At 43.4% G+C, this 72089-nt stretch overlaps 2 protein-coding genes across 7 annotated transcripts; both read left to right on the forward strand.

Annotated features, from left to right (window-relative positions):
- The first annotated feature begins 246 nt into the window (after window positions 1–246).
- kmt2a (lysine (K)-specific methyltransferase 2A) lies at window positions 247–45230 on the forward strand. 6 transcript variants are annotated; one of them, XM_049576043.1, is made up of 34 exons: window positions 247–550; window positions 12058–12130; window positions 12274–15638; window positions 16269–16446; window positions 19126–19354; window positions 19466–20163; window positions 20272–20345; window positions 20483–20719; window positions 20833–20979; window positions 23111–23206; window positions 23533–23653; window positions 23871–23984; window positions 24798–24982; window positions 25243–25419; window positions 25814–25924; window positions 26851–26924; window positions 28924–29138; window positions 29216–29310; window positions 29395–29532; window positions 29624–29782; window positions 29878–29989; window positions 30077–30155; window positions 30316–30476; window positions 31363–31509; window positions 31635–34296; window positions 34397–37009; window positions 37484–37555; window positions 37638–37864; window positions 38948–39022; window positions 39123–39297; window positions 39607–39714; window positions 39933–40013; window positions 40204–40333; window positions 40428–45230. In XM_049576043.1, exons 1-34 carry the CDS (start codon window positions 305–307, stop codon window positions 40701–40703), a joined length of 13650 nt encoding a protein of 4549 aa, XP_049432000.1. In that variant the 5' UTR covers window positions 247–304; the 3' UTR covers window positions 40704–45230. The 6 variants fall into 6 exon arrangements, with proteins under 6 accessions (XP_049432000.1, XP_049432003.1, XP_049431998.1 ...); XM_049576046.1 differs by having other exon boundaries at window positions 12277–15638; XM_049576041.1 differs by having other exon boundaries at window positions 248–550; window positions 23108–23206.
- Window positions 45231–51368: 6138 nt separating this feature from the next.
- Window positions 51369–59602, forward strand: c1qtnf5 (C1q and TNF related 5). Its single transcript, XM_049576067.1, has 3 exons — window positions 51369–51521; window positions 58243–58487; window positions 58576–59602. Exons 2-3 carry the CDS (start codon window positions 58256–58258, stop codon window positions 59094–59096), a joined length of 753 nt encoding a protein of 250 aa, XP_049432024.1. The 5' UTR covers window positions 51369–51521; window positions 58243–58255; the 3' UTR covers window positions 59097–59602.
- The last annotated feature ends 12487 nt before the right edge of the window (window positions 59603–72089 follow it).

The raw sequence follows: 72089 nt of genomic DNA on the forward strand, positions 1-72089 counted from the left end.
TTAGGAAACAGCACTGCAAGCTCACAATCAGGTCCTTCCTTGTGATTCAAGTGTGATTCAAGTGCGAGGCTCCTTTCCCGGGCAAAGCCCCTGAACCTGATTTGGATTCAGCCATGCAGAGTCTGAATAGGGCCGCTGAGAAAATGCATTGTCGGGGTTTCTCCAGTTCCGCCCCGCAACCTGCATAACGACGTGTCGGCCAGTGAGAGCGGAGCGCTGTGGTGGAGGTTGTTTATGTGGAGTGCTGGGTTAGGGTTCCGCCCACTGAGGTATCTGATCGCAGGGCAGGCAGGCAGAGTGTAAAATGGCGCACAGCTGTCGGTGGCGGTTCCCCGCTCGGCCCGGAGGGAGCTGCAACTCCGGTACCGGGAGGAGAGCGGGCCGAACTAGGGTTACTGCCTCTCTGCGGAGTGTCTCGGGAGCCCACCCTAACGCAGCCGGGCTCGGACCCGGGTTTGATGCTGCACTACAGGTCTCTTCGGTTATCGGGAGCAACCTGCAGAAATTTCGGGATGTTTTGGGGGAATCGAGTGACTCGAGCAGCGGGGAGGTAAGTCCGATCATGACCAGGGAGCCTCGGTTAGACAGCTGCAGGGCGCTGTGCACTTAGAAAGCCTTTCCCTACATTTCACATGAAGAGCTAGCGGTTACTCTCTGCCCAAACCATGACCATCTTTTCCTCCCAACGTTAAGTGGCTGTGAGCAAACTTGTCATTTCCAGGATGCTCAGTTAACTTTGAGTTGGCTGTGTGGCCTTAAACTCCACAGTAACGTGCTGTAACGTTAACTTTAGTCACAGACAGCACCAAATGGTCACCAGATTTATGGTCTCACTGGTGCTACTGGGAAGAAAGTTTTCTCCATCTCAGTGAGTGTGTGAGCACAGGCTACATCCACACAGTTTGGATGAACTGGTGCTAACGTTAGTCTGCTAGCCCGACCAAAACACTGTGGAGAAACCCTGCTGTTAGCTTGTTAATTACAGCACACACCACTGTTAACACACGGCACATAAACGGCTATATTTGGTGACCAACGTTCACTGTGTAACTCAGCCGTTACAACTGATTTACTAGTTAGCTACTTGACATTAGCTTGACGTGAAGCCTTTAAGGCTGGACATGTTGTCTTCATATTCATGTACATTAACACAGTAAAAGTATCCCCCGCTATTAGCATTACTGTTAATGTGTCCATTAAATATGATTTGAACATTTGTGTTTATCATAACGCCGTTCTCCTTGGCGTGTAATCGCACGGGACCTTCAAGCTAGCGTGCAATGTTTGGAAACAAGACATGTCAACTTGAAGGAGGCGAGAGTACACAATTGTGGTTTGCAACAAGCTAACGTTAACTTAGCGTCTGTCTGCAACGTATCCGGGAAACCGCTGTTCATCATTTACTTTACTTATTCCCAGATTCATATTAGATACATTTGCTAGCTCTGAAGCTCAGTATTTACAACATGAGCTCAAGGGCTTGCTGTTGGCTGTAAGGTGTCAACCTTCCAGCGAGGCTTGGCTAACATAGCTGATTGGTTAGCTCGCAGGTTAGCATCCTGTCGTAAGCGATGTTAAAGTTGCAGGTTTGCTCGGGAGCTTGCTGTGTTTACCTCCGGCCAGCATATTGCTACGTAGCGGGTTAAAGCATCGTAGCTAGAGTTGGCTGAGCTCACCCACAAAACTATATCATCACCACTGCTGTTCGGTGATTAAGCTAGGACAGCTACCATGCTACGCACTACGCCACGCTAGCCGTCGGGGCTATTGCTGATGCATAGGAAAATGGGAGGTGGACATGTTTTCCCCTTCTCTAACACAGCCAGTACGTAGCTAGTACCAAAATAATATCGCTTTTCTGGTGCTTGGAGATGCCGTCTGACACACAGCCACACACTTAAAATCACTCCCGTCAGTGTTAAAGTGCTAAAGAGAGTACAGTGGCAGGGTTTGCGGTCTGATTTCGCTTCGTTTTTATCATAGAAATGAGGCTTGCTAGTGACAGTGCGCATGCAGGGCTGGCTACAATAACAACGAGCCCCTTCTTGACGGACCGTGTGATGTGGGGGTGTGTTCGCCTTAGCGAACTACCATCTTCCTTCTTCATGATGAGCAGCATGCGTTCATTGCAGTGGGAGTACACTGTGTGGGGATGTTTACCACCAACTCCAGTGCTCCACAGACTGCTTATTTGGTTGAAGCACAGCGCTATTTGCATGTTTACTAGTTAGGCATTTAGATATGTGTTTTTTTCTGTGCTCGACACTATGCTTGGATTTTTACATGCATGTTGAATCATGATGTGGAGATTAGCAGTCACTTTAGAGAATGCTGGGAAATATTTCCTGATGTATTTTTAACATCATAGTTTCATTATATTTTGGAGAAACGTACATTTTATTTGAAATATCATGTTTGTGAGCAAAGTTATTAGGAGTCCCTTGACCCCTTACTTTAAAATAAACAGACAGTAATAGCAGTATAACAGTGTTTTGGATGTGTGTAAACAGACTGGACCATTCAATCTCTATGGAACTTAACTATGTGGAAGATGTGGATACAGCATGCTGATTTAATTGGTTTGGAAGTAGATTTGTACTTCAAATCAATGCTTTATGATTATGAAGAAATGAAATATCACTTTGGTGTTGAAATGGCTTTTTAAGATCTTAAAGCCAATCCCACCCCCTTACTTTGAGTGAATGACAGTGGGTGAGATTATAACAGTTTTTGGGATGTGTGTATTGACAGACATGAAATCCCAGTGCAACTTCAATCATATGATGTGCTCAGACACAGCAAAGTGATTTTTCTTTATTTTTACACACATCTGTGCTTTGCATCCCAGCTTTGTGATATTTCAGAGAAATTAAACGTCATGTGAAACATTGTCGATATAGGCAAATGGCTTTTTAAGTACAGTAATTAGGAGTCCGGCCTTCCCTTAGTTAATTGAATAAGAGTTTAGCAGAATTTTGGATGTGTGGAGACAGACTGGACCATTAAATCCCCATGGAACCTGAAGCCTACAGACGTTGCGTTCACAGCATGGTGATTTCATTGAGAGACAGTGTAGTGCCTGTCTGGCCAGACCAGGGCAGTATTGTTCAGGCTCACTGCAGCCCGCTGAGCTCACAGGGCGACCCTGAACAGAGCGCCAGCCGGACACTTGGCCACCCCTCCTTCCTCCATCTAGGCAGAAAGACCCAAATCCACTTCAGACAAACACAACCCCGTCTGAGAGGCAGAGCAACTTTTCTTCTGACAGCTGCCACTTTGGAATGGATTACTAAGCCTATTGGGGTGGCTCAAAGGGGTGCTTGTCGGCTGTTGCTGTCCAAATGAAGGCATTTGTTAGCTTTTGTGTGTGTGTAGGGAATTCATTTTCTTGATCCAGCCAAATTGCCGTTGCTTATTTTGGATGCTGAGTGCAGTCCATGTAGAATTTTTTTTTTTTTTTTTTTTTTTTGTAAATGAGCAACCTTATCACCTCCACAACATCCACCCAACCCTTCTTTCCACCTAATCAGACTTTGCATCCTTTTCCCTTTCTGTTCCTGGCCCATTATATCTTGCCTTCTGCTGCATCCATTCCAGTCACATATTATTACCAATGTTTAATCACTCATACAAAAGTGCAGCTGAATAGATGTATCAACCCAAATGTCTCTTTGCCTCACTGGTTTGAGAGAAATAGTGTGTTTGAGCGGAAGGGGCTTCAGTCCAGCAGGTGTTTGGCCTATTTAAATGGAAGTGCCCCCCCCCTCCCCACACCCCCGCCGCTTACCCATCCCCGAGACAGCATGTGGATTGGACCAGGAAGCTTTGTGTCTGCTTTTATTCTAGCTCTCACAAAGTGCGGGCGGCTGAAAGAGCACAGGCAGGGATATCAAAGAGTGCGGGGCGACCCTCCTCCCAACGGGACAAAGCTGGGAGGAGAATTAGTCACAGACCCTCCCATCCATGGCTTTATTCTGCAACAGCAGAATGCTTTAGGAGTTGCCTGACTGGGAGAAAGGCGGCAATTGTGTCGTTTTTCTTATGCTTTGTGTATGTGTGTGTGTATGGTGGCAGGGGTAGGGGTGTCCCTCAGACTTTATGTCCCTTATTGCACTCACGAGTAGGCGTGGCGTCTTTGTCTTTATTTTGATTAGAACTTCAATTCAAGCTGCTTGGGTGGGTAGAAGGGGGGCGTGTGTCTATGGGTGCCCGCCAGCCTGTGTGTGTGTGTGTGTGTGTGTGTGTGTGTGTGTGTGTGTGAGAGAGAGTGAGAAAGAGAGAGACCATGCACACGTGCCAATCAGTCTGTTTGTCTTTGTCCGTTGACCGTCCTGGTCTCCTTATGTGCAAGGTGTAGGAAGAGGAGTCATCTTGCCCTGGACATTGTTTGTTTTGGTCTCTGTGCCGTCGAGCAAATGTGAAACAGTTGCACCTAGTGTTGGGACACTTGAAAAAACAAATGTCCACCTTTTGCTTGGGCTGACAGGGGTCACAAAGCAGTGCCACTGGGTAATTCACGCTGGTGGAGGAAACAAAGATGTTCTGATCAGTGACTTAGACTGGATCCTTGACTTGAATGCCCTTTAGAATTACTCATACTTGCTGCATTGTAAACTTAGTAGTATCTGTCAGACTGATTCTTGGAATTCCTCTGTGGCCTCTTAAAGAGATGTGTCATCAGAGGGGCATATAGGAGGATGAGCTCATTACCAATTTACATTCCAGGAAGGGATGAGGCATCATGTCTGTACAGTAAATCCAAGAGGAAAGCTTCCTGGAATGTGTCAAGAAAATGTTGTTTCAGACTAGTAAGGAGGAAAGACTTCTAAAGATGTGTTCTCTTAACATCAAACTGACTGAAGGGGTCCTAACCTGAGAACTTAACACATCTATTTGGCATCCCTCTCAGTCTGAGTCACATTCCTGTCCTCCTTTTTAGGGCTGCACTGACTAGTTTGAATCTTCACGGCTTCATTCATAATGTTGTTATTCAAATTCTAAATCAGCACTGGAATGCTGTGCAGCTTTTTTGTTTGCATGTCTGTAAATTTTTGTATAAACCTGTTACTTCTGCATGGTTGCAGATAAAGGTTAGGCTACACTAATATTATTAACAATATATTTGCAGAATTAGATTTCAGTGGTGGCTGCAGTGGATTGTTTTAAACTCAATAATTCCAGAGTGTTATAAAGTCCAAAAGTCAACATTTTTGAAAAAAGATAGATCAATCAAGTAATCATTTATCATTTAAAAATGTGCAACATGTTCCTATCTAAAGAAATATTTCACCAAAGTCCTTCTTTGTTCAAGTTTTCCCTTTCAAACACAACATTTTCACTGCGGTTAAAAAACAGTTTGCACCCCTGTTCGCTGCACACAAAGGGAGGTATGCACCTGTATTAACGAGGTGGTCTAGCAGCAGTCAAACAGCACCATAAATTACATTTATTCATTAAAGAAAGTTTAATCTGATGAATTACTCTGTTAAAAATCAAGGACAAGGAGGATTTTAAAAATTTAGGGCTGAATCAATTCAGAAGACTCATTTAACTTGATTACTGAAAATCATCAATGTAAGTTTTTTGCGTCAAAGCTTAGTTTAATTTATGTACATTTATACAGCGTATTGTGTTTCCCATAGATTATTATTACTGTGGCACAACATGCCTAGCTGTGAACAGGTGACATGCAGGTCCCCAGGGATGCCACTCATTCTTGCCTTCAATTTTTCCCAGTGGCCACTTGCAGTATTGCAGCAAAAAAGTCCCCTGCATCCCCAAAAGCATTTTCCTCATAGACCACCATAATGAAAGAGACATCTGTAAAACTTTTTACAGAACATCTTGAACTGCAAACAAGATCAATTGTGACTATGTATATTATGAATGTTTGATCCATGGAGGCTTCATATTTGTAAAACTTTCCTTGAAAACTTTGTCAACATCAGTTTTACCACATAAGATAAGTTTTTTTCAGTCTCTTCATTTGACTTTAAACATATTTACTGCAGCAAAATGTGATGCAAAGCACACAGACTGACCAACATCGTCATAATACCTGTTAGAAATGCTGCATACACCTGACAAACTGAACTGTTGGCAGATTTATCGCCCTCTGCGAGGCCAGATTAAGCGTGTTAGCCAAACACTTCACATGCAGGTATCCTGCTAACTGAATGACAACACCCATGTTAGAAGCGTCTGTTAAAACCACAATCCCCCATTCTTGTGCTGCATTTTGCAGGAGGTCGGCAATGTTTGCTCTGGTGTTACTTTCATGTTCTGCTGTAGTTTGGAGAACGTGAGATGGCCCGTCGCCAGTTCTTCGTGAAATAATGTGCCATTATAGTTGCATATGAATCCACTGACCTTGAAGTCCAGGTGTCACAAGTTAATGCCACCCTTCCTGCTGTATTAAGATTCCTCAACTTTACGCTTCACCTCTCTGTACAGCCTGGGTATGGCTGTGTTGGTGACAAAACGTTGGATGGAGTCACGTACAGACAAAGTGTTTTTAGCATGTAACAAAAGTCTTTGTTTTCAAAAAGCTGTATGGACACATATCTTTAGACATGAAGTAGGTGATGGACTGTGTTACGTTCTTTACTCACTCAGAGTTGGATGGTAGTATTGTCAAGCTAAGTGCGTCCAGCGTTGGTTGATTTTTCGGTGGAGCGGGTTTAGCGCTAGCTCAGCTGTTGGTGGCTAACGCTATCTCTTGATGGTAGAGTGTGGGGTGAGCCCTCACGTTCGTAGTATTCTTATATGACACTGCTTGAAAATGGCATGTTATATCCAAGTCCTTCTTTCTGTCCATATTAAAAAGAATCCATATTAAGTCCAGATGTTTGATTTGAATGCCAACAACACGTTTCTGATCATTTTTCTCTGGTGTGTTTATCTTTGTTTTGATGAACTTCCTGCCAAACGCTGCTGACTGAGACCTCTGCTGCTCACAAGGGGAAAAAAAAAATCAGCACCATCTAGTGGACCGAAAAAGCAATTGATTTTATTATTCTAGTACCAAAAGTTGTATTAAAATGTGTATTTGTAAAAATGAATACTCTATATAATAAAAGATCGATACTTAGCATCCGTGTATCGATACAATATCGCCACGCAAAATATTACAATGCTATGCTGTATCGATTTTTTCCCCCCAACCGTATTTCCTATCCATCTCAAAACATTTGACACAGTACTTGTCACAAAAAAGTATAGATTGCATATAAAGTATAGATTACGTTTGTCTCTGTTGCCTTTAGATCACTGCAAATTTCATCTATGAAACTGTTCCTCTACATTCTCCCAGCATGAAAATGAGGAGTATGAACTATGGCGACACCCAGATAAACAGTAGTCAAATCAGTATCCGTAAAGTGAATGGTTGGTTTAGTGGTATGAGTCGATATAGCTCACGGTGTTATAACACGTCAATGTGATACCACTTGCACTGTGCAGTTTGTGGTATGTTATTGCAACTTACTTTCAACACCTCTGAGAAGTAATACCTTTGAGATGCTGCTGAGTTATTATGAAAGTTTGTGTACAACATTACAAGTAGATCAGTATCATAAGTAATAAACCAGCAACTGTAACTGTGTTTGCTGATGGTGATTGCACATGTTGGGGCAAGTCTTTTCAATAAAGTCTTGATGGCTGCGGTTGTTTGGCTGGCTGCAAAGTATGGTAACTGATTTACTGGCGCCGTCAAACTGCTACCTGAAAGAACCATACAGTGTTTAATCAATGTACCTCTTTAAAGTGTTTCTAATGTCATTTTTAAAATTTGTTTTTAAACGCCTTTAATGCGAAGCCACCTCAGGGAGTGTAATGCCAGGGAGATTAGCTAATGTTACCAAAATGCATGAAGTTAAAACGATAACTGATGTTTAATAGACATTTTGACACATTTTTGTGTTGAGTTGTCAGAAAGCCAGTTTGAAACATTGAAGTGATGAAATGGATTTTATTATCTGGTTTTCACAGTTGAAAACTTGGACTGATTTTTAAAAACATAATACAATGGATTAGTACCTGATTACCTGCAACATAATCACAATTAAAGCATGGTTAAGTTTGGAGAAAGTTTGTTAATTTTTTTTTTTTTTTTTTACAAATGTTAGCAGCATTAGCTTCTACTGTGAGAGCAGAGGTGAACCCAGGTCCTGCCTTTGTGTCTACTTCCCAACCCGCATATCCTCACTTTTTGCTGTGCAGTGAACAGCATGTTGCCTTTTTAATGTTGCCAGTGTGAATATAAATAGCTATTGCAAATTAGCTGCATATGAATAATTTGTGGGGGACATGGTCAGCTGATCACGATAAGAGCTTCTCTTTTTTTGGTTGGTGAATTTGTGTTTTTATCTGCTTCCGTTATTTTGTCTGTTTTTTTCTCCTCCCATTTCACCAAGTCCACCCAGGCGAGAGCTATGTGCACAAACTCTCACTAATGAGGACAAACATAGGTGGTTTAAATGAATCTTAGTCAAGCTTTGTCTTGGATTCCATAATTGAGCAATTCAAAGTGTAAATGCGCCTCAGACAAGCCACTTCTTAAGTAAGGAGTATCTTTTCTAGGTTAAAGCCTGGTTTATACCCTGTCTGGGAAACTGGTCCCTAATGTGCAGCCCACTGTCTATAACCTGTTAGATTTCTCCTAAGTGTTGTCTCAAAAGGCAGTAAAAGGTCTGTTTGCTTTCTCAGAGTGCAAAAGCACTGTCAGAATGATACAGAGATGTATACCCCAAACCAAATTCACATCCGTTTCATAACTTTCAGGGACAGTCCCTCGCATCTCCTGACTTAGATCAGTTTCCCTTTCTCTGTCTTTTAGTAACTTGTGTGAAGTAATTTATGCATTGATCAGTTACATGAGATGTGACATACCAGCAGGAAGTAAAGCTGCTCAAAGTTGTTATAGTGAGACTGGCAGCAAAAGCAGGCAAAGATGAACAACATGAACAGTGGTGTTCAAAAGCCTTCCTGCACACTCCTCAGCTGATGAAATAGAAATGAGAAAAGAGAAACTCGGTTCTTTCCAGCAACCTTTTTACCCCCTGCATGGTGCGAGGCAAAGCAGAACATGAACCTCACCTTGCTAGTCTACTACAGCGTTTGTTTACTTCTTGAAGTTACCTCCCTGTGCCTGCCCTACTATTGAGCTCACGGTGAGGCTTGTGTTTCACACGCTGCTGCTCTGTGCTCGGCAGCCAGTGGGCGGGAAGCGAGCGAGCGAGTGAGCAATGAGCGAGTGACTGCATATGTGTTTGGGAGCATGGTCGAGAGCAGAAATGAGGGGAAGTAAAGGGGAGGCTTGTCATGTGTGGGAGTTTGTTTAGATAGGGATTTTGCAAGATTCTGCATGAGCATGCTGACACCCCAAAACCCTTTTCATCCTCAGCGCTGCCTGGAGTCGACTGCGCTCCCTCTGTTGTTGATGCTGCATGTGGTCAAGATGCTGCTTCCTCGCCTCTTTTTCTCCTCTTCACCCTCCTCCCACAGCCCTCCTCCTTTCCTCACTCATGTTTGCTGCTTGCCTCGCCTGTGCTCCCCTCCCCCGCATCCTTACGCCTATGTTATGCTTGTTTACATCTTGCTGTGCAGTTCACGGGCAGGGGGTGTGTGGTTTTTTTTTTTTCCTTGCTTTTCTCTAACCGTGTGTATGTGTGGCTGACAGAATCAGGAGGTCCATGTGCGCATGTACAAGCGTGCGTGTAGATGAACCTGTGCGGTCTGCTCTATGCATGTTGTGATGTCATTGACTGCTACTCGCACTATCACAGCGACTCAGAGCCGGCCGTTGGTACTCCGCCCCCCTCCGCTCTGCAACAACACCAACCAGGAGCAGCAGCTTGCTCAGAGAGGAGAGGATGCTGGTATTATTGTGAGGAGAGGAGAAGGGGAGAGGAGCGTAAGGAGATGAGGAGTGGAGGATGCTCAGATCAGTACTGCCTGCCAGGATAAACAGCAGTATTGACTGTCTGTTATTGTTGTTTGTTTATATGTAGAACAGATGAAAGAGCCAGTTCTGTAGCACACATTAGTGCTTTCAATATTTTTTAAATAGACACCACAGTGTGCGTGTTTCAGACACATTTAGGTATCAATTATTCACATTGCGATGCGTGTAACTCTTAGCTGGTGCAAATCACTTTGCATGTGCACACACTTGCGTGGACTTCACTTGGATAGCAGCTGCTCCACAAACTGGGCCAACGAGACCTCAACTGCATCCCCACACGCTGCTATAAATAAACATGATGAAATGACACACTCACCTCCACTCTTAAACACGCACACTGATTGCAAGGAAGTAGTGGCACAGGGAGGATACTGACGATGTTAATCATCCTCTAGTGATTTCTCTGTTGCACATCTCTTTACTGATGCATCAGAGGAGGGACTGATGTACAGTCTGTACATATCACATTTACAGTTGCATCCATTATTTTTTGGCCACCAAGTGAAGTCAAAAAGAAGATTTTTAGTCAGTTATACAAAAAGTGCAACTTGTGATGTATTTGTATCCGAAATATAGCATGTTTTAGTTGTGCAAGAGCCTGTTTAATCTGCCAGGTTAGGCTCTCATGTTCATTTTGACACATCATTAGACCCAGTGCCTGAAAGATGGGTGATGAGTTGTTGTTAGTACACTTGTTCTGAGGTAATAACACCTAAGTTCCCATATACACAGATCCACGTTAAGGGGGAAAACTTTCAACGCCATGTGTTTCAGTAGAATAATTGGACTCGTGGCTTATGTGACACAGTTGTGTTTTTAACGTGATGGGTGAAAAAAAGTTGAAAAAAGTTGTGCTTTTGAGGCAACAAGGTCAGTCGTTCAAAATATAGTATAATACAGTACAATATCTTGCAAAGTACTTGATGAATGAACTGGATGAAATTTGTTACAGGCCTTCATGATGCCTAGAGAATGACTCCTAATGTCTTTTGTAACTAACAGGCCAAATATTTGCTTCAGCTCAGAAAAACTTTAAAACTTATTTACTGACTTCAGGCAGAGAAGGAGATATTGTAGATACATTACTACACTGGCATGGTAATATAGAGAGCGTGACTTACAAGCTTGGTAAATGTCAGCACATTATCATACAAACAAATTAATGTTAGCCTACGCCGCTGTTTGTAAGTACTTGTGAGGCTGTCAAAGAGGAGACAAGTTCAAGGCTGGAGATGTTCAGCTGAGTCTGATGAGCTACGTCTGAGATGTTGAGATGAAGTGATCACTCACCGAATAGTATAAAGCCTTTACATCTAGGCAGCAGTATCACCTTTTCTTTGGTGCCACACTTCACGTTTGTTGCCTCAGATCAGATCAGGGCAGTCTCTCATGCAGCCGTCAGTCATGTCAGTCACTGAATCAAGATTATGTTGCTGCATTACCTATTTCTCATCTCAGATGTTTTCAGAAACACTTTAGTGTACTGTTTAGCTGTGAAATGAGAATGTTTGTTCTGGCTGGTGGGCAGTGGTTGGTTTTGGCTTGACTGTTTTCAACATGGTGGCTGGTTCAAAAGCTTTATCATCAGGCCTGTGAAGCTTCACAGAGCTGCTCACGTGGTAAGAGAGTATAGGGCTCTTTTTCTTTTGTGTCTTTTCTCTGACTGTCCATGTATGACCAACCACTTTAGCATTTTGCTGTTCCCTCAGGGAGCAGGAGCACAGTGTGATGTGTTAGTCACCCAGTAAGATTTGGTTGTTTGCAGTTCAAACTGTCTGTTGTGGCTTGAGCCTTCTCCAACTGCAGGCATGTCATCCTTAGAGCTAGAGAAACATAAGTGCACCAGAGTGAGCCAGCAGGCGAAAGTGAGATTTAGGACATCATTATAGCCTATAGCCTGGTCTTCATCTGAGTCTGACTCAAAAATGACTCAAGTGCCGCACATAGATCTAGGCCAACTGGCAATTATGTGTGCAGTGATGGATGCTGTAAATTTGACCTGTGAACCAACATTGCTTCTTCACTGTATTTAAGCATTATAAAGTTTGCGTAGTCACAAAACATTCAAAAGTTTTCTTTTTCCTTTTTTGTAGGAAGAAGCATTTGGAGGATTTGGACCGGTGGCTGAGCAGAAAAGAATACAGAGCTCTTCAACAACCTCTTCAGGTAAAGTTACACAAGAGTAACTCCCTACTGGTCTATCAGAGACCATACTGTTGTCTTGAGATGCTTATGCCTGTACAGGTTGTCCTCATCTAGTGCTACCATGCTAATTAACTGTCCTCTGATTTGTTCTGTGGTTCTATCAGCAGGCCCACCTGTACAGGAGAAGAAGCCAAGAGGCCGTCCCCCACGAGCCCTGACTGCCCAGAAAGCTGCTGCAAGTCTACCTTCCCCCTCTTCCCTTCCCTCCCCAACACAGGCGAAACCTGAGGGCCCTGAAAGGCCAGCTGAGAAGGTGAAAAGGCTACCTGGGAGGCCGCCAGGCACTGGGGAAAAGAGAAGAGGTCGACCCCCGTCTTCAAGTAGCAAGAAAGCTTGGAGTACAGCTAGCCATGCAGCAGGGGAGGACAGTAGGCAGGCTGGGTCTGAGTTGGGCATGGACACAGAGGAGGACAAGGACAGAAAGGGCGCCAAGCGGACACCACTGGGCTCTGCTCAGGCACATGACACAGAGGCAAAGCTTCCCAAAGGTGGGCGGGGTGAATCCAAAGTTACCAACCTGAAGAGGCTAAGAGCAACTAAGCTAGCCCCTCTCAAGTCACGGCTCAAGACTTTGCCTGGTGTACCCAGACGCAGACGTGGGCGACCGCCCTCAGCTGAGCGTCTCAAAGCTGAGGCGGCAGCTGCTGCTGCTGCTGCTGCTGCACAGCTGTCTACCTCCATTGAATGTGGGGAAGGGAAACATAAAGTCTTTAGAGCCAGAGGTGGGGATAGAGGCACAGAACCACACACTCCTCAGCAGCCAGTGCTGAGGAATGTGGATGGTGCTGAGGATCAGGACTCTTCCAATCCACCTGCCTCCCCATCTCCTTCCAAGACAGGTAGGACAGTGGGCCTCAGAAAAAGCCCTCGCCATAGAAAACCTGTCAGGATTGTCCCCTCTTCTAAACGCACTGATGCAACCATCGCTAAACAGCTGCTGCAGCGCGCTAAGAAAGGAGCGCAGAAGCGACTGGAGAAGGAAGCTGTAGCCATCGGGGGTAATGGGGCAGGAGCCATTGAAGCTGGCATCAGGAAGACCCAACTGAAGAACATAAGGCAGTTTATCATGCCTGTGGTCAGCACTGTCTCCCTGCGCATCATCAAAACCCCCAAGCGCTTCATTGAAGATGAGGGCAACTTTGGAACCCCGCCACCCCATATGAAGATCGCACGGTTAGAAACAGCCCCAATATCTGTCTCCACATCTGCCCAACCAACCTCCACCACCTCCTCTTCCCCTTCTCCTGTACTGGTCTCCTCTACACCTGCTGTTACCAGCACTGCAGCTCCAATTGACTCCCTCCCCCCTCCTCCACCTCCTGCCCCTGTCCCCAGTGCTCCATCAACAGCCGCCAGTCTGCTCAACAGCAACACCAACAATGCCGCGAATGGGCGATTTAGCAGCAGCGCGGCGTCTTGCGGCTCAAGTGCTGTGTCGCAGCATTCCTCCCAGCTCTCCTCTGCAGAGTCTTCCAGGTCCAGCAGCCCCAGCCTGGATGACTCATCATGCGACTCCCAGGCTTCTGAGGCCACACAGGCCTTGTCAGAGCCAGAGGATCACTCTCCGTCCTCACAGGGAGAGAGGGAGGCCAACCTGTTACACAGCTCACGGCCTCCCTCTCCTCCCTCTGAGCCAGAGCCGGAGCATGTGTTGACAGAGAGGAGTCGAAGAGGCCGGAGAGGACAGGGGGTCGGCAGGGGAAGTCAGAGCCAGAGGGTTAGAGACACTCACAGCTCTGGGGCTAAAAAACCTATCATCAGCCCACCAACAGGAGTGCTGATAAATTCCCAGCAAGCTTCATCCACGGCCTCCTCCTCTTCTTCACCTCCACCTCCCCCACTCCTCACACCTCCACAGCCTCCCCAATCAGCTTCCTCCAATACAGCTGCTATCAGTGAACACCACTCACAGTCACCCTGGATGACTCACCCCATCCCTCCATTCCTGTCTGGACCATCAGTGCTGTCCAGCTTGTCAGACAAACGAAGCCGCTCAATTCTGAGAGAGCCCACCTTCCGCTGGACATCCCTGTCCCACCCTGAACACCAGTACTTTTCCTCAGCTAAATATGCCAAGGAGGGCCTCATTCGCAAGCCCATATTTGACAACTTTCGTCCTCCCCCCCTCACACCTGAAGATGTGGGGCTGTTGCCCCAGGGTGTTGGTGGAGCAGGGGGAGCTGCTCCAGTGGCATTCCCTGCACCAGGCAGTGGAGCAGGAACAGGGACTCGTCTATTTGCCCCTCTTCACTCACACACCCACCACCAACATCCCTCTTCATCACGCTTCGATGCACCACTCCACAAGCGCAGCCCGTTGCTTCGTGCTCCACGGTTTACACCCAGCGAGGCCCACTCTCGGATATTTGAGTCTGTTACCCTGCAGTCATCTTCTGGAAGCAGCCCCGGCTCTCTCTCCCCGCACCAGACGTCCTCTAGCTCCAGCAGAACCTCACGGCGCAGGAGACGACTGGTCTCGGGAACAATACGTGGCCATCCACGGTCTCCTTCCCACTCGATGACCAGACGCAGCAGCCAAATAGGAGGCCCCATGTCTGTGGGGAAAAGCTCCTCTGAGATGTCTGTGCTAACAGGCTCTGTCTCCTGTAGTAACCCCAGCTCTTTGCCCGGGGTTTCCCCAAGTCCACTCGCCACTAGTGCCTTAACTCCTGCTCCTTTCAGCACCTTCTCCACCGTATCCATGGGTCTGGCTCCACAAGGGACACCTGATAGCAGGAGAGGAGCTGCTGGAAATCCACCTCCTTTGTCAACTACATCATCCACTTCTCCCCCACTTTTCCCTCTCTTTCCTTCCAGTGCCCAGGACACAGGGCGAGGAGCTGGGAAAGGAGGTAAAGAGAAAAGCTTGTCAGCTCCCCAGGAATCCACTCCAAAGGAAAAAGAAAGAGACTCTGAGAAAAACCGAGACAAAGAGAAGGAAAACAAGAGGGAAGGTAGGAAGGATATGGAGAAAAGAAGTAAGGTTTCTACACCAGATGGCTCCCCTAGTGCACCTTCCAGCCTGTTTACTGTGGATGGGAGGGACTCGGAAGATGCTCTTTTATCTATTGCTCCAAAAAAGGCTCCAGGGAGAAAAAAATCAACGTCAGTTGACAACGTTTCTGAAACAGCTTCCTCAGAGGTACGTGGGCCCCATTCCACTGTTCCCATGTCCATCGCTAAAGGACGTCTATCAAAGAAAGGCAGACCCTCTGAGAAAGGAGCAGAGATGGAGGATGGGGAGAAGGAGAAAGAGAAACAAAGCGCTCCTAGCCAGCAGGCAGCAAGCCTTCCAGGGCAGCCAGGCAGACAACAGCTCCCTGTCCCCTCTCTTGGATCAATGTTGGCACAAGCAGAGAAACAGCCTGTGACCGACAAGCGGGTAGTTGGACTACTGAAGAAGGCCAAAGCCCAGCTCTTTGAGATAAAGAAGAGTAAGCTGAAGCCTGCAGAGCAGACGAAGGGCCAGGTCAGTTTTTTTTTGTTCATGTCTTGCCGTCATAGTTAGCTTCTCTTATTCTCGTCACATAGCCACAAGGAAGTGACTTTTCATGATGCTATGAATGTTTGCTATAAATAGAAATCTGTGTTTGTACTCAAAGTGAAACTTGATAATAGGAAAGTCCCACAGAGATTGTCACTTGTCACTCAAGGGGAATTCTGTTAGCCTCATACATTATGCAGTAAGCAGCACGGGCTGTACTTTTTAAAGTATTTTCCAGAATATACTCTGTTCTTCTGCTGTTAATCTAAACATACTATGGTTACAGGCAGTCGTTGCATGTTTTCAAGAAGATAAAAATTCGCTGTCTCAGTTGAACTCATAGTCTCAGTCCAACCTCTAGCACTGACACTCCTCCTCCGCCTCCTCCTAATTATCATCCTTATTATTATTGAACATTGTGCAGAGATATGAGTTACATTTGATTTCATGAACAATTCTTAACAAGTAAAATGAATTAACCTCACTTAAGCAACATCCTAAAATGTCAGCGTGTTGCATTGAACATTTGTGGTGGTGCATGACTGACTGTGTATTTAAGCATGCTCTTCAAATGTCTGTTTCATTTTTTTTGTGGTGATGTGTGCCTGGGAGCAGGGTCAAGAGAGTGACTCGTCAGAGGCCTCAGTCCGTGGTCCACGCATCAAGCATGTATGTCGTCGTGCAGCTGTGGCTCTTGGCCGTAATCGGGCAGTGTTCCCTGACGACATGCCCACACTTAGTGCCTTGCCCTGGGAGGAGAGAGAGAAGATCCTATCTTCCATGGGGAATGATGGTGAGGCACACTCATCTTACCTCTCATGTGACCTGTATGTGGATTACAACCTCTTGGCTGTCACACTTGGCTCAACAATTTTAATGATAGCAGTACAGGAAAATAACATGGTATAAGAATCAATAAATTTCATAAAGCTGAAAAAACTAGACATTATTAGGATTACCAGGCCATTTAACACAAGCCTATTCTGAGTGGGGGCTTGGTAAACAGTCCTGCTCGGCATACTTAAGATATTAAGTATGTAATGTAGGGTGGTGTGTTTGTATACGTTTACTTACAGAACAGTCTGAGTTGAGCATTTATTTATGACACAATATGTGTGAGTCCTAAAAAAAAGTTCTGCAGCATGCAGTGAGGACAGACTAATCACAAGGGCAGAGAAATCCAGTCATCAATGAGAGCACAAGTACAAAGTGAAGTGGCAATGTAACGAGCAGAGTTTGGCTGCACCGTTCCTGTTAATCTGACTGCTTTCATGCCATGTTGGAACATGTGAAATTGTTGCAAGGCCAGAGGACAACGATGATGTCAGTGACATATCAATAGCTCAGTTATATCATTCCCATATTTGCTTGGTCGTTTAATCTGAGCACATCTGTGACACATCTTTCAGACAAGCTCCTGGACATCTTACATTATAGTATTTGTGATTTCTTGATCAGGTGGGGATCATGTCTAACCCAAACCATAACAGCAAAACTATATCAAAAGATGTGTTTAAAAACTTTCATACAACTCATGCAGTATAATCCAGGTCTCATTTATACAGTCATATGCTCAATACTTCCCAAACGCATGTATTTTCTCTAATATCAGAGTCTGGCATTCAAGAGAGCATAGATGAGTTTCACTTTTAGTTAAGGTTAAATAGTAGTGTTTTTTTATTGAAAATACCTGTATACGACTGGATAAATGAGACTTGGATTATACTAAGCGAGATATGTGAGAGTTTGCAAACTTTAGGTTACTTGCGTAACCCCGGTTCTGAGTGTATGACATTGAACTTCTATAGCTTGACCTCATCAGAAGCTGTCAGAAGTGTCAGTGTCAGGGAGGGTAGAGACCCTCCCCCATAAAAGGGCTTGCTACTACGCTGCTAGTCATTTAAAAAAGGCATACCTCTTTCTCACTACGAATGAGCAAGGAGGGTGGTCTGATGAGACACTCAGAGAACCGAGGTTACGCAGGTAACCTAAAGTTCTTTTTCATAGCATTCGTTTTGTGTCCTACATTGGGAAGTACTGACTCCCGGATTGCTGGGCAGATGTTACTATGTGGTCAAATGGCTTGAATGTTACCGAGGCTTAACCACACTTAACACTGAATGGGAAAATGTAGGGGCTGTAACCTGTAGAACCTGGCGAGATTGTGTGGGGAGGCCTAACTGCTGCGGCGCAAATCTTCTGAATGGAGATCCCTCTGAAAAGGGCCCACAAAGTGGTAAAACACGTGGTAGATTGTGCACACAGCCCCTCTGGTGGCTGCAGACCATTGGAGCCATAAGCTAAAGCAATAGCCCCAACAATCCAGTGTGAGAGCAACTACCTTGAGATTGGCATCCCCAAGTGGTTCTTTGCCCAAGACACATAAAACTGGTCACTTTTGCTATGTAGATGCTTAAAGCCTGCACAGGACACAACATATGTACTCCCTTATGCTCATTTGAGGAGAATGGTGGGGGTTAGAAGGACACAAGGTCAATTGGAGAACATGACCCCAACACCTTAGGCATAAATGCAGAGTTAGATTGTAAGGCCATCCTTACATTCGCAGAGGAGAAATTTGTAGCAGCTCAGATCACTGTTTGGTGACAGGCTAGTCTGGGCAGTACACCTCGAACAACTGAACAGACTGTGAACAAAGCGCCCAGTGACCGAATTTTTCGCTTGAGTTGGTGGGCAGTTAAGTTAGGTCCCGGATAGAAAGTTTGCTCAAGGGAGAAAGTTTGGAACTTCTTGTGGTAAGAAGAGGTTTTTGAATGACTGGTAGTGTACTGTCAGGCCCTTTTATAGGGGGAGGGTCTCCACCCTCCCTGACACTGATGTTCTTGATTCCAGCCAATACTGGCTGGCAGAATGCAATTAGAGCTTCTGATGAGGTCATGCTGTAGGCGTTCCCAATGTGAGACACAAAAAGAATGCTATGAAAGAGAACTGATGTTTTGATATAGCTTTGCTGTTGTGGACCCCAGTCAATCAACAAATCAATATATTTGCCATTTTCCCGGGAGGCATACAAGAAAAACAATATTTTCTTCATGAATTCAAGGTACTATAACACATAGATTAGTATATATATGACCAGTTTGTGGGTGAAGTATTCTTTTAATTTAGATTAAGCCTAATCTTGAGCTGTCCATTGTGCAGTGGAAACAGGGTATGCTAGCGGAGAATGTTGAAAATATTTGAGACTTGAGTGCAAACATTTAAGGCAATACATGTATACTATGGGCCTCCAACATTTACATTTAAAATTACTGGCTGAATCATTTCAGTTTTTTCTCCCATATTGTACATTTGTAATGCTTAAATGTGTTTAAGAACAATCTGCAAAAGACATACTTGCTTTTCCTGACTAGACCCAAAAACTTTTCAGTGACTTAAATCCCTTGAGTCAATGAGATCTTGCACTACTGTGTATCAATAATCAGTACCTATGATCTATCTCTTCCCACAGATAAGTCATCAGTAGCAGGTTCCGAGGAGGCAGAGCCTCAGTCACCTCCCATAAAGCCACGGGAGACAAGGCAAAAGGCCGTTCAAGAAGCTCCTCCCAAGAAGGGGCGTCGGTCGCGACGCTGTGGCCAATGCTCAGGCTGCCAAGTTCCAGAAGATTGTGGTGTCTGTACCAACTGTCTTGACAAGCCTAAATTTGGAGGACGAAACATAAAAAAGCAATGCTGCAAGTGAGTCTAATTTCGTGTTGTTTGTCTTAAGTCTTGAATAACATTCATGACAAATTAATTTCTAATGGAATTTTTAAGAAATTAAAGGTTGAATTTTGTCACTGTCTTCAGGATGAGGAAGTGTCAGAACTTGCAGTGGATGCCCTCAAAGATGTTTCTTCAGAAGCAAGGCAAAGGCAAGAAAGACAAGAAAAAGAACAAGTTGTCTGAGAAGAAGGAGGCTGTCAATCCGGTAAAAGGACCGATCTCAGAGTCTGGTACCAAAACCGCTCCTGCACCACCAAAGGAGGAGCCTCCCCGCAAAAAGAGCGAAACTCCTCCGCTCAAATTGGGAGAGGAGAAGTCAAGACAGCAGTCATCATCAAAGCAATCATCTCCCGCCCTCGCATCTTCCCCTGCCCCAGTTGAACCTCCTCAGGCGCCCAGCACAGTCACGGCCCAGAGTCAGTCCCCAGCTCAGACACCAGACACCAAACAGCCCTCAGTCACAAGCAGCGGCACCAGTAAGAAGGGACACAAACCACAACAGTCTGTACCAACCTCTTCCTCCTCGTCCTCGTCATCCTCCTCTTCCACTTCATCATCTTCTTCATCCTCATCGTCTTCCTCCCCGTCATCTTCAGCCCAGAATTCCCCCTCCCAGTCCACACAATCACATCAACTATCACAACAGCAGCAACGGCCTCTTACCAGTCAGGCACCTTCAAAAAAAGATGCTTCACCCAAGATTTCTCTGAGCGAGCCCAAGAAAAAGCCCCAGCAGCACTCATCACAACAGCCGAGCTCAACTACAACTATTTCAGATACAGGTATGTAACTAGTCACACTTTTTGTCATCTATTAAAGTTTTAACAAATGTATAGCTTATATTTATTTTTACTCTTATTTGAATGTCATGTCCTGTCTCTTTTTCATAGTTGAATCAAAACAGTTGAAGAAGCCAACTTCTCGCTCTGTTCCTCATTCTCCTAAACAGAGACCAAAAGACAAGGTAGGAAGAAGTCTTTACCCTGTTGCCTTTTATTTTTTCATTTCCACGTAATTCTCATTAAACCTTTAATGCTCACTGTGAACATTGCGTTTATTTTCTTCTCTGTCACTCTCCTGTTGTCCGATGAACACGAGAAGCCGCTGACCACTAAACCCCCCAGCAGCAGTACTTTAAACTGGCTAAGCACTCCCTCGACTAGGGGCCAGGCTAAGTCCAGAGCGCCCTGCGACGGAGTGCATCGTATCAGAGTGGATTTCAAGAGGGACCATGATGTGGAGAAGGTGTGGGAGGCTGGCGGCCTCAGCCTGCTCACCTCTGTGCCTGTCACGCCCCGGGTGCTCTGCTTCTTATGTGCAAGCAGTGGCAATGTCGAGGTAATAAAAACATTTATTGTCTTGAACATGTTTGCCTTTAAATTTCTTGTCCTTTTATCAGAGCTGTGGACTAACTTTCTCTCTGTTTTGTTTCCCGCTCCTTCTCTCTATAGTTTGTCTTCTGCCAGGTATGCTGTGAACCGTTCCATCTCTTTTGCCTGGGGGAGTCAGAGCGCCCTCTCCAGGAGCAGTTTGAGAACTGGTGTTGTCGACGATGCAGGTTCTGCCAGGCCTGTGGACGCCAGCACCAGAAAACTAAAGTAAGCTATTCAGTACAGTTCTGTTCATTTTAAAGCTGTACACAAAAGCAGCTTAGTGTGGAGTGACAGTGTGTAAAGGCTGGAGAATCTTCCCTAGAAAGAAGCCTGCTAGCTTTGCCAACAGACAGCACTTAATCAGCTTCTTGGCTTCCTGCCATAATTTTATTATTTAACTCAAGTCCTGTGTAAAATGTGCATGGTGTGAGCCTTGTATGGTTGTCACTTTAGGATTATGATTAAACATATTTGGTCTGAGCAACACAATCAAACGCCTGTAGGATTGTTTTGTCCTGTTGGTAAATGTAAACATGCTCCATAGATGTGTTGGTTATTGGTCATTTAACACCAAGCAAAGGATGATCTGAATGCTAAGAAATGGATATCTTGCAATTAGAATTAAATCTCTACCTAAAGGGTATTATGTAATTTTTTTACTTTGATTGGCTTTCATCTGTGACCAAAGAACTGCCTCAACAGCAGCAGGTCTCTGGCACTCTCTGATTCCTCAGCAGAGCATGGCATTGAGAGCCTGAAATCTCAGCTCCTGGTGAGGCTACTGGAATTTCAAAGTGCTGCATATACATAATATCTCCCACAATCTGTGCTTGATCTTAAAAGTCCTACTTAAAGGTGCCCTGTAGAATTTTTTGTAAACTAACAAAGTTTCAGGCAGTATTGCTCACCCAAAATTTTCACGCTTTTTCTGTATGCTTGAGGATGCTAGACTGTATGAAATTATGGACGTAGCTACCATGACATCACCCACTGGTTGGTGGACTGCCATTTTGTAACCTTAAGTTTGCCATTTTGGCTGTGGCCATCTAGAGTTTTTGGAGCCAGAAGTGACCGTATATGGCCGAGAGGATGAAGCTGTGAAAGAGCAAGAGGTGAATCTGGCCTATGGACTGTATCAAGGCCTTCACCCCCTGCATAGTTGTCACGAATGTTGAAATTAGCTATAGAAACCAAAACCATTTTTTTGTACCAGGCTGTAAACATGTTTATTTCTGCTGTTAAACTGGGCATCTTAATGTGAGGGCCTATGGAGATTTACGCTCTTCTGGAGCCAGCCCCTAGTGGCCATCCAATGAACTGCAGTTGTTGGCACTTTCACGTTGGCTTAATTTCTCAGCCTTGGAGGGTGCCGCTTGGCACTAATATGCACACACAGCCAGAACATGTACCATAACAACGAACAAAGCTGTTTATTTGTGCTTTGAAATCGGGTATTTCAACTTGGGATCAATGAGGATTGACCTGCTTTTAAGTCCAGGCTCAAGTGGCCATTAGAGGAACTGCAGTTTTTGGCACTTTGGTGTTGCCAGACTCATATTTTGGTGTTGCCACTTGGATCTAACAAAAATTTTGAGTGCATTTACTTCCTCAAAAACCATTTGCAAAGTGGATTTTTCCCAAACGCTTGACGCCTGGGTTGTTTATTTGCAAACAATCTTCTTCATCCCTGCACACCACTGTCACCTGTTAATCAGTGGAATAGTGGGGAGCCAGTAGCAGGAATTTGTATCTGCATGCGGATGTTAGTGAATAAAAACAAACAAAACTGGGATCCACGTTTACAACATATTGCTCTATAGTGCTACGAGTGGTCAAAAACTCCACAGAGCACCTTTAATGTTCCTCTTAAGCAGACGAATACAAAGATTAATGAAACAATTCTTAACTTGTTCATGGCTTTTTATTATTAGTATGCTTGTATGGCTGGTTGTAAAGCTAATTGTGTTGACCCAAAGCTACAGGAAAAACTTGCAGCAGTTGCCTCTTTAAGTGGCTCTTTACAAACCCTGCCAAGCTCTATATAGTTCACATTATGGCTGCATCGTAATGCCTTTGGCAATGATGTTCTATGGTACACTGATGGTCCATGAAACCCACTATGAATATGGCCCTCAATAAAGTGGGTTTTTCACCGTAGTTAAATCTCCGCATAAAAGTTTAGATACACCAATCCTCTTTTGAAAACACTATAATTTTGTATCTATAATCACTCATTCATTCTTAAGGTGAATAATACTAATGAACTGTGTTGTTTGTTGGGCATGAACACTTTAATGTCGCCTCTTTTGATATTTAAATAATCCTATCTCACTCTTGGCCCCTGTCATTGTAGCAGCAGCTGCTAGAGTGCGATAAGTGCCGTAACAGCTATCACCCGGAGTGCCTGGGTCCCAACCACCCTACCAGACCCACCAAGAAGAAGAGAGTCTGGGTATGGACACGCACCACTCCTCCTTTAGACTCCTCTCCCCCCTCTCACCTTTATGTAACTGTAAAAGTTTCACCACTGACCAAACGTTAGCATTATGCTCACACATTTTTCTCCAGCCTCTCCTTTTGTTCACACATTTTTCCAGTCTCTCACGACAGTGCTACTTACATTCATGGGACCCTCTCACAGGCAGTGTCTATGAAAACATTTTACTCCTCTCACAGTGTCACTTTCACACCACTCCACCACACCACTGCTCTTTACACAACTGCCTGCTAGTTTCTGCCATGTAGTCACCGCCTGGTTTATGTGTTCTCTCTCTTTAGGTGTGCACCAAGTGTGTGCGTTGTAAGAGTTGTGGAGCCACTAAGCCTGGGAAGTCCTGGGATGCCCAGTGGTCACATGACTTCTCCATGTGTCATGACTGTGCCAAACTCTTTGCTAAAGGTAAGTGATAAGCATGTGTAACACAGAATACTGTTGACTATTAAAGAGTCAGTACATATGGTGGCATTCTTTGTGAGATTAAATGAGAAGGATCTGACTTAAGAATCTTACTTCTGTTTTGAAGACTTTATCAAGTACTTGAGGGTGGTTACAGTTATTTAAAAGATAACATGTGAGCGGTCTAAGGTCACTGTACCCGTTACATCCTTTCTCTCAGGAAACTTCTGCCCACTGTGTGATAAGTGCTATGATGATGATGACTACGACAGCAAGATGATGGAGTGTGGCCGTTGCAACCATTGGGTTCATGCCAAGTGTGAGAATCTGACAGGTCAGTAGGCTTTAAAAAATGATTGAAGACCATATTAAGGCCACATCCACACTAATACCTTTGTGTTTTAAACACAGAACCTTTCCTATGTGTATGCCCAGTGTCCACACTACTCTAGTGCATTGAAATGGAGACTTTTGAAAATGCTGCTGACCCTGTTTTAGTTTGAAAATAATAGTGGATTGCTCATTAGTCTGGACGGGTGCAAACAGAAACTTTGGAAAATGAAGACGCAGACACCCACACACACTTCCTGATTGGGTCTTATTAGTCATGACTTGTCCGTTCCAGATTCGTCATGCCTCTGTCACTCGACCGTTTTCCGGATGAAAACAAAAGACAATCGGCCTTGCCTATTGTAAAGCTCAGCCTTGCTCTAATCTTACATCTGGTCATTGCTGTTCTTTGTCCATGGCATTTTCTGCAACCAAGCAGCCAACTGCAGAGTTGACAGTTCGTTTCCTGTTTACACCAGTGCCTCATGTCATGTGTGTTTTCAGGCATGTTAGTATGGAGAGAGATTGTTTTTGAAATGTTGCTAAAGCGCTCCTGTGGATGAATATAGTGTTTGTTTTAAAATGAAAATGATTTAGTGTGGACGTAGTCTAAAGCACAAGTTTACTGTATTAACTTCATAAGCAGAGTGCTTTATTTAGTATTCTGCAGCACTTGTTGCTCTTCATTGTCTTGTCAGTTGTCAGTGTCTGTGCAGCTGACTGACAGGCCGTCCCATGAGTGCTGTCATGCTGACGAGACGCTGAAAGACCTAATAATGGGAGCAATAATGACCTGTCATCTTTCGCTGTCCCCCAGACGAAATGTACGAGCTGCTATCAAAGCTGCCAGAGAGTGTTGCCTACACGTGTACCAAATGTACCGAGCGCCATCCGGCCGAGTGGAGGACGGCGTTGGAGAGGGAGCTTCAGGGATGCGTTCGCCATGTCCTCACTGCACTGCTCAACTCACGCACATCTTCACACCTGTTACGCTACAGACAGGTCAGACACACACACTGCTGCGCTTCTGTGGTTTCAGTACAAATTGCTGTGTTTGAAATTATAATATAATCAGCTTTTTCATTCATTCCTGTGGTCGTGGTGTACTTAACCTTATTATAGTGCTGCACTCATGAATATAGAGTAAACACTGATGGATACACAGACATATTCAGTTACAAACAGCTGAAGCAGCAACCACAGCTAAATCAGCATAATGGTGAGATCTTTTTTCATTGCGTAACTCTCTGGCTTTGGGGCAGGCGGTGAAGCCTCCGGAGCTGAATCCAGAGACAGAGGAGAGTCTTCCATCCCGTCGTTCCCCAGAGGGCCCGGATCCTCCAGTCCTGACAGAAGTCACCCCCACACCTCCCAGTGACTCCCCTCCAGACCTGGAGTCTGTAGAGAGGAAGATGGATCAAGGTCGCTACAATTCAGTGGTAAGTGTGTCAACGTTTGAGCAGTGTCTCAAAAGACCATGAAAGTGTCTTGTCCTTTATGTGTGTGTATGTTTACTGTACATTCATTAGAGGATGGGGTGGAGCTATGCAGGCTGACCATTTGATGCAGGGTTGGAAGGTAGAGGTTAACCTAGATGCCATCACAGGCTCTTGCAAAGCAGTCTGTATTTAAAAGAATCATAGCTTCAAAGCATTCTTTGTTGTAGATATCAGTATCATATGTGTCCACATCTCATGGTCAGGCCTGTGTTGTGCAATTGTAAATGAGCATAGACAGCCACGCCAATGACCTTTCCACCAGTGTTCATCGTCACCTCACTGTTCCAACAGCCACTCTCTGCATGTGTGTGTCTGTTCCTCATTTCTCTCCCAGCTGGAGTTCAGTGATGACATCGCGCGGATCATTCAGACAGCCATCAACAGCGACGGTGGCCAACCTGAGAGCAGGAAAGCCAACAGCATGGTCAAGTCTTTCTTCATTCGGGTGAGAGCCTCAAATCAGCTCTGGAGTATGTCAGTCGTCTCAGCACTGCTGAAAACAAGACAAAGTTACAGTGCAGATCGCAAGTGTGCTCAAATTCCACAATGACAGTCGGAAAATTGTACACTTTAGGGTCATATCAGTCAGTTTATGTGTTGTTTCTCAAGTTATATGACTACAGAGACACACAGGCTGTGTCTGAAATTCCACACTGTCACGCTATTTAGAAGGATAAAACAGTATGTGAGATTTTTAATATGAGTATGTCCAAAACCTTAGTATTAAACTACTAGTATATGAATTACACACTATTTCTGTTGAAATATTACAGTATGCAAACACTTGATTGTATGCCAGCATAAGTATCCCATAGTGCAATGGGATAGAGGACAACATCCATAACAGACAGTGACCAAGACACCTCTGTAATGTCAGTAAAACTTGAGTTTAAGTCACGTAAGATTTCACTTTGCTAGGTGTAATATAGTTTAAAATTATTTTTAAATACTGGTAGCATGTGTTACCATGGTTACACCTCTCTAACCAGTAAGGAGGCTCTCAGGATGTGATGTTGTAATACAGCTCAGTGCTTCCAAATAGATATTAACTACCTTTATTTTACACAAAGGTATGTTGAACAATGGTAAACATACTTGGTGTGCACAGTGCACAGTAGGCAATTTTGGATGCAGTGGATTTTCACACATGCTCACAAACATATATGATGCTTTTGGAAATGAAAAAAAATATTTCCTTCATCCCCTGAGTGAGGGGTCTCTGTAGGTTATAGGTCATAAGTATCTTGGTTAAGCTGGGGTCCTTCTGTAGACTTACAATATCACCAAATCATTTTCTTGCCCCAAATGCAGGTCTGTGCAAAAGCTTCAGCAGGCTGATATGCAAAGTTCATCAAATGTTTTCTGTTTCAGCAAATGGACCGAATTTTCCCGTGGTTCAAAGTGAAAGAGTCCAGGCTCTGGGAAAGGCAAAAAGTTTCTGCCAAGTGAGTATCCATATCCAGCACACCACAGTCAGTCTAAGAGGTTGTACAGATTACGTAGCATTCTAGTTGGTTCTAGATCACTTTTACAGTGTGATGATGATATAATTTGGTGTTTTAAGTAGATTTTTTTTTTTACTTACATTGGCAGTTTGCATCACAATTTTGTTGTAACTTAAAGCAGAGCCATAAAATCAGGCACAACTACTGGACAAGACATTAAAACGAGAGCTCTCAGTGTTAGTAGTCAGAAGTGTGTGATGTGCTGTTATTTTCCAAACTTGTAGTGCGAGTTATGTTTGTAATGACAGAGAAGAAAACTCAAATTTAATACTCCTGGAACATGAACCAGTCTAAAGGAGTTCAGTGAAGAACTGCAGTTTTCAAGAAGTGGTGGTCTATAATTATTGAAATGAGGAGTAAGATGTGGTTTCTCTGGGACAAGCTGTACTATCATCTGTATATAGGAGGAGAGCAGCGAACTAATATTTATAAAGACGTGCGGGCTGAATGTAACAACAACCTCTGAGTAAAATGGGTGAAGGGGGAAGATCAGGATTTCATATGAGTGTCATTTTATCTTAACATGTGGTTAAGGAAATCTACAATTTTGTGTGATGTTCAGTTTTGGGAATTGCAGCTACGATGCTTTCTCAGCCGTAACATCAAAAAACGAAAGACTCTCTAAGCAACTTAAGGAATCAGTGACTGAGCGGGGTAGATAAATGAAGTGGTTTTCTTTTAACATGCTTTATCTCAGCCAGTGACTGTGATTAAAGGTACCAGGTAGGATTTAAAGCTGCGGTAATGAAAGTGATTCCGCAGTTCCTCTGATTTAATGAGCCCACTGGACAACTTAGTGGTGAAAGTAAGTGGGTAATAGATGACCAGAGGCCTGTACAGTCAGATTAAAAGTGATGTGATTATTAAAATATCTACTGAAGAGTCAACATCTTTATTTTTTATGTGCTATCTTGATTTGACTGGACAATCAGGGTCAATCATATCATCTCCTCTTAGCTGTTAGTTCTTTGTGTAAGATTGTGAGCAGTAAAGACAGCAGTATTATTTATTAGTGCACATGTCTTTACATTGATAATTAATAATGAAATGATCATATTGAATAATTGATGCTGTTTACAGAGATGACAGACGCATCATTTGACATCATTAGAAGCAATAACTGAACCTCAGTCTTTATATGTGGCAGTGTTGACCTTTCACTCAGCACATGAATTGTATGATTACTGTTCTGCATACTGGAATTTTTTTTAATACACACTCATTCACACTTACTCACTCACTCACTCAGTCACCCGCTCACTTATATTTAGATATCAGCTTTCCCAGACCATTTACTCTGTCTGTCCTCCAGGCATTGTGGGAGGCAGACCGTAACAGTGTCACATTTCACTTGAAGGCTCTTTGATACATACTGTGGTCTAATTGTGGTTTACTCGTCAGCTTGAACTGTTGCGTTATGTATCATTGCTCCAGGAAACCAATGATCCATCAAATAGATCTTGTGGCCATCACTGGATGGATGCCTCTTTAGATGCCTCTGCTGTTTTAGTAAATATGAGATTTCGAAACACATCAGTTACTCGGCCTTGAAGAGACTTGGTCAAACTTAAAGAGACAGTTCCCCCGAAAATTTAAAATACGTATTTGTGATAATGATCTTTGGGAATGGTTTGAGTTGCTGAGTTTTTGGGATGTTGGCTGTAGAGATGTCTGCCTTCTCTCAAATATAATGGAACTAGATTGCACTTGGCTTGTGGTGCTCAAAGCGCCAAAAAATGCATTTGAAAAACTCAACAGCAATGTCTTCTTCCAGAAATCATGACCCACTTAGTCAAGATAATCCACAGACCTTGTTGTGAGCCGTTTGATGTAGGGACAAGCAATAAAACCATCGCAACTTCACATCCGACCCAGTCGTTGTTAGTACTGATTGGACGTCAATTAACAGCGCCTGTCTCTGCATGCCGTTGTTCCCCAGCAGTGGGCTTCTCCCGAATGCTGTGCTGCCTCCGTCTCTGGACCACAACTACGCCCAGTGGCAGGAGAGACAAGAACTTTCCCGTGCTGAGCTCCCCCACCTCATGAAAAAGATCATCCCAGCTCCTCGGCCCAAGACCCCGGGGGAACCGGATTCTCCAGCCTCCCCTCCTCCTCTCCCTCCATCTCTACCCCCACCACCTCCACTCCTACCTGGTAAGGCAGTCGGCAAATATATGTACGAATACTTGCATGCACACATCTTCTCACTGACTGGAAATGTTTGTCGTCAGATCGTGAAGACAGCCCGGAGCTCCCTCCTCCACCAGGTGTTAGTGATAACAGGCAGTGTGTTCTGTGTCTGAAGTATGGGGACGAGAACACTAATGTGAGTCAGCAATCTGCTTTGTCTCTCTTTAACACATATAAAAGAAAATTTGTGTCACTTGTATAACATACCTGCTTGTTTCAGGAGGGTGGCAGGCTGTTGTACATCGGTCAGAACGAGTGGACCCATGTGAACTGCGCCCTGTGGTCTGCCGAGGTGTTTGAAGACGACGACGGCTCTCTGAAGAATGTTCACATGGCTGTTCTCAGGGGAAAACAGCTGGTAAGATACGTCGTCCATCACAATCCCCCCTTTTATTTTCAGCGTTTGATTAATGGACAGACATTTACAACCTGTTGTACTTTGTATTCAGCGCTGTGAGAAGTGTCAGAAGCCAGGGGCCACAGTCGGCTGCTGCCTCACCTCTTGCACCAGCAACTACCACTTCATGTGTGCCCGCCAGTGCCACTGCGTCTTCCTGGAGGACAAGAAAGTCTATTGTCCAAAGCACAGGGACCTTATCAAGGGAGAGGTAAGAACATTACTTACTATATAATCAAAAGCTCATTAATACATTTAAATGGCAGCCACCTTCACCTTTCCTGTGTGTGTGTATTTTTTCTTCAGGTGGTGTCTGGGTTTGAGGTGACCCGCAGGATCCTGGTGGACCTGGAGGGCATTAGTCTCAGGAGAAAGTGGCTTGCAGGACTGGAGCCTGAAAATGTCCACATGATGATAGGTAGGTCAATGTTAGTGGATAAACATCTATTTCCTTGACTTAACTCCCAGTGTGTCTTGAATGCTTATTTAAACTCCATCATTGCAGGCTCCATGACCATTGATTGTTTGGGGATACTGACTGAGCTCTCGGACTGCAAACGCAAACTCTTCCCTGTAGGATACCAGTGAGTTTTTTTTTTCTCTTTTTCTTCTACCTTTTCATTTATCTGAAAGTCTTCTCTTGATATTTTTAGCACCATCATTACTGTTCTCTCTTCAATTAAAGAACATCTAACTGCTGGAGGAAATTAAAATTGCGCACTGAATAAATTCTCTTCTCTCTAGGTGTTCGAGGGTGTACTGGAGTACTTTGGATGCCCGAAAGCGCTGCGTGTACACCTGCAGGATCCTAGTTTGTCACCCTCCAGTGGTAGAGTCTGACCTAATTGACATGATGGCTCCTGAGGAGAATCGCACTATAGCCCACAGCCCGCCCACCATCACAGGTAACCTACAGACTACAGTGACTCTACATAGTTCAGGGGCCATATTCAAAAACATTTGGAGAACACCAGCAAGGAGTCAGCTTAGGAGTGATTTAAATTCTCAGAGCTGCTCTGAGCTAAGAAGGGACATTACCTTAATGAAGTGGTGTGGTTGACCACAACGCAAGGGTATAATGCAGTCTTTTAAAAGGTGTGATTGGTTTTCACAGACATGCCCTTTTGTGAGCCTGCAACATGTGAACACCCAGTGGAAATTAAATAAACTGCATCACAATATGAGACTGTTAAAGTGCTGTAACTGTCTGTGTGATGACTCAGCTGATGAAAGATTGACGCAAACTCAAGACATCAGTGCTCCACTATTGCATTTTTCTGATTGCTAAATATCTTCATGTTGTGATCACTTTAATTTTTGGTTTAATTGCATTGGGTGGGAAATGTGAGTGCATCTGTAATAAGATCGACCACAAATATCATCCCTGCATGATCTAATCTGCAGCGTTTCATTAACTCACTGTCATTTAGTGTTGTTTTTCCAACCTTTTTTTGTCTTTTTGCCATTTTATCCTTTGCTTAAGAAACTCTTAAGCCCCTTAAAAGTCCTCTCTACTCCTAACAGTTTCTCATCTTATGAACTCTCTTAAGGGCTAAGATGGTGTATGAATAACCTTTACATTTACCAGAATCTAGTTTTTATTGTTCTTAGAAAACGTCATACTTCTAAGGAATTTACTCAGAATTTTGTCACTAGGAACGACCCTTTGTATTCTGAAGCTTTGTGAATATGGCCCCAGCTTCCAGTATGTTACAGTATCCATATTTGTAACCATAATGTCTCAAACCAGACAGTTTTTTTTAGTGAGTTTTCCTTTTTATCCACATCTAGACTTTCCAGATCCATTTGAATCCCCAAGGCGCTCTGACACCCTCTCCCCCGCGAACACCCCCAAGCTCAGGGTTTACACCAGGAACCGACACCCCAGCTACCCCCCTTGTCAGCGCTCACTAGGCCCCAGACCCATGCCCTCTCCAGGTAAGAATATGCATTCCTTATGGTATTGAATGACAGATTATTTTGATATTTCTTTGCAAAAATTACTTTTCAACTTAATTCCATTTAAGAATTGAATGATAGTTGACACTGCTTTTATTTTGTAGGAGGTACGTCTCAGCCCCAAAGCCATGAGATTGTGACAGTAGGAGACTCCCTGGTGAACCCCGGCATGAGGAATATTGACTCACGTCGCCATAGCTCCCCTTCCCTCTCTCCTCCTCCCCACCCGCTGAACAGACAGAGAGGGATGACCTCCCCACCTCAGACTGTGTCTCGACCCCTTACCTCACCCCCTCCCCTCATCCCCTCCCCGGCCAGAGACCCCGAAAAGTCCAAACACGCCAGCAGAGACTCAGCAAAGAGCCCAGTTCAGAGAGATGATGAAAGAGGTAGACTGTTCTCTACAGACAGAAACAGACAGCAGTCATCCAGAGACCAAGGGTTGAGAGACACAGACAAGGGGAGGGTGTCAAGTCAAGACCAAGCTTCAAAGGACTCTGAGAAGAATAGATCATCCAGAGAACTTGGGCAAAAAGACTCTGACAAGGGCGAAATAGCAGCCAAAGACCCAGAGAAGAAGAGACCGTTAAGTAAAGACTCAGGTCTGAAAGAATCTGAGAGGGGAAGACCTCTTAGTAGAGATCCTTTAAGAGATTCAGAAAAGGGGAGACAAGGAAACAGAGACTCTGAGAAGGGGAGACAGGCAAGCAGAGAGTCAAGCAACAGAGACACAGATAAAAGCAAATCCTCTTCTAGAGATCCCAGCTATAAAGATGTTGAAAAAGCAAGGTCTCTCAGTAGAGATGTAGGGCTGAGGGATTCTGAGAAGCATAGACAATACAGCAGGGAAACAGGAAAAGACTCAGGCCAAGGTAAAGACAGACCGTCGAGCAGAGACTCTGACAAGGGTAGACCTCCCTCTAGAGACTCCAGTTATAGAAGCACAGAGAAAAACAAAGACTCTGGCTCAGGGAAAGATAATAACGCTGGCGGTCAGTCCAAACAAGCTGGCAGTGAGAGTAAGAGCCCCAGACTGGTACCTGCAGGCTCAGGCCAGTCGTCCCCTCCTGTGGGCACTGCTGTTCTCACTGGGCAGCAGAGAGGAGGCAGCACCAAGCAGACAGACAAGCAGGGGAAACACGGAGGCAAAGACCAGGATGTTTCTGCAGGTTTGTTGCCTCGTCACAGGGCCGCGCCCACCTCTAACATCGCCCAGTCTAAGGACAAGCCCAGCTCAGGGAAGGAGAGTAGTGGTGGCACTGGAAATTTAATGCCAGCTTCACTCCATAAGGACTCTGTTGTTGGGAAATCTGGCACCCCACAGTCTTCATTTCAGAAGTCCAATACACGGAAATCAAACGATTACTCATCAGGTCCAGCCACAGCAGCAGCTATGAAGCCTGTGTGGCCGTCAAGGACACCAGCAGATGATGACGTTGTCAAGCGAGGCTCCATGCACCTGGCCTCCCCAGCTGCAGCCTCAGCTGCCAAAGACAAACATCCCAAAGTTAAGACGGCAGGCAGCAGAGAGGTGTCCAAAGACCGTGAAAGAGAAAAGACTTTGCAGAACAGCAACAACAGCAACAAAATCCCCCTTCTCAACAATAATACTAAAGCTGCCGGCAGCTCCAACACACATGCGACAAACCCCAGCTCTCACAACAGCAGCAATAGCAAAGCTCCAGTGCTTGGGAACAGCACCAAAGCCCACGGGAAGGCTCAGGGGGAAAAGCTTGAGAACCAGGGAGGGGATAGGTCATCCTCAAAGAGCAGAGAGAATTACTCCTGTCCTGAGAGGAAGAACATTTCCAGTCTGGACAACTTACAGCAGCTGCAGCAGGGTGGTTTGGCTCCAGAGAAAGGAGTGAAGACCTCTTCACAGTCTCACACCAAACCAACAACTAACCAGCCGCCATTTTCCTCTAGAGAGAAAAAGAGATTGGTTAAACCCCCGACTGTAACTCCACAAAAGACTGATATCAAAACTGACCCTAATGGGACCAGCACTGTTGGTAGTATTTCTTCCTCCTGTTCCACGACCACTACCTCCACTGTCTCTCCTGCCGGCCAGGGGACCCGTCGCTCTGCCCGCTCCGCTCTCTTCTCCTCACCCTCTGCCAGCAGCAGTGACAGCTCTGAATCTGACACCCAGACTCAGACAGAGGATCTGCCCAAGGAGCTCTCACGTAGTGAGCTCCGGGAACACTGCAGCCTCCTTACTCAAGGCACAGAGGATGAAGGTGATGGCCCAGAAGATGACCATGACAGAGGCATGGATGATAAACATCACGAGGATGACAGTGACGGTTCGGGGTCAGCCAAGCGACGTTACCCGCGACGCAGTGCCCGTGCACGCTCCAACATGTTTTTCGGCCTCACGCCTTTCTATGGCGTTCGCTCGTACGGGGAAGAGGACCTTCCCTTCTACGGCAGCGGAGATGGAACCGGGGCTGTGGTTAAGAGGAGGACTGGTGGCCGCAAGAAGTCAGCTGAAGGGCAGGTGGATGGAGCAGATGATATGAGCACCTCCTCTTCGTCAGGGGACAGTGGAGAGGATGAAGATAGTGGGATGAAACAGAGGGGTAAAGACCCTTACTACTACAACTTCACCCGGACAATAATTAACCCTGGTGAGGGCCTACCATCTATAGAAGGGATAGACCAGTGTCTGGGAAGAGGATCTCAGCTTCAGCGCTTTCTAAAAGATGAGGAGCAGCAACAACAGAGAGCTCAAGGAAAAGCTGAGGAGGACCTGCGGAATGCTTTGTAAGTACACACACTTATTTTAATGAGATATCTAAATTGTTTTATGAATATTTTCTGTTGTCTTTAATAATCCAACATACTGTTTTGTTGTGTATAACAGAGTCCTTGGCAACAAGCAGCGGATTGGCCAGCTAGATGGCGTGGATGATGGCTCAGAGAGCGATACCAGCATCTGCACCACCAGCACGACGACCACTACAGCCACCTCCTCTTCCACGCCACATAAGAGCGCTCCTAAGAGAAGAGGCAGAGAAAGGCACACTGAGAAACCTGACTCCCACGACTCAAGCAAAGAGGCTGACAGCAGCAGTGGAGCCGTAAGTGGCAACACTCGAGAAGGCAGAAAGAACCAGAAAGAAAACTGTCTTCCTCTAGGAGGCGGGGTCAAGTCCCAGCCGCAGAGTCAGGGTCAGGATCCTCTCGAGGCCCAGCTGTCTCTCAGCACAGACCTGCTTAAATCAGACTCCGACAACAACAACAGTGATGACTGTGGTAACATTTTGCCGTCAGACATCATGGAGTTTGTCCTCAATACACCTTCCATGTCCATGCAGGCTCTGGGTCAGCAGTCTGAGCCGTCCTCCTCAGAGCTGCTCCTGGATGAGGGCTATGTTGGAGTGGATGTCAATCGGCCAAAAGACATTCTGTTTGATGACTTTTCCCAGCAGCTGCCCAGTGCTGAGAGTGGCGGCGTGGTGGAAAGCAGTGTGAATAGCTCCATATCTGTAGAGGAGCCATATCTTCCTCTGGAGCTGCCGTCTGACCTCTCTGTCCTGACCACTCGCAGCCCTTCTGTCAACACCAGTCAGAATCACACTGCTGGGAGTCTTATCTCAGACACCACAGACCGCACCATGCTGGGCTTGACCTCCGACCCAGAGGCAATCAGTGGAGAAAAGAGTGGGGACAAGAAAAGAACAGGGCCAGGTGTGTCACCATCAGAGAATCAGCGGGAAGCTACAACTTTGGGAAACAGGGACACACAGGTCACGGAGGGTCACATGACTCCTGAGCAGTTTATTCCTAGCCCTGCCATTGGCCAGGTGGTTGAGCCTCAAAGTAACCAGGATGTTCCCAGGAGTTCTGGCACCCCTGGTTTGCCAAGTTCACCCTCCCTGCCTCTTCAGGGTCAGAAGTACCTTCCGGCATCTGCTGCAGCTGCAGGCAGCCCCAGTCCAGTTCCTGGTCCAGGACCATCCCAGGCTCAGGTTTCCAGCCCAGCAGTCATCAAACCAGGACCTGACAAGCTCATCGTGGTAAACCAGCAGTTCCAGCCTCTCTATGTTCTTCAGACCGTCCCTAATGGTGTCACCCAAAAAATTAGTGCCACAGGAGTGATGGACACCAGCTCGTCAGCAGTGCTGAGCTCTATGACACTGACCACAGGGTTGAACACCGCTTTATCCACGGCCCAGCCAATATTTCCTGCTGGTGGCAAAGTCCTGGGCACCATGGCTCACCCCTCCCAGATCCACACCTTTACAGGAGCCACACAGACGGGCTTCCAGACGGGAATCCCCAGCACCACCTCAGGGCTTCTCATTGGGTTGCCCCACGACCAGCCCCAGATTCTGGTCTCAGAAGCTGGTCGACCACACGAGCTGGGTCACAGTGTTGCCATTGTGTCAAGCCCCTCCTCCCTCTCTTCTTCCCCGACTGTACTCGCCTCCGCTCACGGCAAGAAGAGGCCCATCTCTCGTCTTCAGCCAAGGAAAAGCAAAAAGCTGGCCCGCTCCCGCAGCCAGCCTACTTTGGCCCCGTCGGAAGTAGGCCCTCCCAACATGACCCTCATCAACCTGTCTTCCCCCCAGCTCACTGCGAGCATCCCTGGCCAACCTGGCGGTCTGGTTGAGTTAAGCACCCTCTCCACTTCTCAGCGCAAGGTCCCAAATATTATCAAGAGACCAAAATCAGGTGGGGTTATGTACTTGGATCCCACTACCCTCCTTCAGCAGAGGATTCCTGGTACTGCCCAGCCTGGTATCCTGGGCCACGATTCCTCCACTCACCTTATACCTTGCACAGTCTCTGGTCTCAACCCCAGTCAGTCAGTGCTGAATGTTGTGTCTGTGCCCCCTAGTGGTGCCACTGGCCTCCTCGCACCAGGATCAGTTTCCCTCTCCACCCCTGTCCTCAGCTCGACCGAGATCACAGGTCCAATTAGCAACCTCCTGTTCAAAGCAAGTCCACACGGCTTGGGCCTGTCAGATCAGCCAATGGTCCTTCAATCAGCAGGAGCTCCTCTGATGTCACAGCTCAGCTCCTCGGGGCAGACATCTATAGCCAGCAGCATCTGCGTCCTTCCCTCCCAGCAGACCTTCAGCATGGCGGTCAACCAGCAAGGAGAGACAGAAGTCAGTAATGTCCACTTACAGCACCAGCCTCAGCCTCTTAACAGAGCCCAGACTGTGGACTCCAGCTCAAACACCACCGTTACTGTAGCCACCCCTCTGAGCCCTGCCAAGGGACGTGTTGTTGGAGTGTTCACCCAAACACAAACCTCCGTACACTCCCAGAGCGGCAGAACAACTCCCATTTCCAGATCATCAGAGCAGAGGCCGCCTAACTCCACCACTTCAGGAGCCGAAAAAGGCAAACAGAAAACTAAGAGGAGCAGGCAGAGTTCAGACACAACCAGCGTGAAGAAGCTCAAGCCCTCTCAGACAGAGGAGCATCACGGCAACCCTGCAGGACGACATCACTCAAACCCAAGGTGAGACGGTTATTAATCAGGCTGCTTGAGATGGATTGTGTTTTTGTTTTTTCCCATTTACATGAAGAAATGCGAAGAGTTAGCAATAACCTTCTCAGATGTGTTCTGCATAATGAATGTGACATTGAGGATAATGAGAGCTGTTTGTTCCTGTTTTGTTTTATGGTAAAAGTTTTTTTTTCTTTTTCTTTTTTTCTTGCCTTTACAACATTGAAAGAAGACAAAATATTCTTGCTGTGGTCCTCTAGCTTCATCTCAGATGTGTACAGATCACAATCCCGCAGTATAAGATACATCACAATGACTTTTGAAAATAATGTTTTAGTTACTGTATGCTGTATAAGAGTTTGGCTCCAGGACAGAGAAGTGAAATATCTCACCCTGACTGAATCTACAACTCTGAATTTTTCACTTACGAGCTTTGCATAAAATATATTCCAATTTTGAACCTTTGAATCTCATCTTCTTTGTAAGCAGTTCCAGAGAGCTGAGCTCCCCTGAACCCATGGACACGGGCAAACCCGCAGACAAGACGGCTAACAAGAGGTATGGAGTCATCTAAGCCAGGTGCCCATTTTCATACTGAATATATAAAAGAGTTTTAACACTTTTCTCAAATCTCTTCCAGTGTGCTTGGTAAAAAGAAGACATCTGAAGGTCCTGTGTTACCGGGGAAAGTGGTGGGGAAAGACAAACCATCTGCAGCTGGGGGAGCCGGGTCCCTTCCTGTGGCTTCACCACCCGACCAAGACGGCAACAGCAGGGATACCGGCCTGGACAGCAAACCCAAGAAGGGCATTATCTTTGAAATCTGCAGTGAGGATGGCTTCCACATCCGCTGTGAGAGTATCGAAGGTGAGAGGAAAACAGTTTCCCCTTTACCACATTTGTTATATTCACAGCCATTTTCTTGTTTGAACTCCGGACAATGTCCATAAAAATCTGGTCTGGACGTTGTCTGGAGTTTCTCACAGTCTTTCACACATGTAGCACACAACAGGAGTTTGTTTGTGTCAGAAGCGTTCTCACCTACTAGAAATACTTAGTGTGATCAAGGCGACGGGTGGCGACCGGGTAGAGCATACACGAGGCATGACATATCACAGATTGCACCACGGTCAGGTAGCCAGTTCATAATCTGGTCATAAACAACAGACTCTCTTGCTGTTCCTTTAATGTATCTGACAATATTGGCTTCGGCCCTTGTAAACACAAGCTCCCGAGTCTCGTCATCTCTTCAGTTAGACATTTTCATTGCTGTCTTTGTGCAAATGTCACTTCTGCTTCAGCCTTGGATGTTTGTTTTCCTCCATTTTTGCACATGATAGAAACGTCAACACGCCCACTCACACTGCATATTCTCTTGACCATTACCTGCTTTATTCACACATGGGCTCAGTTGGACATTAAGACTTCTTGCGAGGGAGCTGGCAGGATAAAGCCCATTTACTGTCCCGTCCTGATTCAGACATTTGCGTTCCTGCACACAGCTCCTCTGGGTAATGTCTTGATAATTTTAGGTTTACAGTGCATATGTGGAAGGGACTTATTTTTCTGTGCCAATGTGCCGTCAGCGAATGGTCAAGTAATGTGTGTTTTTAAAGTTTATAAAGCTGTAATGAGTGGCTTGTTGGACATAATGTAGTGCACAGGGCTGTTTGCAGTCACAAAGAAACAATGTCCTCTTTGTTGCTAAGTGTTGAGACTACATTTTAACACATTACTGCACATAGAAAAATGCACTTTACTTCCTGACTGCGTTCAGTGGTCTTTGACAGACAACTAAATCAGTGTAATTACAACCCGCACATAAAAGATTACAGTTCACATATACTATCTGTGTATTCATATAAAGGTAATAACAAAGATTAGACTAAGGTTTAAACACCGAACATGAAAGGGTGAGCTCTCCTGACCTAACTGCCTGTCTCTTTACAGAGGCTTGGAAATCCCTGACTGATAAGGTGCAGGAAGCTCGCTCCAATGCACGACTCAAAGAGCTCTCTTTCGAAGGTGAGGCATCACTCTGACTACATCGCCAAACAAAGAAGAATACATAGGTTGTTGTACATGTCAGTGATTAATCGTGGACACGTGTCTTTGCTCCCGCCAGGTGTGAACGGATTGAGGATGCTGGGAGTCGTCCACGAGGCTGTGGTCTTCCTGCTTGAGCAGCTTTACGGCTCCAGACACTGTCGGAGCTACCGTTTCCGCTTCCATAAACCAGAGGAAACCGATGAGCCTCCCATCAACCCCCACGGGTCGGCTCGTGCAGAGATCCACCACAGGTTAGGAAGGGATCCACAAATACACACACGTTATAGGACGTTGTGGAGTGTGTATCAAGATTGTTCTTCTATTGCAGGGCTTGTAGCTAACGGACACATAAGAATTGTATATTGTACACAATGTTAATGGGCAATGCAGGAAATATGAGCACCACACAGAGAAAACTGTGCGTTTGGATAATGATTGATGATAATCCGTCTTTGGTGCTCCTTATTAGAAAATTAGTTAGAATCAAACTTGTCACCAAACCTGTTCTGGATCCTGTCAGTGTCTCTGACAGCTGTCTGTCCCATCTGTTTGCCTTCCAGGAGGTCTGTTTTTGACATGTTCAACTTCCTGGCCTCAAAACATCGCCAGCCTCCTGAGTACAGGCCACAAGAAGACGATGATGACGAAGGGCAGCTCAGGACTGCCAGGTCAGTTACAGCACACACCAAACCCTTTTTATGTGTTCGCAGTAAATACAGTCTGCGTTTGTGCTGCTGCAACATCTGAATCTTCCCCCTGAGAATTAATAAAGCATTTTTTTTGTCTCTGATCTTATTATCCACAATTTAGAGAGCTAACAGTTAATCATCTTTTTCAATATAGTGTCCAAAGACAGTAACATTTCTTTTTCATGCTGTTGTTGCAGGCGTGCCTCCATGGAGTTACCACTGGCAGTGAGATTCAAACAGCTCAAGGCCACCTCTAAGGAAACTGTTGGAGTCTACAGGTTAGATCAGTGCTGCTTTTGAAAGTTTATTAAAGATAATCACCTTCGTTCTTTTTCATCGCAACAGTTTATTGTTTGTCAAAATTATCTTGACACTGAACAACTGAAAGAGTTTACAAAACAACAGGGTTTAAAATCAACATCTACTGTACACACACTGACTTCACTTCCAAAAACTGTCCCTCCTCAGGTCTCCCATTCACGGCCGAGGTCTGTTCTGCAAGAAAACCATTGATGCAGGGGAGATGGTCATTGAATACTCTGGAAATGTCATTCGGTCTGTGCTCACTGACAAACGGGAGAAATATTACGATGGAAAGGTGAGGACTTAATTTGATTACCTTGACTCAAACAGTATTGGGAGCATAATGACATACATAAAAACTGAAACTTGTGTTTTATCTTTCCTCGCAGGGGATTGGCTGTTATATGTTTCGCATCGATGACTATGAGGTAGTAGATGCCACAGTGCATGGCAATGCCGCCCGCTTCATCAACCACTCCTGTGAGCCCAACTGCTACTCTCGGGTCATCACCGTGGACAGCCAGAAGCACATCGTCATCTTTGCCACACGGCGCATCTACTGCGGAGAGGAGCTCACCTACGACTACAAGTTCCCTATCGAGGACGCCAGCAACAAGCTGCCCTGCAACTGCGGTGCAAAGAAGTGTCGCAAGTTCCTCAACTGATATGTAAACAATTGAAAGAGGACTGCAAGTCTGTTGAGCAGCAGTGTCGCGTTGTTCTGAGGTACCGCGGCACTGGCTCCATTTCCTGGGTCCGGTCCACGTCGGACCACCGCTGTCAACGGGGCGCAAGCTCTGCCAGTGTCTCTGCTGCCGGTGTTGGCAGAACACAGCATGGGGCAGCGGCTGTGGGTCGTACTGTACATACAGGAAGGGCCATTTTGGAGGAGGGGCCACTTGTAGAAATTCCAGCATATTGTGCCTCCTTTTGTCTCATTAACGTTTGGCACGGGAAGTTTCACCTCCAGAGGTGAGTGATGATGAAACGGTTTGAGCCTTCACAGCATCGCAATATTAACTTTATTTTACATTTGGATGATAAAGTTACCCCTTCAGAATTTTTTACATTGGCCCATCCTCCTTAATTTTCTATAAATGTTATGGTCCACTAATGCTGAGATGTGAACATAGAAGAAAAAAAAATTCAAAGAACTTGGTTCCATTTTACACCAAAGTGCAATTTGTTGAAGGGACTCGGAACAGTAATTTTACAAGAAAGAAAAATTAGAAACTTGTTAGAATTGTTTCCTTTTTTTAAAAAAAATCTCAGTGTCAGCTGTTACTGATGCACATCTCCCTGTCTGAATGTGCCCTGATGCCTTCAGAGCCGTTGTGATTTACTGGAACCTTCCCCTAACCGGGCTTTTTTGTAAAAGCTTGCAGGTGTGTACATTAAACACTGTAAATAGGAGCTGCTTGTGTCAAAGCAGCCTGATAAGAGCTGTACAGGTGGAAACACTAGGGGGAGCAGTGTCCACACAAAGGCAGAGAGAAACAAAAGAGACAAGGGGGATAGATAGATAGATTTGTTTAAAAAGCAAAAGGTTATTTTTGGCCGTTGGTGTAAAGGGTGATATCTGAGGTTGATAGCATCCGTTGTACTTAAACTGACTTTTAGTCTGACAGCTTGGTAGCTATGTAGACATGTTATTGATGGGATTAAGCTTCTGGCCTGACAGAGCGAGGCAGCTAGAGATTCTGGTGGACTGACAGCCAAGGGACTGGAGAACCCTACTGATGTGCTTTAGTAGACATATTTATAATTTTTTTTTTTTGTGGAGCTGTGATCCAGAAACAGCCGTGGATCTTACAGAGACGTCGAGACACGCGCATGCTGCCGTTACTATCAAACTTGTTTTTGGTAATTACATAATCACGTTCCAAATTACAGCAGCAGAGAGAACCAAACATCACGCCCTTGAATTGAATTTTCACACAGCTCTTTTTTCTTCTAGGCCTGTTGTGATAACCATTAATATGGAAAATGTTTTTTTATTTGTATTAAGTCTTGTTATCTTGTCTTTTTTATTATGGACAGGGAAATATCATGCTTGCTTTTAAAAAACAAATGTAAATAATGTATATTTTTCTACAAAAAGACTTAAAAAGCACTCACTAGTGAATAGCACTTAATGATGGTATTTATATTTTTAAAAAATCGTATTTATTTTATTGCCATTTTTTGTAGGAAATAGAGGTTTACAAACACTAATGCTTGGTCTCTATGTTTTGTATTCCGCTGCCTTTTCAAAGTTGTTTTTTGTTGTAATTTCTTTTTTTTTTTTTTTTTTAATTTGTAGCCTGAATGTTTTCTTTGATTCCAAAGACTGACACTGGTCTGTGGCTTGGTCCCATTGAGTTCAGTCCACCAGTAGCTCTTTTATCTATCCCGGGCCGTTTGGTCAGACCTGACGTTTTTTTGTTTGTTTGTTTTTTTAAAATCCAGTTCTAGCTGGCAGTATGGCAGTCATGTGAACTATTATTATGCACTTGAGAGAGTTAAGATTGTTGATCCATAGCAGATATCGCCATCTCTCTCTCCAGCCTTATCGTCTCCACACCACATCACACCGAGAATCGAGCCCACCTACAGGCGGCTGCCAGGCACTGGTATTGAAACGAGGAAGTTTTTCTTGTCACTAATCAACCATGGGTCGACAGCCAATTGGCACATGTGTAAAATCAAAGAGTCCCATCGAAGTGTTTGTCCCTCTGCAGACTTAAAATAAAGAGGTGCCTTTATTTTAATGCTACCAACAGCATTCATTGAACCCCGTTTTATTAAAGAAACCACTTCATCCTGGTGACCACTCATCAGTGCTCATCTGGAAATCACTGTTTAATTCTCATTCAGTCTGCTCGTGGTTTGCCTTAGTTTTAAATGAGCATGCCTCGTCTCTCTTACAAGCCTTCATGCCCTGGACCGAATATTTTGATCAGACTGTTTCGACTGACTGGTTCCACTATGCGACTCGAGTCTCGTTTTTGTCCCTTTTTAATTAATTTATTGTCGTCCGCTGTTCATGCTGACTTTGTTATCACCTAAAGGCCGTTAGCGGTTCCTCCCACGCTGCTCCTTGTCATTGTGAACTGAAACAAAAAACATGACCCACACATGGTTTGCACTTTAGCTGTGACACAGGCACTGAATAGACATAGGAAGACTCTTTCTCCAGACAGACAACCCCAATGCTGAAACCACAAGCACAGTTCGTCACTGAGAATACCATGTGCATCAGGCCCCTGATCTTATATCTGACTTGGATCACGACGGGTTAGTCTTGATGATTCTTGAGAGTGGCGTTTGAGGCTCTAGCAAAGTGCACTTGACTCTTTTTCTGCAACAAAGTGAAGGCAGGGACCACGCCGGCAGCCCGATCATTTCTGAAGGTGCAGTGTGTGCAGACCGCGGCTGTTCTTTTCCATTTTGGGCCCAAGATCAAGGCGCCCCCCTAACCCTGCCTGACGGGCCGGCCTCGCAGTCGCACAGCTGCACCTACATCGGGCTCGCTGAGTTCAGCTGCTAAGGTCAACAATGAATGTATATTCCTCCTCCACGTCACCAGACTTGCGATGATGTTGATACCTTGTCAGCTACATTTGTTTTCAGTTCTTGTGTCGACAACGTTGGTAGATACGGACAATGTGTAGACCTCAAAATCGGGCGGCAGTTTCATTTCAGCACTGGGAATAATACTGAAGTGTGAACAGCAGTGGCATTTCTGTCTGCAGGACAACAGGTTCTTACCGGGTTAGATCAACACTTCATGCTAGCGTCGGCGATAACAGTTTGCTGATGCCAAGGGCTCTGTCTACGGCTCTCACCTCTCGAGATCCACTTCTGAATTTTCAGTGAACAATAAGTCATTTATTTCACTGTTCAATGGCGTACAGTATATACAATAAGGAAATGGTCTCTGTTGTTTCTTTGGACTTCATTTTACCACGCCACACCAGTGGCCCTTCTCCGTCATTATCTGTAATTATAGTATAAATACATAACAATATTATACGGAAACATGCATAGTAATTTCTTGTACTTTAGTATCTATACAATATATGGAATGGACAGACAAACTTAGTTACAGTAGCAAAACAGCAGATTTATAATGGTTAATAGCAATGTTTCAATGTACTCTATAATGGTTTTGTGTTACAGTACTATCAGATGAAACTAACGTGCATCATTCTTTTGTATATTGATATCCAGTACCAATTTTGCTGTGCCTGTGTGTGTTCCTTCGTCAGCAAGGAGCGCTGCAGTTTTTCTTTTCATTTTCTTTCTGGAAAGGAACGGTTTTTATGTGATGAGAAATGTAACTGTATTAATGTGGTTGTGAACTTCTTGAGGTCTGCCATTTTGTTGTTTTATTCCCCCCCGGTTGTTGTAGTGAATGTTTTTCTGTTTTTTCTTTGTACGTTTTAACAGGGACTTTTTTTTTTAGACTTGATGTGGTATAAATTAAGAGAACGGTTTGTGGAGACTGACCAGGAGTTTTAAAGATCCCACCAAAATGGCGTTTCGTTTTTTAATCCATTTTGGGAAAAAATCTCCCGCGTCTCCCCGACCACCTCTCTCTCCTCCGAAGCTTTGGTTGTACTTAATGTGTACTGTTTTTTGTAGAAAGTCATAATGCTGAGATGATGCTGATGTTGAAAACATTTAATTTATTTATTTTGTGCAACATCCACCCTGAATTGTTCTTTTACAAGTCAAGGTTCGGGACAGGTACGAGTACGTTAACATGTATTTGTAATTTTCTAATTGTTTCTTGTGTATAGAAGTTATCAGCCTAGGATGGGATGTGGTGTCACAGAGAGCGGACTACAGGATGTGCAACAAAAAAAAACAAAAACAAAAAAAAGAGGGATGGTGGATCATGAACAGGCTCGTTTCTTATGCCTTGAATATACCTTTGTCTTATCAATATTCCTCCTGCTCTCTGTAATAACGGTATTCATGAGTTCAACAGTCATATTTTCTCCCGTTTTAACAGTGTTCTTTCAGTACACATCAACAAAATGAAGGAAAACCACCACAGTGAAAATAGACCACAAACTACTTGGTTGAATGTATAATTAGGAAACAAAGCTGTACATAAGTGTAAAAAGAAAAGTTTCTAATCATGTTTATTTTCTATGCACTTTTTTATTTAAGTGATAGTTTAAATAATAAACATGTCTCCTTTACTCTTTCTTGTGTCTCGCCTCATTTACTGTTTGATTAAAGAAACATGAAGTGGTTCAAACAGTTAGTTAATCATCACAGTATAACACCAGGTCAGTTAAACTTCAGGGATATCAATGTGTCCATTTAGGAAGTGCAAGGGATTGTCAATCAGTTTCAGCTGCTTTGGTGCAGATGGAAGTGACAACAGGTGCAATGAAGAGGCAAAAGCAAGACAACCTCCCAAAAAGGGAATGGTTTTACATGTGGTCACAGACAGTTACTCTCTCCTTATCCTCCCTGACTGATTCGTCTCTAGTTTTGTGTTCTGCTAGTGTCCCTGCTAGTAGCATGAGGCAGTACCTGCAGCCCAATCAGGTTGGACAGGTAGTCCAGCTCCTCCAGGATGGCACATCCATACGTGCTGTGGCCCTCAGCACAGTCTCAAGAGTATGGAGGAGATACCAGGAGAGCTGGACAGGGCCGTAGAAGGGCATCAACCCAGCAGCAGGACCGGTATCTGCTCCTTTGTGTGAGGAGGAACAGGAGGAGCACTGCCAGAGCCCTACAAAATGACCTCCAGCATGATACCAGTGTGCATGTTTCTGACCAAACTGTCAGAAACAGACTCCATGAGGGTGGCATGAGGGCCTGATGTCCTCTTGTGGGAGCTGTGCTCACAGCCCAGCACCGTCGTCACTAACCTCATGAGCCACACCTGGGCCTGTTGTGCCTCATGATATAAAAGCTCCCCACCTTCCAACAGAATCCTCCTCTTCCCTCGTGGCACAGCTACTGTTCTTTTGGTTTTTCTACAAACTTGCCACACACCCATACACGCAGACATGACGGATTACTGACTTTCATGTTAATTGGGTTTTTAATCATTATTTTGTAAACAAATAAGCTTTTAACTCTGCACTGGTCTTATCTCCCATCATTGTTGCAGCCTAAGAGCGGGGTCGTAACAAGTGACCCAATGGACCTTTTGTTGTTGTTTTTTTTGCCCCCACAAATCACATTGCAATTTGATTTCATTTTGCAAAACAAGCTGTTATGTTTGAATGTATATAATTAATTCTGGTGTTATTTGGGGACAATGTTATGACATCAGATTATGAATTAACTTAATAATTACAGACTTGCTTGTATTCACATTTTATTCATTTATTTTTTTTCCCAGCCAAGGGCAGATGTTTTGGGAAATAAGTGCATCATCACACTACAGTCTTTATTAGAAACATAACATTTGTGTCCACAGCTTTTTGAGTTCCAGGAAGTCTTTATATAACCTTTATTTAAAAAGAAAAAATAGCTTTTTCAAAAGCAGCTGGGTTAAGAGCACGAAATATGAAGCCTACTTAAACATGTACAATTTTCTAAAATGACTGCTCTGAAAATTTGAGGAGCAATCATATTGTACAAGAGTGTTGTTGTCTTGATCCTTTAAACTTCACTTAAATTCCCCTGTAGTGATCAGCTCCAATTATTTTAGGTCCTTCTGTGAATTATTCCAGGAAGAAGAGGTTGTTTAGTTCTGTTTGAACCTTGGGGTGCAATATCTGCAGAATATTGTGAAAGTGATTCTGGTTTTTACACATGTATATATACACTGATAAGAGGAACCAGCCCAAGAAGAGATTTATAAATAAAAACCAACCAAAGTGAAAGTCTGTGGATGTGTTGTTGCTGTAAAAAATTGGACTGCTCTCCCAATTTCCACTACAACTTCACCACCACTAGAAATTAATTTAAACTTTTACCTTGCCAAGTGGTCCAAATTACCAGTAAATCCTCCAAGCTGCGGTTTATAGATTCTTACAGGAAATTAGTGTAGCAGCACCAGAATGTGCTGATTCTGGTGCTGCTAATTAGAAACATGTCTAAATCTGCTGCGTCTCATTTCAGTTATAGCTCACTGCCGCCACAGGAGCCAGCTGAGACCTTTCCCCACAACAGCCTGATGACTCAAATTCAAAGGAAAGTGAAGTCCCCTCCCTCGTCCCTACCCATCATCGTATTCCCATAAAACCAGTGTTTTGGCGTTGAAACACTAAGCAGACCCATGTGTTCAGTCAGAGCAGATTCACGCTTTGTTCTCAGTGGGAACATACATGACACAGCAAAACACTTCATGTAGAAACTGTAGGGTTTGGGCACACAGTCAGCTGCGTAATTTTAATTGCCTCAGTGTGTCAATAACACATCCAGACTGAATTAATTTTGATTAGATGATTTACTGTAAAGTATTTAAACTTGTGGTTGGCCAGCAAGAATATTTGCCCCCCTGACTAAAGCTGAAGTTGTCACTTTTATAGATTGCCATTTGTTATAGTTTACATTTTTTTAGTAGAAGCCTTGTGTAAATCCACACAAGCCCACACTTGAGAAGAGAGACACGCAAACCACTGTCTGTGCTTCATTCTGCACTAAAGATATTTGAATGGCACATGGTTTTGAAGTGCAGTAAACCACCATATTAATAAAATATATAAATTCTATAATTCACTTAATTTACATTAAACTTAAAACAAGTATCCCTTGAACTAAAAGCATTTTAAAAACAGTTTTTATTCCACTCCTTTAGCCTTCTAGACCCGTAACAGATCTGCGTCCCACAAACACAAATAGGAAGCAAACTAAAGTTGTATGCTGATGACACTTTATTCTAAAACAACAACGGTACATCCATCATGTGTGAACAGTCAATCAGACCAGTGGTTCCCAACTGGTGGGTCGCAGTGCAAAAGTGGGTTGTGGGCCTATTCTGAATGGGCTGCTATCAACTTGCCCACATGTCAAGTTTGTTAACAAACACACTTTATTTTCAAGTACAGTAAATTTCTAGCACTGAGCTTTTAATTTGAAGTGCAGCTTCCTGCTGTAGATTGAGTGACTAAAGGACAGCTACTAGACAGAGACAGCAAACTAGCTCACTGACTCGGCCAAACACAAGTATGACAGTTAATGTATTTAACTTTGGGACCTTGAACTAACAATTAAGAAGAAATTTGGACCCTGCAGCTGGACCAGTTGGAAACCACTAGAATTGACTATTATCAGTTTGAGCTGTAATCTTATGTTTAAACAAATAACATACATTTACACGTATCAGTCATTCTTTGCCAAATGGGTACAAACTTAAGCTTCCGTAACTGTGTTAGCCATGTTAGCAGCTCTGTGAGGCTGTCATTGTGCACAGTGATGTTTTGACGTAAATGCTCACATCGTTGATGTTTTCCATGTTCACCCTCTTGATTTAACGTGTTAGCACGCTCACATTTACAGCAGAGATGGAGCACAAAGTGTTCACCTCCCCCCACTATTTACATGATAATGCAATTATAATTGCTTTCATTCTGTCAGCTTCAGTTGGTGTATTTTTGGGGGGGAATCGTGGTGAGAACGGCCACAGTAAAGACATTAGAATATCCTGCAGGTCAAAGCATCACTCATTTGTTTTGAGGTGAATTTATTTCAGAGGATTACCCGGTGGTATCATGTACAGGCAGCGGGTCAGCTGTTTCAGAGCAGAGTGGCTCATCAGATCAGATCCACTTTTCATATTACTGTAGCAGAGTGTGTGGTGACACACACATAAAATATGGATCACCTTGAAATGACAGTGATTCAGCTGTTGTCTTTACTTCATTACGCCACTCACTCTTAAATATGATCCAGAAATACATTCTCCCTAAAAGTCAAGTGACTCTGAAAATACTGCTTACATTTGTTCAAATTGTACAACAACATTAGAGAGTGCCAAAATCATCACTGCACCCTGAAACCTCCTCAGTCTGCTGAGAGTTAATGACGCACACCTGGGGACACTCGTTAGCCTGCTCCAACGTGTGTTCACTGAATGCTTGGGAGGACTCTTGCTTTGCCTCTGCAGGATCCTTCCTTTGGAGGACCCATCCTCCCAAGGAAGGATCCTTGCCTCTGAGAAACATCCTCTATCTTACTGTCTCTCTGTACCACTACCCAGTGTACAAGCTGACATTTGTACAGGCCTATATCGATATGTTTATGAGAATGTGTAGTGCTGTAAAGTTGTATTGGTATATTTTTGCAATGACTTCCTGGCATGTGGCTTCATGTGTGTTCAATCAAGCCCTAATGACTAACTAAGTGCACCTGTAGAGTAACATACGTACATATAGGATGACTCATTGTACGTGCTTCATTTTGCACTGAGGACAGTCCAACATGAAGTTCTATGCACATTTTCACTGTTTGTACAGGAAGTATAGAAGCATTTGAAAATTAAGACTCTAGTCTGAATATCTTTTGCCCTCCATTACTTTTACTTTTACAGGTTTGTGTTTACAAGTATTAAACAAATACAAAATTTAACCCCATGATGGTGGAGCTACATTCACAGTAAGGAAACACCCATAGTATTATGGTTAATAGAGAGCTGCGGGAATAAGTCCAGACATTAGTTGGCATTTTAGCACTCCTGGTTCCCCTCTCGGAGTCAGTGGGGTTTTTTTGGTCAGATGCCTGACATAAAGTCAGTAGTTAACACAAGCTTACAAGATTTTTATGTTTGGTTCTCAGACATAAAATATGTCTGTAAATACTCACACGTACATTTTGAAGCCTTTACATGTCTCTTAAAGACATTGCAAACAAGTGGCTAAATGAGACTACAGATGTCCTCACACCAAACGCAGCTTTACAGCCTTGCTGTAGCAGTTATGTTCAATAATGCGACTGTAGTGTAGCTTGTTTATAGCCTAATGTTAGCTTTTTACTTCTGGTGATTGCATTTATGCTTCAAAAATCTTTGTGACAATTATCTTGCTGAACAAAACCTGTAAATATCATTTGCCACAGCGCTTATTTTCTGCAGTAATCCCCAGTTCAATGGGAAAATCCCATTGGCTTTCTGACAAGAGAACCAAGGCGCCATTAACTTCCTTGTTGGTCTACAAGTAAACATCATCGCTGCAGCAATCCATACCCAAAGGAACAATGATGTCTGTAGCCTATCACATCCATCCAATAGGTTGGTTGTTTAGATACTCAACACACAGGTCAACTTCATGGTGGCGTCAGAGAAAAAGTCAGGGGATTACCAAATCCATTAGGATTCATCCTATGGGAACCACGGATGTCTTTACAAAATTTCACATCCATCCATCCAATACAACTCAGATTTTAAAAAGGTTGGGACACTGTGTAAAACATGAATAAAAACAAAATGCAATGATTTACAAACTAATATAGTGTTGAAATGTTACAAATGCTCTGTAAACAATCAGCAGGCGGACTATCTAAATAAAGTGTTACCAAAGAAAGAAACATGTTGAAAACATTTAATCTGTAAAACATTGGTCCCCCAGGGCTCAAAATCTGGCCCGTGGGTAAATCTAATTGCAGACCCCAGTGCTACATTAAACACAGCCTTGCTACAAATTTTCACCCTGCTTATTTTCTGTTTTCTCTCCTCCTGCAGAGATTACACACTCCTCCACCGTCTCCAGTTTTGGCACGGCTCTGGACCGTTTGGAGGTCACTGCTGCACGATAACACTGAAAGCATGTTTTCATTGGCCTGAATTCAAAGGAGCTGCTGAATTTGACCAGCTCGAGTTTGGCTTCCTTGCCAGAAAGATATTAAGAGCTCTTGCTTTATCAAGTTAACACCGCCACTGAAGGATTACAGGGAGAAAAGGATTACTGTCAGAAAGTCTCACTAAGTGGAGGACTGATATTAAGATGTTATCTGGGTGGAGAAAATTGCCTCATCTTTGAGGCAGATAAAGAAAATCAGAGAGAGGAAAATGTGATTGTGTCTGTTTGCCTTTGTGTCTGCTGACGTCTGTATTTATCTCTCTTTACCTTTCTTTTCTGTCTTTCTAAAGCAGTGCTGTTTTTGTGCAATAAAGCGAGCTCATTCTCAGCTGCAGTTTGTTGTGGCTGACATTTGCTTCTCTCTGACCACAGCCCTCTGAACTCTCCATGGTTATGTCTTGGAGCGCTCCCCAAACACTGTTATGCAATCTCCCAAAACATCCCACCCAAACCCCTCCTTTTTATATTCATTTTGTCATTATTATTTTTTTCAGAGTTTCTCTTTTATTTGTGCTGGATTAACATCACATATTTTCCTCTGTATCCTCCCTGTTCTCGCTCCTCCACCCTCCCCTCCCACCCACCCCACTTTCTAATTGGATTTCATTACCATTTCCTTTTAGTTTTTCCCAGCCAGACTCTCTGGTTGGGAGGAACAGCTTTCACTGGGATCTCCTCGACACACTCAAACTTCAGCAGCAGCAGCTCCCAAAGACTTCACTACATCATCTGGTAAGTCAGAGTTTGATTTTTTTTTCCCTGAAGTGTGGGTGAATGCTGCTCTGCGGTGTTTTTAATTTCAGGGCACGCAGGTGAAACCTACTCACGTCAGGGTGCAGAGCTGAGATGTCTGATGGTTTTAACGTTGAGAGCAGAAGTACTGGCATCTTTTTTTCACTTCAGAGTGTCCTGTAAGAACTAAATTACCTCAAAGTGCATAACTGTGTGTGACTGATGGATGATATAGAATATTGTAAGGCAGTGGAGGGAGACATAGAAGTAGCAACACCACAGTAAAAATACTGCATTTGACTTAGTACAAATGCAGTATTTTTACTGTGGTGTTGCTACTTCTACGGGAAAACATGGCAAAAATACTGTATTTGACTTAGTACAAACAAAACACACTATGGCCAAATTATGGAAATCCACTATGAGACCAAGTTTACATACCTGGCTTACTGGACTGCCCTAGAAAAACTTATCTTTACAATTCAAGGTAAATATTCTATGCTTGATAAGATATTGGATCGTTTTATGACATTTCTAGAGGGACAGAAGGCTTTTAGTTTTTCAATATTTGTACAGGTAGCATTTCTGATGATTTATTTTGAATCTTTTAATGTTTTATTTTGTACCTTACTTGTTTTTAGTTATTGTTCTTGGTTGGAAAATGTGTAAAAAGCCAATAAACACAATTGTTCACTGCAAAAATACTGCATGTAAAATCTGACTTGAGTAAAAGTACAAGAGTATTATCAGCAAAATATACTTTAAGTATCAAAAGTAAAAGTAATTATTATGCAACAGTGTGGCATATGTCTGTTATAAATTAGTATATATTAGATTAATAGATTATTGTTACTGATGCAGTCATGGTAAAGCAGTATTTTAATGCTGTAGCTGGTCAAGTTGGAGTTTAAAATATACTGTTAGATATTTGATTGTAAACTCGTGATTGATTGTTTAACCCTTTATAAGGACTCATTTTTAAAGATGTCAGATAAATGCAGTAAAAAGTACACGATTCTCTCTGAAATATAGTGGTGTAAAAGTATAAAGTAGCAGAAAACACAGTACAGATACCTCAAAATTCTACTAATTGACAGTACTGCATTGCTCGCTAAGGACATTATTTAGCAACACAGGGTCAAAAATGAAAGACGTGTATGGAGTTACAGTAAATGTGGATAATATCAGTGCACTTCAGCTGGTCTCAATATGCCAAAAAAACAAAAAGAAACAAGAGACATCAGATCTTTAAAGTTCATACGAGGTGGTGCAAAGTCTAGCTGGTTAGACATTGCCAAAAATGTACATATATACCTATAAAAAACACATAAAAAGAAATAAAACAGCAGACCGTGAGTCCACATAAAACAAAGCAAAGACAAGGAGCTGCTGTGGCAGGATAAACTCGGTCAGAAGTGTGTGTAGCTGCACAGTAAACACTGTTGTCCACATATTAGTGGTCTGTAAACAGCAGATTTATTTTTTTTGTGTGCTTATTGAAAACGGTCATGTTTCTAATGATCTGAGGAGTGGTGGCAGACAGCTGTTCAGACTCTCCAGTATTTGTCTTCTTGTCTGCTCTCCTCTTCTGCCAGGAATGCTGACATGCATTTCTCTCTCCCGCCTCCTTTCTTCTCTCACTGTTTCTTTCTGTGTTTGTCCTCCCCCACCTCCTCCTCCGCCTCCTCCCGCTCTTATTTTGCAGCTGTTGTGGATGTAAACTCTCAGTTCCAATTAGGAGACCTCTGGATAGATGATAAAAAACTCCTAACTATTCTCATCATTGTCACACACCACAAACAGCGAGTTTTAACCATAAACATGAGTCCACACGAGAGCTGGCACTGTTAGACAGCTGTGTGAGTCCTGCTGTTCAGCTCATCAGTTCACTTTATGGTCCTGTGACGCCTGTCCTGCTGCCAGACAGACGGCCAAACAGGGCGACAGTGGAGACGAGCCCACCAAAAACCCTGCAGAAAAAGCAGATAAAAGAGCAGCACTGTGAGCCAGTGCTGTAACACAGACATACTTTGTGAGGTAGCAGTACAATCTGGTATCTCTCGTACTGTCCCTGCTGGGTCAGCTGAGGATTCACACACATACAGGAAACAGGATCAGACAGACAAAGAGAGAGTTTAAAGATGACCCTTCTGACTGTTAGGTGTGACTGTCTGTGAGTAGTTTCTGAGAAGTCCGTCTGGTATTCAGCATCTCATCAAACCTTTATTAGAAACATCTGTTTAGAGACCTGCCGTGCCACGGTTTGTTTAGAAGATATCATTAGTCATCAGCTCTGGAATTTGTATTATTTTCATCCTCCTGAATTTAAAAACAGAGATTTTCTAATGTCCAAGTCTGCCCGTCCCTCAGAGACACGAGTGTTAGAAATAGGGGAGACTGGGTATGGTTGTCACGCTTTCTGTCTACCTTTCTGAATTTTTGTGTTGGAGCTCTTAAGTTTAGAAATAAAGTACTCTTTCCATTGTTACCACCTGCCCCACTTCTGAGGTAGGTTGTAAAAGGACCTAGGGCACACTGTAACAATAACGCCTTGTTTCCACCCAGTTTAGTTTTGTATCCGTATTCCTGTAAAACGTTAGACTCACAAGTCAGTCTTTAGACACTTTGCTTAAATAAAGACTGATGACTTTCTCCCTGATTTTGTGTTTAGATGGGCGGATACAATTTCAGAGTTTAAAAAACTCCCTACGTTGCAGAACCAATAGTAAATCCGCAGAGCAGTCCTTCGGTGGCTCGCTGAACTCTTGTGCTTGTAAACATAGTCCCACTAGAAACACATGTAGCGGTACAAAATGGCTCAGCCGTGCTTGCAGAAAACGCCGTCAAAGTTAGTGGATGTTTGTCACGTTTGCGGCGACACATTCTCACCAACTAAAAGAAACAAACATAATCTTTTACAAGGCCATGACTCATCCGTCCGGCTGGACTATAGAGGGATTCGCCTTGTTGTTTACAAATAGCCTACTTCCGGGTAGAAAACCAGCAGAGCTTTTAGCTATATATATATATATATATATATATATATATAGCTATATATAGCTAAAAGCTCTGCTGGTTTATATATATAACATTTTTCACATCACTGTATCACCGTTTAGACTAATCCGATGTTTGTAAAGTCTATAAACACAAGGATTGAACAAACATTACTATTTCTGTGTGCACGTTTAGCTGGGCTAACCGTTAGCTGTTAGCCATTAGCAGTGTCTGTAATAGGTAATAACTCATTAAACGGTCTGTGAAAAAAATATTTTTTCCAGCGGATATCTTAGTTACAACATGATTGAGCTAGCAAAGCAGTTTTGTGTTGCTATGTGTGGTATTTATTCAGTTTTGGGAAATCACGATGTCTAGAAAGCATCAGTGGCTGCAGCTGACAGGGACAGCTAACAGCAGCAGCAAAGCTAACATCAGTACGTCATTTGTTAAAAGCCTCCCGTTGTCGGATACGACATGAAACTACTCCAGTTAGCTCAATAATGTTGTAACTAAGACATCCACTGGAAAAAATATTTTCTTCATGGATGAGCACACATTTGATAAAACGGAGTTTAATCTCTCGGCATCCATTTTCAAGCTCTCTGTGTGTTTGTTTCCTTGCGGACGAGAAAAGGGGGAGCGCACATTTCCGAGTAGGCGTGTCCTTTTCAAAAATGCAAGAGGCCTTGCTTTGTTGCCGGCCGTTTTCGCCATTGTGTTAAACACACTTTAGAAAGGAGTGTCCCCAGATTATCAGAAGGCGGAGATCTCTGATTGTCTGGTGGCGAGACAAAATATACGTAGTCTCCCCTCTGGCGTCCAGCGCAAGGAAGTGAATGTCTTAATGAATGGATAGAAACACCACTGCAGGAAAGGTAGGAAAATTAATTTTGAGTGTTAATCAATGTCCAGTTGAATAAGTGAGGAGGTTGGACTGTCAGGTCGGTTGCCATTATTGTGAAATATTTCGTTAAAAGATGTATAATCCACTATGCATGAACTCTATGTATTACATGGCTAGCATGCTACCAGTGTTAGCTAGCTAAACATGCTACCAAAGTTTACACATAGAAAAAAATGTATAAATAGAGCTGTACATATATCAGTCTGTTAGCTAATGTGTTTTTTATGCTAACTTTTTGAGGCTCAGAGATACAGTACTGTGCGCCTGAAATCTGCCAGAAGTTCAATTTTTTCAAGTCAAATTGTAGACCCAAACAAACAAACAAACAAACAAACAAAATGAAGGATCTCATAGGAATGAATGGACTTTCGGTTGATTCACATACACAGAGCTATGTGAAGTCAAGGTATAAGAGTAAAGAATTAAACAATTAAAAAAAACGGATAAACACACTAATAACCAACTTGGTTCAAAAGTGTACTTTCATATTTAAAATATGTGTTTTGGCTGTAAAATCCATGTACTTCTTCACACAACTTTGACATTTTGCATCCAAGGTCAGGAAGAAATGTATTACATGACTCATGGGTTAACATGGTGAAAGTGATGCTGTAACAACCACCCTGTTGTTGTACCCAGTCTCCCATACATGCAATTATACCATTGTGTAATGCAGAGGTGTGGACTTGAGTCACATGACTTAGACTCAAGTCAGACTCAAGTCACATATTCCATGACTTTAGACTTGACTTAATGAAACTTAAATGACTTGAGACTTCACTGTGACTTGAAACCTAAGATTATAAAATGTGTTATTTGAAAAGAGTGTGCCACAAATTATCTCCTCTCATTTCCTGAATCAACTAACGTTAGTACCATTTATTCCCCAACAAGTTGATACTTAATTCCCGAGATTTACTCAGTCTGACTGTGACACACTGAGGTCCCCTTTAAGGTCATGTTTTCCTTGTTTTCAGCTTTTGTTAGTATTTCCTGTTTTATTTTGACGCTCACCCTTGTCTCTTGTTTCAGGCACTTTACTTCCTGCCCCTGTGTGTTTCCTGCCTGTGTGATTACCTGCCCCGCCCTGATTGGTTTCACCTGTCCCCTCATTACCCCTCCTCCCTTGTGTATTTAGTCCTTGTGCTGCCCTTTGTCTGTTGCCAGTTTGTTCTCAGTTGTTTGAGTGTGTGCTCCCAGTGTTCTTGTTGGATTTGACCAGATTTTAGACCCTGCTGAAGTCTGCTGTCTTTGGATACATTTGCTTGTGTTTTTTGGACTGTACACCGACCTCCTTTTTTTCCACTAAAAAGACTGTGGTTTTGAGTCCTGCATTTCAGTCCTTTTTGTTGGCTCCAGTCTGATACCGACAGCATCCAATCAAGTTGCAGGAGAGAACCATTAAGAGCAAACATTACGTTACTGAGTGCCAATTGGAAAAAATGACATCAAAGATAATTTGTTTACGGGCAAAAACGTGTGGTGGCCAACAAAAAACAGATTGCATTATTCAAAACGTACGAGTCAAAAATGACAGACAGCGACGTAAAAGTTTCCAACAAACATTTGTCCTTTTTTATGATGGCACGGTGGTACAGTGGTTAGTATAGTCACCTAACGGCAAGAGGATTTCTGGTCCAAAGCTGGGGTGGGGGAGCCCCTCTGTGCATCGTTTGCATGTTCTCCCCATGTCAGTGTGGGTTTACTCCGGCTTCCTCCCACAGTCCACCAAACTTAAAGTTTAGGACTTATGCCTTCATTTGGGACTCCACTAAAAAGACTTGAGACTTGCAAAACAGTGACTTGGTCCTACCTCTGAAGTTGTGTAAAACACTTCAATTATATTTTGAGTTACTGAAGCAAAACACTTAAAAAGTTGAAATAAGTATGGAAGTTAAATCACTTTGGGATCATGGACAATGGTGACACATGAAAAGCAAAACTCTTTTCTATTTTCAGTCGGCTGGTGATGAGTCTTCTTTTATTTATGTCATTTTTTTCTTCTTTTTCCCTTCATCACGTCCCGCCACGTGCCTTCCCTGAAACAGAGCATGCTGTTCTTAGTGTCATGACTCCCAAACCATTATTTGAGAAAGCTGAATCACCAGTTGGAACCAAAAACTGCACCTGTGTTAATATACACAAGCTCCACATGGGTGTTGTTTCAGTCAAATCTCCACTTATAGACATATTGTAATGCTTTTTACACTATAAGATCTTATAAAGATATCTACCTGAGTGCAGAAGGAATTTTGTGAGTCATCTGTTCTGCATTAGTGGTTATTTCCTTTCAGTTTTGGCAGCACTGACCCCTGATGAATAATGCCAACTCTGTAATGTAATACGGTTATTTCAGATTCATTTTGCCCTCAAACCAAGTGAGGAATTTGTTTAAAAAAACATTAAGTATTGTTATTATAATTCATATTTTTAAAGCAACAGTTCTGCCTGAGAGGATAGATTATCTTTATCTGCAGCTAAACTCCTGTGCCACAGTGTGTTTGTAGGTAAACTGAATATTATACGCTAAGTCCTTAAATTATGTTGTAAAACACTCATTTCACTGTGTTTACACACCTGCGTGCTGCAATTTCAGCATTTATATGTGCTCAACCTGTGTCTGTAATCTGCTAAAGTTTGATTTAAAGTGATGTTTATAGTGGCTTTTGTGGTTCACTTATGTTTAACCAGATCACTATTATCCCACTGTATGTATATCAGTTCAAACTCTGGTGCACCTCCTCCACAGAGTTGTTTGTAAACCGTAACGTTTCCTTTAGTCAGGACTCTAAAGTCTATTTCTCTTTTGTCCCTCAGCCGTGATACTGCAATGACCTCACTCAGGCTCTTGCCCTTGCTGCACTCCCTCCTCTTCCTCCAAGTCCATCTTTCCAGCCAGTTAGAGGACAACAAGATCCCTCCCAGTCTGTGTACTGGTCACCCTGGTATCCCGGGCTCTCCTGGAGTTCATGGCAGTCCTGGGCAGCCGGGGAGAGATGGGAGGGATGGGAGAGATGCTGCTCCAGGGGAGAAGGGAGAGAAGGGGAACACTGGAACCCCAGGTGCTCTATTTTGTGTATCTATGTGTGTGTGTGTGTGTGTGTGTGTGATAAATGTCCACAGTGGATACTCATGTCTATGTTCCTCCAGGTGAGACAGGAGTGCGAGGCCTGACCGGGGACAGAGGTGACCCAGGACAGAAGGGGGAGAGGGGGCAGCCAGGAGAGTGTGCAGTGGCCCCCAAATCTGCCTTCAGTGTCAAAATATCTGAGGGCCAAACTTTACCCCTCACTGTGGGCAATGTTGTCCACTTCGATAAGGTCGTGATCAACGAACAGGGGGACTACAACCCAGAGACGGGGCGCTTCACCTGCAAAGTGCCAGGGGTTTACTACTTTGCCGTCCACGCCACAGTCTACCGCGCCAGCCTCCAGTTTGACCTGATGAAAAACGCACATGCAGTGGCATCTTACTTTCAGTTCTACGGCAACTGGCCCAAACCGGCATCTCTGTCAGGCGGCACCCTTCTCCACCTCATCCCTGGCGACCAGGTGTGGGTCCAGATGGCTCTGTCAGAGTACAATGGATTTTACTCCAGCACCAAGACAGACAGCACCTTCACCGGCTTCCTGGTGTACTCAGACTGGAAAAACTCTGCTGTGTTTGCATGACACGTGCTCATGAACCAAACAAAGTCATATCCCACTTTGGGAAATGAACCACAACCTGTTTTTTTGCCCGTTTCAGTTTTCTTATAGAGAAGCTCTGGATAAAGACAAGTGAACAGGCTGTGACATGGTACATCTGTATTTGTGTAATGAGTATCAAACACACCAGACAATGTTACTTGAATTGCACATACCATACTGGTGAAGTGTGAGGTATGCACACTGTTTATTCAGTGTCTGTTCTTCTGTTGCAGCCTTTAAACCGCTGTGACACTTAATTCTTGTAACAGATGTTGTGACAACGGCCTCCAGCCAACTCCAGGCCACACATTCATGCAGCTTTTATGCCATGATTGCACTTTTGTTTCCCGTCAATATCTGCACAGCGAACATGAAAAAAATGAACACATCACAGTAGTAGCATCACAGTTTTTTAAAAAACACACGGCTGATATATTTTTTAACCATTCATACTGGATACTGAAAAAATAAAAGATAACTCACAATAAGAGAGTTTTACTCTTTTAGCTTCAACCTCCAAATGTTTTTGTGTCACTTTCTGCCAACATGCCTGCCTGTGCACACATCTGTTTTATTATACACACATTTACCTGATCACAGTGATGGAAGAAGAACTCAGATCCTTTACTAAAGTAGAGGTATCAATTAAACAGTATGAAACATATTAAACTCTGCATTTAGCCAAAGTATTATCAGCAAAATGTACCCAAAGTGCAGTAAAATGGTCCCTTTAAATGACATATTATATATTATATTTAAGGTCCAGTGTGTAGGATTTAGCAGAAATTAATACCAATATAACGTATACTTTAGTGTATAATCACCTAGAAATATAAATCATGTGTTTTAGTTACCTTAGAGCTGTTTATATCTACACAGGGAGTGGGTCCTCACCTACGAAGATCGCCATATTGCACCACCATGTTTCCACAGTAGCCCAGAATGGACAAACCAAACACTGGCTCTAGCGTCCTTTCACATAGGCGTGATACGTGGCTGGTCTCTGTTATTGTTTAACAATGCCCGGTGGTGCCAGGGGGAAACACGGAGGCACTGCAACAAAAGTTAAGGTGCCGGATGTCTGGGGGGGGGGGGGGGGGGGGCAAAAGGGTGGTGGATGGGTCTAACAAACACCGACTTTCACCTCAGAGAGCGGTGTTTGCATATTCTGAAGCCAAGCCCTGTTCTTTTTTCCTAAACCTAACCACGTGTGTTTCTTGAAGGAAAAAAAAGGTCAATTCACATTGTTGTACTGACGTAGTGCATTTATTTTGAAAGAGACTGTATGTAAATGTTAAATTACCTGTGAGAACAGAAGTGTATTTTGAAAGAAGACAATGTATGTAACAGGCAGAACGTGACACAGTGTCCCAGAACGTCAACATCCAATGCACCCAGGGTACCTTGCACGTCGTATGTGGACATGAAAAGTCCATGACCAAATGTCAATATGTGATGAGGTCGGAGTGAGAATGTGTTGGACAAACTAGACACCGGCTCTAGATGGGGCAACCTGGTCTCACTCCGAGGTCGTTGAAATCTGGCGCTTGGTCAGTGACTTCTGGTGTCAGACACTGACGAAAAAAGCTGTCCTTTCACGTTGGCATGATACGCAGCCGTTCACTATTATTGTTTAACGATGCCTGGTGGTGTCAGGGGGAAAAACAGTGGGAAGTCAGAGTAGGGTGGGTCGGAAAAGTGGTAGATGGATCCAACAACCACCAACTGGCGGACTGGGACACAAATTCAGCCCGGGACATTCAGGCGCATTGGCCCACACACTGGCCCACACATTGTCTGTCTGTCATCATCAGGACCAACAGTGCTGGACCCTGCAGCAGTCTCTCTGTCCTCAGAATCAACTGCATAAGAAAATCAGCAATTATTGTTTAATTCCAGACTATAAAATAAATGCAATAATGAATTGGCCACAAATGGCTATGTGCTTATTGTTTAACTTAAAATAAGAGTATATGACTGTCCTAATGCATCTAATTTTATGCATAATATAACTGTCTGCCCTGCCCAGCCCTGCCCTTGTATTACATAAGCCCAATTTATATCTCAATGGCTCACAGCCATGAACTAAGGAGGTATAAATTGGGCAATAGGCCCTATAGTCAACTTTTATTCAACTTATTACTAGAACAAAAAAATCCCACTTAATACTACTAAAAAGGTTTTCCTCCAGCTAAAATGTAATGCGTAGTGGGCTATGCCTTCACATTGCACCTGTCATATTTCTGGTCTCATCCTCTTCATCACGACTGGGGTTAGTCTGTCCCTCAGCTTCATTGTCCTTTGGACTGGGAGCGCCACCTAACGTTAATTGCATGATGCATCCACAGGAAAAAAGCAAGCACATATTTTCTTTTAGTACAGGTTTAAATTATAATGACTTATTGCAATACCTAGTAGGCTAGTTGGCCTCTTGAAACGGACACCTAGAAGAAATACGCAATTTGACCACAGCCAACCTTGCACATTACGCACTCACGAACGTGCTATATACACCTGCTATAATGGCACTGTCGGCTCCAGCTCCATTTCCGTCGTTAGCAACACCAGGAGCCTCAGCCCGTCAACCAACAGCACGGCCAAACAGTTCGCTTATTTTGGAGCACTTTGCTGCCTCTTCTTGTAAAGATTTAAATTGTTTTATTCAGGTTTTTTCCCTGCCACCCTTTCTTTTTTTTTACTGGCTTTATCCATGTTTTCTGTCTTTCTCCTTTCTCAGGAGCTAGCACTAACGGTCAAACTAGCCTGGTCTGCCATGAGTAATCACTGATGACTGTGGCTGAGCCAATCAGATTTCAAGAAAAGCGAGGGCCTCTTTCGTATTGGAAGAGGCCGCTCTTATCTCCTCCTTCAAGCATCAAAACATAAGATTGACACCTACGTTCCCCCTGAACATCTCACAGCAAACAAACAACACGGGAGGGACGCGCATTGCAGTACTGACAGCTAGCAACTAGCTTGACATTCGCTAGTTTCACCAGGCCAGCCCCACCGGTCCACACCGGCCCACTTGGTGACTGGCCCATCGGGATTCGTCCTGAATGTCCCGATGCCCAATCCGCCATTGTGTAAGTGGCTTTTACTGTTGTAGCTGGTCCAGGTGGAGCTAGTTTCCACTACGTTACATACAGTTAGGTATTTTAGCCAAAAGGTTTCCAACCTAGGGGACAGGCCAACCAGAAGTGTCACCAGCTTGGACACAGATTTCGGTCGACACCTATACACAGCCTTAATCTGCAGGGTTGTGAGAGGTTTAAAGGGAGAGGAAAGAAAGTTTTTTTTTTTTTTTTTAACGTGTCTGTTTTTCTCCTCTTGCTTTTGATCTGTTTACCTCTTTGAGTCTCAAAGTGTTTTTTAAATGAAACCATGTGGGAAGTTTAGAGGGAGCTCCCTCTCTGTTGGAGCTGCTAACACCTCGTAGACACCTGAAACGAGCCAAGGGGCCCCAACTAGACACTGCTTTTTGTGAGGGGTCAAAAGTCAGAAAGGCTGAAAAATATTTGTTTAATCTTTTACAATGCCTCATATTTTAGAAGCTTATTATATGTTTGTTAAATGTAAATCTTAGTCAAAGTAACTAGCAGCTTTAACTGTTGCAAAACTTCAATACTTCCCTCTGAAATGTAGCATGTATGGTAGGATGCAATAGAAACACTCCAGTTAAGTACAAGTACCCCAAAATTACAGTACTTGAGTAAATGTACGGAGTCACTTTCCACCTGATTAATCGTCTTTTACACGACACTTTTATCAATAAAATCCGACACCCAACTCTCTACTTTTCCTTCTCTGAAGCGAAGCGCTACCAAAGTAAATACCAAAGTAAGTAAGTAAATACCATAATGAAAAAGGTTGGAAAATATTCATTTTCCACTGGATTTACACTGTTTACCTCTGCCTAATGGTTTCACCAAACGCTGTGAGACTCTCCAGCTACACTTCAACACTGCGAGCTGGTTGGTGTAAGTCATCTCCTTCTTCCCGTCACTGATGATAGTTTGAAACAATAACAGCATGTATTAGTTTCTCAGTTTACTGAGCTGAGTCTCTCCCCTCTCCGTCTCTGACATCTCTTTTAACGCAGGGTTGTTTATGTCGGAGGGTAAACACTGACAAGACCAGAACCCAAGGAAAAGTTTTCTGTGCCTGTCGAGTGCACTAGCTCACACATGAGGAAATGTTATTTTCCCCTCATTCTCTGAGACTCCTACACATAATTAGGCTTTAAATATGTCCTCATAACTTTCCCTCTACGGCAGAATGAGAGAAGCAGGGAGTTAATCAATCTTCCCCTGGCATCAATCAGTTATTTCCATTAGTTCACGGCCTGTAAATCGCTCTGCTTGAAGCTGATGGCCAGACAGTGACATCACCCCCTGGAATACTGAGCCCTCATTGGTGGACGGGTGTCTGTGGTGAAGGAGGGCAAGACTTTGAAGTCTGAAGCACTGAAGCATTGATGCAGATACAATATAGTTAAGACAGTAAGGGAATATGATAGACAAGAGTGTACATACATTGTGTAGAAGGCAACCTTCTGTGAGATATGTTTGACTGGCTGGCAAAAAATGTCGTTTATTTCTTTTTCTTTTTATCAGTCAGTTAGAGTTAGATTCCATTTTTTTAAAATAAATTTTATGTCCCTACACATGGAAGCTGAGAACGGCCCTATTTACAGTTACTTTTTGAATGCTGTTACCTCAAGATCACGAGTTAATTCTTTCGTTACCTCACGATAATCAAACTTGCTTTATTGTGATAACAGTTTAATTTATATTGATTCTGTAGAAAACAAAAAGATGATTTCTCGAGATTACAAGATCATTTTTCATTAAAAGATCACAGGAAGTCATTTTCTAGTAATAAATTATGTCATTATCTCAAGAAATTGGCCTTTTCTTTTCTCAAAAATTGACAAAAATGATCCCATTATTACAAAAAAACAAGGTTTGTTATCGCGAGACTACAAAATAATTAAGCCCCAGATTAGGGGTGGGAGATATGGCCCTAAAATAATATCACAACATTTCAGGGTATTTTTGCAATAACGATATTCTTGACAATATGACAAATTAGCTAAAAAATGTTTTATTATTAATCTAAGAAAATAGAACTGCAACAAAATAAGTGTTATAGTTTTACATACCTAACAAACAGTCTGCCTTCAAATATTCAGTAAAATCTAAAATGATCTCTCATTTCATTAGTGTATAAACTAAAGAATGTGAGATTCAGATTCTGCATCTACCACAAATTACACAGTTAAGTAGCTCTCAAATACAAAAATGTACCCTGGGATCTATATATACAAATCAACAAGTGGACCTGGACCTTTATGCTCTGCCATTTCTCCCCTTATCATCACGCTGTAACCTGTGACAGGCTGTTATGATACCACAACTATTGCACATTCACATATATGTAGTGTTTTGTCGAGCTTCTAGTGGCACGTAGGTTTACATTACCAAAGGTTTATGATAAAATCACTCGACAACACAGACTCCCGTGTGCGCACAGCAAGAGAGGAGAGGGAGAGACACTGTGCTGCTGCCGGAGGAGCCGCTGAATGAGTTACCCCTGAGCCAAAGAGTCTGATAAGTCCGGGGCTGTTCATAAAACATTCAGGACGCCACAGTTTATTCCACACTACTGAAGCTGCTCCTCTTTTTAGAGCCTCACTGAGTCGGTAATAATTTCACTTTCAGCCATGTTTGTTGTTTCCGTGATGTCAATATGTCAACAAGTTGAAATATTGTTAAGTATCACAATATGAATTTTTCATGTATTTTAAATTATACTGGTATTATCATAAACAAGATGATGTGGCACATCAATACTCTAGATAACATAAAAACAATAACTGCAGTCAGGACAGTTCCAGGCTTCCATACTGATGTGATAGCCTTGAGGCTATTTTAAAGAACATTTCTAGGCAACCAGGGGGAGAAGATAGAGTCCAGGATACACAGCTTTTTAATTTTTATACTTTGGTTTATTCAACAAGCAAAATGTAACGTGTCAGTAGTGTTGATAGTGTGTCTCCAGTCTTTGTGCTAAGCTAATCTAAGTGGTTGCTGGTCGTACTTTTACTCTAAAGGGACTGCCAAAAAATTCTTGTGGAGAAATCCCCTGACTTTTACATTAGAGACCAATTTAAAAACAGTCAGCATAAAAACACATTTAAAAGCCACGTGTAACTGTAGAGCATAAACTTCTCCTTAGCTCGTCAAAATCCCCAAATTATCAGACGTAATACATGAGCTCATTGTCCTCACGGAAAGGGTGTCTCCAAATTTAAATTAAGACATGTGTAGGTGTTAACCACACTCTGGACCTAATCAGACTAAAATATGACTTAAAGACAAAGCCACAATATTCCTGATAAACACAGAGAGTCATACAGCCAGAGTCCAGAGGAAACATGCTGTGTTACAAACTATATCACTCAGTGATTTGGCTTCACCTTCATCAAAGATAGTTCAGCTGTAGGTGGGGGCACTGCTGTGTCCAGCAGGGGGCAGTGGTGTATCACTGTTCAGCAGCAAACACTGTCTGCAGGGAACATCTGCACAGGAGAGTATCATGTATCATCACTTTGTGCTTCAGATTATGTGGATAGGACTGATCATTTCAACCATCTGTATCAACAGTCCCTGAGCCCGAGGAACCGTCATGATGTGTGCGGCAGCAGCGCCTGTGCTTGTACAGAAGAATTCACACAGGAATGTATAGCACATTAGGATTTCATTAGTTCAACACCTGTTTCAGTCGCTACTGCCATTATGTCACAAAGGGACTCTGGGATTCATTGATCATATTCTCCCTTCACAATCTACAGGCCTGAAAAAGGAATTAAGTGATTCCTTTCTAAAGGTGATATTTACCATTTGAAACATAAAACCTGTTTTCAAGAGATCATTAACACAAAACTAAAGGCAATTAACTGAGAAATTAAAGGAGGGTGGAGGGTTGGCGGGGGTCGTGTTGAGATGGTAGCCCCAGATTCATGAAAACTCCCGAGAGGTTTCATCATTTTTCCTTCACCCTAACCAAGTGTTTTTGGTGCGTAAACCTAACCAGAGTTTCTCCATTCTAGGGTAACCTTCAACCCACAACCAGGACAACATAGGGTGGGCATTGTGCTACCACAACAATGTCGTGGGTTAGGACAGCATTAACGTTAACCGCTGTATGAGTGCAATGCAGAGCAATGGCGATTAGCTCACCAGCAGGATACACTCATGAGACTCGTATGCACTAACCGTAGACGGTATAGATAATGGATGTAGCTAATCACCCATTGGTTTGCGGACTGCCATTTTAAATCCTCGAGCTTTGCATTTCTCATCGCCATCTTGTTTTCCTCGTGCCAAAAGTGACAATATTTGGACGAGAGGTTGGAGCTGTGGAGGAGCAAGGGATGGATCCGACTCATAGACTGTAATGAGGACTCGCAGACAGCCTGTCACTCAAAGTAGTCCCGCACTTAAACATGCATGGCTTTAATGAACTGAATAAAATGTCAACAGGAAAGTTAAAAAAAAAATCACCTCTGCACAGTTGTCATGAATGCTGAAATTAGCAATAGAGACCAAAACTTTTTTTGCACCAGGCTGTAAACATGTTTATTTCTGCTGTAACTTTGGGCATTTTAACATTGAGGTCTATGGGATTTACTCGCTCCTGAGCCAGCCTCTAGTGGCCATCTGATGAACTGCGGTTTTTGACACTTGGGCTTAGCTTCATTTCTCAACCTTGGAGATTGCTGCTTGGCACTAACAGGCACATGAAGCCAGACCATCTACCATAACAAAAAACAGAGAAGCTCAGATTACAACTCACACAAAGGCAGCACCAGCACATGGATGAACCAGATGCAATGTTGGAGGCGGGGCCCTGTAAATTCCTATAAAAGTTGCTCAGTGGCACATGAAGTCAAAACCGTTTAACTGCCAAGTATAAAATGATGCCATCGATCTGATATGAACAACACTGCCTCTGCATTATTAGGCACATATGGTGAGCGCACTAGAGACTTCCTCCAGCCAAGCTGGCTACTTCTGCTTTAGTGCTTAACTTGAATGGGGATAACATGATTTAATGACATGGCTTTTCTAAACTTTCCAAATGTTTTAAAAAAATGTTTGCCTGACTAACAGACATCTCGTTTGCAATTCTATGGGAAAAAGTCTTTTTGCGCCCAACAGCTTCACATGACGGACTTGACAGTTGTAAGTCCTCTGTTTGGCCACTACGAAAATTGGTGTCAAAGCCTGACGCATAACCTGGGTGCCTGAGGTAGCATGACTTCATTCTCCGCTCAGAACACCATGACACCAGAGACATCTTTACATGGCAAATCATGGTTTGCTTCCATTTTAATGCCCTGGATGACATATGGAGCTCATTTACACCCTTAACTGGACTGTCTTAATTTTTGAAACAGTAAATGCTAAACAACAGGGGACTATTTACATAAAATGAAACCACATTTATGCAGCACCACAGTCACACGGTAAACACATTAATACTGATCAACCCTGCTCAGTGTATGAAAGCTGGTGTAACATTAAGACACTTACTTTAAAAATCTGTGAATACTAAATGGTGTTTTGAACTTGATACAGGCACTGAGGAGTGAGAGGAGGTTTTATTCTCCTCTAATAACAGCTATGACTTTGAATTACTTGCTGAGGATGATTTCATGTGTTTATATTCATTATTTGTCACTATATTTTCCACCTTCTCATGGATTTATTCAAGAAAAAAGTAAGTAATCACAAATAACATCTACTATAACTGAGGGCTTTTGAATGTTTTGGTTGGACTGTAATTTGAGATCAGCAATACTGATGAAATATTGTCCTGAACAAATACTGAGCAGCAGACCACAGTTCTGCTGTTGTGACATGCACAATCAGAAAGACATTCCACTGAAGTTTACTTTAAAACTTGTTTCCCTTGTAAGGTAATAATCTCTGAGAAGATTTCTAAGAGAAAAAGAAGCACATTTAAGTCTTTAGAGGGGATTGTTAAATCAGATATTCAGGATGTTCTTGTATTAAAATGGTGACAGTCAGGATACTATAATGGCCTGTTCTAGTGCACATGGTACCTCAGCAAACTCTTACTTAAAGCAGCTATCAGCCGAGCTGCGTTTGTAATTTGTGTTGGAGTAGTTTTCTTTTTCATGTTTCTTTAGTGAAACAGTGCACATAAATAGTATACATACTCTCCACAAGTGTTAAATACAGGTGATATTATACTGCAATCAACATAAATCCTTTGACTACACACAGATGATTTTCATTCAACTGGCTGCAGTCCTATAAAAGGAGGTGAATATTTTTGTATGTAATTATTGTAATCAGTTCAGATAGCTTTGTAGAGATCTGTTTTAATTGATTAATTTTTTTTTATGTTGTTGTTGATCATAGTCAAAAAAAGCCACAGTAAATCTACTTTAGGTCCAGTGTGTAAGATTTATGGGGATATAGTGGCATCTAGTGGTGAGGATCGCAGATTACAACCAGCTGAAACTTCTCCTGGTTAGGGTTCCTTCAGTGCTCATTGTTGAGGAGGTTTTTATTGGGAGACGAATTATCTGCAGAAGTCTCCTCCTGTTGTTTCTTCAGAGTTTAGGCCTCAAATATTGTCCATGGACAGATATAAAGCTCTGGGTAGCGCTGCACTAAAATGACCAACTTCTCCTCCATATTTATCACAGACTGATATTTATGGAAGATGGAAAAGATTTCTACCATTTGTGATTGGTTGTTCATTTCACATGACATGCATTGCGGGATGCTGCTTTCCAAAAGTTGAACTTCAAAAGTTAGCACTCAGGAGCATGAGCCGTGACAGCATTGCTCTGGCTTTTGAGCATGCCTATTTTGTGTTTTTGTAGAAAATGATGGATTTGAGGGCATAAAAAACTCATGTGCGTAATGTATGTGTATGGAACTTTTTCTCTGAGGGGCTGCTAAGTACGTCAGCCAATGCAACAACGCAAAGATGCAAATGACCCTATCTAGAGCCAGTGTTTGGTTTGTCCATTCTGGGCCACTGTAAAAACATGGTGGTGCAACATGGACACTCCCTGGACGAAGACCCGCTCCTTATGTAAATGTAAACGGCTCATCTGAGGTAACTATTGCACAGGAGTTCTTTTTTTCAGGCGATTAAACACTAAAGAAAACTTACCTATTATATCATATTCAATTTCTGCCAACATATCCTCTATATCCTACACCCTGGACCTTTAAATCAAGATTTTAAGTACTCCTTCAGCCCTGGCCATCAATCTCTTTGTGTGGGAACAGTGGCAAATTTCACTGCGTCTCATTTCTCTCTGTCAGTCCAAAGGTGAAAGTTCAAGTACCACAGGGAGCTCCTGTAATGAGCCCTCGGGCCCGAATGCTATCATCCAGCTTCCTACTTCAGGAGTCACCATCTTTAATCTCAGTGTGGCCCATACATCACACGCTGCATTTGTTCAAGGCTGTCAGGATTATCTGGATTAATTACAACAAGCCTTTTAATTACAGTTGAGTCAGGGTTGGGTGGAGGCCACGGCTAATGAGCTGCCTGTTTCTTCTTCTTTTTTATCTCCTCACATTACTGTCAGACTGTTGTTTACAGGTGTGAAACACCCCCTCCAGTCCAGTCCTCGTATATCTGCACCAGACGTGCAGTGATTCGGTGTAAACAGTTACACTGGCAATACTGGACGAAGAAAAGATTGGCAAGAATATTTCCAGATATGGATGAATCACGTGATGGATGCTATTAGTTCCCTGCCACATTAAGTTCTGGACATACCCATCTTTACATTCAAACTGGATTTTTATTGTTAAAACTATCTCTGAGTTGGTGGGCCGGCCCCTCGTTCCTTGTCCACTCATAGCACTGTTTGGGGTTTTACCTGAGGAAGCGAAAATGCCTAAGCTAAAAGAAGATTTTGTGACTCTTATTTCTAGACACTTACTCTTACTTTTTATGGCTTATACTCACACTCACTGGGTGAGGGATCCGTCGCAGCTCTCTAAAATCCCTCCAGTGTGTGGACGATATGCTCTTATCACCATTTACAGAGGAGAAGGGATACAGAACCTTTATGTAGACTCAACACAAACACACCCAAACTTTGTCCCAGCTGATTCATTCATCTTAGCTAATATTCAAATACATCAGTAACAAATTAAAGGAGGGTGGAAGGCTGGCGGGGGTCCTATTGAGATGGTAGCCCCAGATTCATGAAAAGCCATGTTCATTATTTTTCCTTCACCCTAACCAAGTGTTTTTGGTGCCTAAACCTAACCAGAGTTTCTCAAATCTAGGGTTACCATCAACCCCAAACCAGGAAAACATAGGGAGGGACCTGCCAAGCCTACCTATACCTGGTCAACCCAACTTGCTCTGTTTGTCTCAGAGTTCTCGATCCACCCTGCCTTTCCCTTCCCTTCATCCATCATCCTCCCTACTTCATCCCTACCAACATTCCTTCATCCTCTCTTCCCCTCTCCCCTCATCTCTTCTTATTCAGTCTGATGCATACCTCTCCCATGTCTCATTGTAGGTACCGTCTGGGTGGCCTGTAATCAGCTCGAGTGAGAAGGACCTCCCACACTGAGTCTCCCTCTGCCCGATCTCCAGTGCATCCTCCAGATCAACCTAACAGAAGACATCCCTCTTCCACATTCACCCCACCACTAACATCCATTCATCAGTCCTCAACAACTAACACCTCCTGGATTACAATTAAACATTTAAATGCTATGTTGTTGTGGCACTGTCCTTGCTAGTGAAACATAGTTAAAACACAAGTTATGTACTTTAACAATATGATGAATCGATTAAAATGAGCCTTGTGCTTCCTCCTTGCCTCACAGTCGACCATAGCTGTGTTCTGAATGCATACTTTTTCTTTTTACCTTTAGTATGTTCTGCAACTGCCCTTAAAAAGTACGTACTGTTGCATGCTGTATGCACACAATCAGGACATACTACTTTCTCAAAGCATTACTGAACTTTGACCCTCTTGCTCCTATATCTGTTACCATGGAGAAATAAAAAAGTCACTTACCAAGTTCGCCAGAGACAGAGCTCTGCTGTTGTTACTTACGACAGTGAAATCACATCTGCAGTTCTCTGTCGTTGTTATTAGGGTCCGAGCAGCTAAACTGCCAGGACCCTATTGTAATCGTAGGTATTCTTCTTCTTTCTTCTTCTGAAGAAATCATACTTCCCGTGGGTGAAAACTCGCCAAACTTTGCACAAAGGTCCAGTGTCATGCCAGATATCCTCAGCTGTAAACGCAAGCCAGTAGTCCTGATGGTGGCACTACAGCAAGTGTCTAAATTTCAAAACTTTGAAAATTCATAACAAATCAACCATACGTGCTACAACTTCAAAACGTTCATCAAACTGTAGCCCCAATACTGAAGAAACTTTTGTACATTTAAAGCTAAAATTATGAAGTTCATCACTCTGTTTTTTTCAAAAACTGTAAAACTTCTTCAACCTATCTCCTCCTACAGTTTTTGCTCAATTGACACCAAACTTGCTACAGAGCATCTTCAGACTGTCCTGCAAAAACTAAGTTTCTCAGATTTTTGATTTATCAAAAACTGAGCCTCCAGTGCACCAAAATGTTTGACTGTAAACGGTACTGTAAACATATACATGCAAATTCTTGCTAAATAAATCTTCAATGTTCATGAAAAAAATGAAAAAAAAATTCTAGAGTCATGGTAGATGATGTGTGGCAAATTTCAGAATTTTATCTCAAAAACTGAATTTTTGACAGCATTTTGAATTTTGCTCTAATGTGAACAATTGGAGTCAATGTAAAAATGGCAATTTTAAACATCAGTTTTTCACTTATGGAGCAAATCAATCATTGTTAAAATAAATTACCAACATCTCCATGCTGTCTAGATGCAATATGTGTATTTT

This window comes from Epinephelus fuscoguttatus, linkage group LG5 (genome assembly GCF_011397635.1).
Source record: "Epinephelus fuscoguttatus linkage group LG5, E.fuscoguttatus.final_Chr_v1".
Lineage (NCBI taxonomy): Eukaryota > Metazoa > Chordata > Actinopteri > Perciformes > Serranidae > Epinephelus > Epinephelus fuscoguttatus.

Excerpts from the sequence above, each read along its gene's own strand:
- kmt2a (XM_049576041.1), top strand. The coding sequence starts at position 305 with ATGGCGCACAGCTGTCGGTGGCGGTTCCCCGCTCGGCCCGGAGGGAGC. Across the intron at positions 23,985-24,797 it reads CAAGTGTGAGAATCTGACAG|ACGAAATGTACGAGCTGCTA; the intron begins GTCAGTAGGCTT and ends GCTGTCCCCCAG. Across the intron at positions 29,533-29,623 it reads TTCTCAGGGGAAAACAGCTG|CGCTGTGAGAAGTGTCAGAA; the intron begins GTAAGATACGTC and ends CTTTGTATTCAG.
- c1qtnf5 (XM_049576067.1), top strand. The coding sequence starts at position 58,256 with ATGACCTCACTCAGGCTCTTGCCCTTGCTGCACTCCCTCCTCTTCCTC. Across the intron at positions 58,488-58,575 it reads GGGGAACACTGGAACCCCAG|GTGAGACAGGAGTGCGAGGC; the intron begins GTGCTCTATTTT and ends ATGTTCCTCCAG.